Source organism: Patagioenas fasciata, chromosome 1 (genome assembly GCF_037038585.1).
Source record: "Patagioenas fasciata isolate bPatFas1 chromosome 1, bPatFas1.hap1, whole genome shotgun sequence".
Lineage (NCBI taxonomy): Eukaryota > Metazoa > Chordata > Aves > Columbiformes > Columbidae > Patagioenas > Patagioenas fasciata.
In genome coordinates, this window is record NC_092520.1 from 67,782,301 (window position 1) to 67,854,389 (window position 72,089).

The 72,089-nt window shown below is 38.7% G+C and overlaps 1 long non-coding RNA gene and 1 other non-coding gene across 2 annotated transcripts; one reads left to right on the forward strand and one right to left on the reverse strand.

Annotated features, from left to right (window-relative positions):
• Positions 1-12,324: 12,324 nt before the first annotated feature.
• Positions 12,325-22,632, forward strand: LOC139826997 (uncharacterized). Its single transcript, XR_011737169.1, has 2 exons — positions 12,325-12,548; positions 19,872-22,632. It is a non-coding gene; the product is annotated as an uncharacterized lncRNA (long non-coding RNA).
• Positions 22,633-28,782: 6,150 nt separating this feature from the next.
• LOC136097399 (U1 spliceosomal RNA) lies at positions 28,783-28,940 on the reverse strand. The gene has a single exon (XR_010650788.1). It is a non-coding gene; the product is annotated as a U1 spliceosomal RNA (small nuclear RNA).
• Between the last annotated feature and the right edge of the window lie 43,149 nt (positions 28,941-72,089).

Consider the following 72,089-nt stretch of genomic DNA (forward strand, 5'->3'; position numbering starts at 1 on the left):
AGGAAAGTATAAAAAAGCTGCAAAATTCCAGATTTTATATTTATTCCTTGGTCCAAGAACCCTGAAAACAATTATCTTTTGTTTAAGTTGTGATACCATCTGATAAATCTGTGACAATAGACTTAACGATTAGCAATATTGAAGACCCAATGCTTGAAATACTGATAAAAAACATTAATTCAAATATCCACTTAAAATAACATACTGAAAAGAATACATGACCAAAGCCATTTTTTCAGAACATGCCCGAGTGTGTTTTGGAACGTCCACTTGCAAGGTTAGCACCAAAGGCATACAGATTTTCTGGTTTGCTGAAGGATGTGTTTCTGGGAGAAAACTGGTAGAAATATTTAGTAATTTTGAGACATGCTGTTATGCGTGTAAGCATTATCTGTTTGCTTTATTTTATCACTTGGAAGTGAATATTGAACAGCGGGAAAAAATCTTCATGACAACTACAATACCTGGGATTCAAAGACACACTTTTCCCAGAAAATACTTACTGTATTACATATATTTATTAATAGTGGTCTTATGATATTAGTACTTTAAGGTGAGCCAGTAGGGGTATTATGATATTGTAAAATTTTTATCCTAATAAATGTGCCTATGGTAGTAAAATACATGTAAGTTATTGCTTTTATGAGTTTGATTTATGTTATGTTGTAACCCGTTGCTGAGAAGGATATCTTGCTGTACCGTAGAACTATGTATGTTGCAGAAAACTGTATTTCTTTTCACCATTCTAAACATAATAAATGCCTAAACTGTACAAGTTTAAAGACCATTGATGTTGAATTAAATGTCATAGACCTGCTCACCAACTTCTCCCGTATTCCTTATGCTCCTTCCTCCATGGAGTTAGGTATGTGTTAGTGTTGTCCTCTCTTTTACTCAGCTTATTGTCTTGTTTCAGATCAGTTGGGTGAGTAAAGCCAAGGTGTGCAAGAACCAGAACCACAGACTGTACCCAACACCTTACAGCTAGACAAAATGATAGCAGAAAATCCTAGGAATATGTAAGCACAGTGAAGAAAACAAAACATACCAACAATAATTATGCAATGTAAGTTCTTTAATTATTGTGTCAGAGCATTTTCCATTCGCTATTTTAAGGGTCTTTGAGTTCTATTTATTTACTACCCTTGATTAGTAGTTGATCAATAAATGTGCCCTTATGACAGCTGAGCACTTCTACTTTCTTAAGTCTTAGTTGTCAGCAGCAGTTACTTATACTACGTACAATGAAATATTTTTGCTTAGGGAACTTCAAAGTTGTATGGTTTTCCATACATTTTTCTCTGTGTCTTGGCAAATTTTAACCCAGTTACCTCTCCTCTACCTGTTTTATCTTTTTTTTTTTTTCCTAGAAAATCAGTATTTGTAGTTCAGATACGTGAAGAATCCCCCAAATATCAGGCATGAGTATTTTTTCTGATTTAAGTCATAAACTTACCTTTTCTAGGATCAGTTAGATCTATTATGCAACAAGTACTATAGCTCTAAATCTACAGTTACAGTATGAGTATTTCTCAGAAGAATAAATTGACTATACCTTCAGAGAAAGTCACTTCCACCTTCCCACATTTTTTTACTGCGCTCAATGTTTATTCATGTGCTGTCATAATTTTATAAATGAAATATAAAAATTGTGCAAATAGTAGTAAAGAGACAAAAGCCATTGTGCGCTGTTAAACAGTTAATCCTTGCTACATGAGTAAAAAATCAGTTTGTACCTCTGTTCATGCAGTACACTTCAGTGTACAGCAATAACCTATGTCTCTCCATCACTATGAAAAAATGAGAAATTAAGGCTATCAGACGTCAAAATATTTCTCCATATGGCAGCACATTTATATCCTGAACAGGTGTTTTTCTAATTATCGTGCACTGATAAAATTCTCAATAGTCAGTGATCATAGTCCATATTTCTCTTCAGTTGTGATGATGACACTGTGTTTATACAATGGGTGACAACAAAAAAACAAGACATGTCAGAACCTCATTACTCAGATACTCTTCGTTACCTCACATTTTCCCTCCCATTCAGCTAGCTACATTGTTTTGTCTTCTATGTGCATTTTCTCTGTTCTCTCTCCCACACTCTGGATTTCCCTCCTGAGACAGATGACCTCTGCGGGCACATTTTATCTTCATTAAACATATCATGTGTGGTTAATTTGATCCAAACATTAAGTATTTTATTTAATCAAAACTGAAGAATTTATATCAGCCAAGCATTAAAATGCACCCACTGATCCTACTAAACATCCCGCTGAGCACTCAGCATCCTACTGCGTGAAGTCCTGGTGCTACCTGCTTTTGGCTTTCCTGAGCAGTTCACATGGTGAACCATGGGAGCCTCAGCTGGAGAGGGGAGCAGAGGTTCTTTATCGACTGTAAGTAGTTGCTCTCTTCGTTTATGGACATCCTCTGGAAATCAGTAAGACACTACTCAGTTTGAATAAGGATATATTGAAATCCCATACTGTGCTACTAGTAAGCCTGCTTTCAAGGTGCTGTAAAGAAGAACATGACAAATAGTCACACTGTTTAACGGAGTAACTCACCTTTAACTGTGGCTGAATTACTAGAACATATTTAATGTATCATTTTAAAACCTTTCACTCATACATCCATTTCTTATACAGATTTTCCAAGTCAAAAACTCTATTTGTCCAATGCAAGAGCTCGGAAAAGCCTCAGTGATAACTATCATGTGTTTATCGCTCCTGTGATCGCTGAAGTCTGGTTTGCTTACCCAAGTCCAGTGGATAGCAAGAGAACTGAAGGACACCTACCACCTGACACCACGACTCTGAGTAGCTTTATTGTCAATCCTGTGTATAGTCCTCAGGTAGCAGGACTTGTGCCTGACGAAGCTCCACTTATTTGCTCATCTATATGCCCACAGGCATCATATACATGTACTTCAGAGACCTTTCAGCAAGCCTACCCAGTAAAATTTCAGTCCATTCCAAGTTTATAAGGGTTCAATCAGGCAGATGTTAATCAGTGAACTATGCATAAAAAAGCGAGCAGCCGTTTCCACCGTCTCCAAGATAGTTGCCATAGAATCTATTATTCCAGTACCACAATTGAAAAAGGGCTTAGGTTTCAATTGAATCTTTTTTGCTGTCTCAAAGAAATTAGGGCTCCTTTAGGCTGATACTTAAATCTAATGAACCTGAATACTGTGAAACCCTCCTTTTCCACCCCCAAAAAGGCTTCTCTGACCATAAACAAGACTGTATCTCTGGAGGATTTCCTACGCTCTATTGATCTAAAGGTAGGCTTTGTAATCTCTCAAGAATGGTATTTGTCTTTATATCTAGTTCAGAATGAGCAAAATTACCCCGAACAATTTTATTAAGCTGATAGAGATGGGAACTGCTCATTTTAGGAAGACAGACAGACCTTTGACTTGTTGGTCAGTTAATCAGATGCTTTTTATATATTTCCTGGGAAATTGCCTTTTTTTTCCAGAAATCAGTATAAATTTCAGTTTGAGAGCTGTTTAACTTTTTATCATGTCTCAAATGAGAGAATACTAGGAGTTATTTCCATATAGGTTTTTGTATTTTATTAAAAAACAAACAAACAAACAAATAACAAAACAAAAAACATCATCATCAACAACAACAACAACAACAAAAAACAAACAAAAAAAACCCACTTTCTGTTTGATACCTAATCTAACTCCCATTTATTGCAATTGAAAACTTGCTATTAATTTTAATGGAACACAAGGAAAGCCACGTTCCTGGTGAGTTTCCAAAAGAACATTGATTTCTTGCATACTCACAATCTTTAGAAGTAAATTCTGGAGTTACGTCCCACCTGTATGTACATACATAGAAATCCAAGTTGATGGGAGCTTATCTATGTGTGGTAAGCAGAACCCATAAAATGACAAGAGGGATGCTTCAACAAGCATGCGACCTAAATTAGTCAGGTAAAGGAACAGGACAGAAAGAGAAGGAGTAGGATGTGGAGAAGAGAGCACAGAGAAAGACAACAGAAGCCAGGGAAGCATTCAGTTATTTTGTAAATGTAATTAAAGATTATCTTTCACTGTTTCAGTGAAGGTGATAAAGGTGCTGGCAGATATTACTAAGATATTTAAAATAAGTGGCATTTAACTGTATGTGAAGTCTAAGTTTGTCTGGTTTTTGTACCTTATTTTCAGCAATGCTGAAAGTACACTCAAGATGTTGCTTAGTTGGAAAAGGCAATATATGGAACAGAACTCCAAACACACCAGGAAGAGACTGGCAGACTTATCCATGTATATGAAATCCAGAAATATGATGGACTTTAACATCACTATTTAAAAGATATATGGAGATCTTCTGTGGAGAATGAACTGATTCCACTAGGACCTAAATTACTGGAGAATAAAGTGCAGAGGCAAAAATAGTGATACACAAAAGAAGGAAAGAAACAGAATTCATTGGGAATGGGAGTAATTGAATGAGGAAAGTACAGGGAGGGGAATAGTCTTAATTGCAACTGTATTTTACCAGTATATTGTAATGATCATCACATAAATTAAAGAACAAAAAATGTTTATTTACAACATAGAAATTGTCCTTTCCTTTAATTTCTCCACTGTACTCCTCCTGTGGCTTACAGGACTTCCTGTAGGGATGGACAAGAGTAGATGGTTCTAAATTCATGAGACCTAACTCATGAACGATGCTTCATTCAAAATATGTTTTGCTTTCTGGCATATCTAAAGTGAGAGAATCCAAGATGTTTCTTTTGTATGGGTCCTCATCACAGTCCTTTTAAGCAGCCAGACTTTAGAGGGAAAGCCCAGGATCCCATCAGCAGGCCACTGACAACACTGTGTCTCAATCTTAGTGGATATTCAGAGGCTCAGAGGCAAAATGAAATTACTTACCATAGGTGGTTTGTTCATGTGGCGTTAAGAGTTTAAATCACTACAGGGCAAAACACAATTTATATAACCTTTCTGTGAATATCTATGAAGCCAAGAGGACTGTTAAATACTGAGTAAAGTGAGCAGGACCATATTTTAATGACCATCTAAGGTGTCAAGTTAATGCTGAGTTTTTAAAGAACCATGAGTCCCTTGAAAGTCTACTGAAAAAATCTTGTTTGCTAATCCTTTGAATGTTAATGTTATGTTTAATGAGTTTCTACAAGTTTCCTCTATCATGGGGCAGGAGAATGGAGATTTCCTTTGTTTTTTAGGTTTGATTTTTGCCTTGTTTTTCGTTGCCTCCGTGAGTTAATGAGTTTTGCTGGTGGCATTCCTTTTTCCTTGTGAGAAAGGGACATGTAGACTGTCCTCGTTTGTTCTAATTCAAGCAAACAAGTCATTGCTGTCTTTCACTTTGTGGGATATAGCATTGCCATCTATTTGACCCAAGTAAATTAAAAAACAATAATCTATGAAGGTAATTTAGAACTGTTTCAGGACATTTGGCACAGAAGAGGATTGAGTTGCACTTTAAATTGGGATCTTTACAGGTGTATTATTTGGAATACATCAAAAAAATGTAAATGAACTTAGTAAGAATAAAGTAGCAGGCTCGGCTCTGTGTTTCTGAAGTCAGAGCACCAGGGTGGCCATGGCTGATGAGTGCTAACAGTGTCAAATTCCAAGATTCCCATTCTAATCTTACCAGACAGAAACCAGGAAACCTTTATATGACAAGAGTTTTAGGACTTCTGCTTAAAGAGTACAAATAGAAACACTGCAAATTAGATTGCAAAGCTTGACTAAAGGTGACTTTTGGTTGAAGGACGCTGCAGGCCATGGTTGGTTAGCTTTGTTCTTGGGCCATGTTTGATGTTACTTGTCAAGTCTCAGACCTAGAGAACTAGAGAAGGGAAGGAGACAGAGAGAGAAAGAGATAGCTGCAATTAAAAAAAAATAGGTATTTTTAAAACTGCAGATTTGTATTTTTATAGCTGGTATGTTCCTCAGTTCAGACCTTTCCCTGGGAGAAAGCAGCTGATACTTCTTATATCATTTAGCCTTTGTCAGGAGGGCTATTTTAACTGTAAAGAGAAATATGTGAAACTGTCAGCCACAGACCTTTAATTCCCAGGCTTATATTTGTAAACAATGATGCCGTTTTTTTACGGCACACTCCCTCTCACAGAGATACAAAGATCAAAAGTGAATGTTTCATTTTCCATAACTCTTCCAGACACACATAGCTCTTCCAGAAAAATAATAATAAAAACCCCAAAGAAGTAAACAACATTCACAGAGGGAATATAGCTAAAGTAATTCACACACTATACAAACATATAGTGGTACAAAACCTGCAACACGAGTTTTTTGTTACATTTTAACAGTGTTTCCTCAAATCTTCAAAGCTTGCTTGATGGCTTGCTGAAGTAATTGAACCACTCTTGAGTTGTTTTATATAGGACATCTTATCTTTCTTTCATTACCCAGTCCGTGGCTTCTTTTCTATTCCCATGAAATCCATGTACACACTTTAGAAGCCCTCCTGAACAAGCTTGCTTCTAACTTTCACAGAGCCCTTCGCACAATTTGAATACGAAAGAGATACTGAATAAAAAGCTTTAATCTCTTGTCTGCTATTCTTCTTTCTTGCCTCTTCATCTCCCCCTCCCCTTCTTCCAAGAGCTTTTCTGTGTTAGTAAAGTGAACACTTTCTGTTTAAAGTAAGTATAATGCTTGAGAAGATGCACTGGGAGAGTGAAATCGAAAGCCTGGCCTGCGAAGCCTCTCTGCCACAATTTAGTAATATTCCTGCTGCATTTACTTGCTCTTGAGCTTTTTGCAGGTAAAAGATTAGTAAAGAGCTCTCCTTAACAAAATCATTCAATCAGTAGCAAGCATAGGCAGTATCAAATGTGCCCTCTACCTCAAATACTGTGGGGCTCTTTCTTCTGATACCTCTTCCCTCAGTTAACTGGAACTGCTTTGAAAGGGCTTTCTGTTCTCTGCTCTCTTGTCAATTTGAATGCCAGGAAATGAGCCTCCTTTGTGAGATTAATTAATAGCAGGAGCTGATCGGCCCAAGCCCAAATGCCACGCAACAGAGCTGTAATTGCTACTTTGTGGAAAGGAAAGAAAAAGTTTTGGTTGCAGTTTAAGAAGAGGGTTTAAGGAAAGTTCTTTGAACTAGAGGTCTCAGTGCACTGGATTAAGGCAAGAAGCAAGGAGGCCTTTGAAGTTTGTTAAGAGGTTTTGGAGTAGAAAAAAGTTGGGTGGCAAATGGGAGCTGGCAACATCAAAAGCGTTTAGCACCATTCCTCACCTGCTTGTATTCAGAGCAGGGACCACAGGCTGGAAGCATCATTTGCCTGCAATTTAAATGGTCAGTTTGGGGCTCTATTTGCTTTGATCAGAAGCTGCACCCTGTATGTCAGTATGTATATAAGGGTTGTTACACCTGAACACCTGAAAGCTGCATATACTCCAGCACATGCACATGCATATACATTACATGTACAGGTATACACAATCACTGAGTTCAACATAGTAATTGACATCTGCCATTTTTCTTCCTACCACGTACCAATTATTGCTACTTTGCTAATTACTTGTGCACTGACATACCAATAGTCACTGATTACTGATACTACTGATCCCACATTTGATTAAAAGGCTTAGTAAATGCAGATTTTTCTAAATGACTCCAAGTATTCTACATATATATATATTTGGTAATAACTCAAACACTAAGGTCATCTTCAGGCAAAAAAAGTGGACACAAGTCCCTTGGAAATGCCTAGGCCAAAAGCAGGCAGGCATGACAGAAACCTTTGCATGAGTTGGCAGTACAACCTGTGGGACAAATTAATATCCCTTCATATTTTTAATGCTTAACGCAGGGGTGTCAAACTCATATCAGGAGGGGCCACGTCAGCCTCACAGTTGCCTCCAAAGGGCCAAATATAATTTTAGGACTGTATAAATGTAGGAGTGGTTACATTTATACAGTCCTAAAATTACATTTGCCCCTTTGAAGTAACTGGGAGGCTGATGTGGCCCCTGGTGAAAATGAGTTTGACGGTCCTGGTTTAGTAACAAGGATGTAGCTTTACAAACAGAGCACAGCTCTGAGTCCAGCAGAGCAAAAATCCTGGAAAACTGCCCTAATGGAGGCTGAGGGATTACCTTAGAGCCAGGGTATCCCCAAGAGCTGCAGAGACAACGATCTCATTCTGCTCCATACCCCACTGCAGGGCACATGGCCACAGCATATGTGCTGGAAATCCCTTGGTGACACAAAAGCACCTCGGAGGCTGCTACAAGCCAGTGGAGCTTAGAACAGCCTTGAGGTATTCTGAATTATACTGATGAGATTCTGTCAGCCCTGAAATTCAGAGAGGGCAAGGGTGGGGGAAACCTGGTTTTGTCCACTTCCTCAGCTTCTGTCATTTACACAACCAAAGTCAATGGGTCAAATTCACTTCTCATGTGATCTGAACGTAGTCAGTGATTTCTGGGTGAATTTGGCCAAGTATCTATGTCCTCTTAGTACCAAGACAGCACTACAAACTAAACCACAGATGTCTTGTCACAAACTTGACAATGTACTTTAAACCATTTGCTCTTAGAGGGGTGTAGCTGTCTTTTTTGTTCTGTTTCTACAGCACCCAATAGAAAGGACTTCTACCACTGTAAATGATGCTTCTAGTCAAACATTCAATCCTCACAACAGGTCTTTATGTTGCTAATTTGGGTGATGGGATAAAATTTCAAAGAGACAACAAATTAAAAATCATTTAGACCTCAGCAGAAAACCCATTTTTTTCCTATTTCAGGAGCTGACAGGGTCTGAGGTTTTGTATATTTTCCCCTCTTCAATCACACATAGAAAAATAAAATAGAAAACAAAATGTGTCTTCAAATAAATGTAAATGGGTATTTGAACTCCTTTTACACCTCTCCTTTTACACCTCTCAATCCAACCCAATCCAACAATGTGAAATGAGGCCTTACTGAAACAAAAATCCAGACAGAAACACATTTTAGTGGTGAGGGCTTTAACTACAAATGAAAACAAACAAGAAAAAAAAAAAAAAAAAGCAAGTCACTTTAGGCAGGATTCATCTTACCTAAGCCTTTGCTTTCTCCAGCCTCAGCTGGGCTCCCCTGTGCCTCCAAAGTACAAATCTGCCACTCTAAGACAGGTGGGATAATTCGGCCTTCGGGCATGGGCCTTCACTTTACAGTGTCTACAGAGGGAACATGAACACCAAATTTAAGGCAGCACCTTTTGAAGCAGTTAAGGCTGGGGAGAGGAACCCCTCTTCTAACAAGGTTAAGAGAGAGGAATCCAAACACTACCAGATACACTGGAAAGAGCTCTTCTGTGATTCTTTTTCATTAATGGATGATGTAAATTTTAGCTTATTCTTGTAATTGTTTAGAAGGACACCCTAGAGTCAGAGAGAGCATAAACAATATCACCAGATAGAATGCAGTAGAGCATGTTTATCATGATGTAGTCTCATGAATCGTTTTTCAATTCTATTGATACATGGTACACATCTACCCTCAGATCTATCTACTGTTTTTTTAATTCAAAGCAATTTACAAAATATGGAATCCCTCTCAAACAGCAATAATCATTGTTCCATCATAAATTTGTGGCTGCAGTTCAAAAATACTTAGGGTGGGTGGTTTGCTGGTTCTGCATCCTCTCTTCCTTGACTTGGTTTTTTGCCTCTTCTACCATTAAACAACCTCCCCACTGTCCTGCATTCATCTCCTCAGAGCAAGAAAGGAGTGACTGCGATCTTCAGTGTCTCTAGAAGTTTATCTCCTTATACATCACACAGTACATATGACACAAGAAGAGGGTTTCTTTCCCATACAATAACCAAGAAGCAGGGAAAAATAAAAATTAAAGGAAAACACTAACCCTGAGGCTGATTTGGATGACCTACACTAAGTGTATATATTGGTCTGGAGAATATTATGCCACTGACTTCTGGATTTATCTGCTCAGCTCTTTTAGGCCATCTTTCATCTCTTATTCTAGCTTCTAGTAAGTAGAGGGTGACTTATGTGGAAGCCAAGCCTTGAAAGCAGCAATTCTGACTTTTTTAGGAGACCACAGGGAGATCAAGTACAAATGCAAGTCTTCAAGAGACACTTAGTTTTTCACCTTATCCTAACCCGAAGCTTAGGACGTGTAAAATTCTCAGACTTCAATATCCCAAGGTCACATTACATGTCATAGAGAATTTTACTTACCTTAGGCAAAACAGTGATGTAGATCTTTATTTAAACATACGAATTAATTCACAAAATGTCTACAAGATACCCAAGCCCATCCATACATCATTATTTTTCAGTGAGGTTTTCTATAATTACATCTGTTAACAAATGTAGCAAATTCAATTAAAATTTAACTGGCAGTGCATGGAAGCAAAGCAGGTTCACTGTTATTATGTCAAACACCTTATTTTATGCCATGCATGTTAAGGTTTACCACTCCTTAAGGCTTGCAACTGCAACATTTTAACTGATATCTGGAGGCTTGTAATTGTATGTGTGCACATCAATTATGGATTGGATTCAGCATTTTCAGATAACTTCACCAATCACAAAGAGAGCCCAGTGGTCTCCTGGCATTTTCAGAGCAGTTTGATTACAGGTGTAATACATACAGCCTTGTTAGCTCTCAGTGATGAGGGATTCCCTTCCCTGCTGGGTTCTAGATGAGGCACTGGCCATTGCTTTTCACTAACAATTTCTATCTGGTCCCAAGAGACATTTTAATGAGCCCCTCTGACATGGCCAAAGGCAAGAAATGTTCTCTGGGCCAGTGAGGTGAAGAGCCAAAGCTTAGCCTACTAGGCAAGCAATAATTAATAAGGCATTTTTGATTCATCTCAATTCATTAACAAAGTTACTTTTTTTTATTACTGCTAAGCAACACAACGTTAAGTCTGTCACATTACTCACAAGTATTGAATGAAAAACTCGTGCCAAGGTACGCAAAAAAAAAAAATAATTTATGACAAAAATAAATGAATTTAGAATACTAATTGGGAGAATGCAACTGACAGATACAGTGAAAGATTGATTTTAGGGGAAATGGAGAAATCTGTTTTCTGTTTATTTTAAGGACAGAGAATGAATACTGATTAGAAATGTATAGCCAGTTAGGTTAGTGCAGCATTTGGTCAGGTTAGGTTTGTCTAAAATTTTTCCCAAACTTGTGGTTATCTGCTACTCAGGCAGAGTGACAGTGGGGCGGTGGTCTGTTGGGATTAATGGCAATGGTTCCTTGAGACCCTTAGACCGTGTTACCCCATGACAAGCAATTTGTCAGACCACAAACAGTGCTTCTTTCCATAGAAAGTAATGCTGCTTATTACCAGCAATATCTGATTTATGAGGGGCCAAACTTCTGTTGGAATGACCTAAATAAACTACCTGGAGCTGATTAAGAGATCCTCCACATTTTTGTTTTCCTCAAGTCAGAATCCTGGAAGAGACAACCAGCTTATATAAGCTGCTGGGTATTTTGTTTTCTTCCTCCTTTCCCTACATTGAGCATAAAGAGAAAAACATTGCCAGGAAGAGGAGTAAAAAGAAATATTAGTTAAAACCAGAGTGCATCAAAACTGAGGCTCTTTAGAGATACAGAAGGGGCATCAATCACTTCTGTGGGCACATTAAGCTGTTACATATTATAGCCATCTCGGTTTAAGTGGTGTAAGGCTCATCTCATTTGCATTTGTTGTGTTACAATCTTGCTTCAGGCCTGTCTCCACAGTGAATAAGGTGGCTGTGCAAGGCAGCTTGTGGCTGGCATAAAGGATATGTCAGAGTCAAGCTGCTTCACTAATCAGCTTTGCTGGGGCAGATACATGATAGTCTATGTGAAGAAATTTAGATAATAGTATACAGCATCCACTGGAACTGTATATGGTGTATATAGGGCTTTAGACTAACTTCTAATCCTTCATGGAAAATTTGTAAATACTGCAGCGATGTTCTAGTGACCTCTAAAGGCAGCTGGTTCGCGCTGTGTAGCACTTTTTGTTAAACCTCCTGCTTTGTAAGACGCATAATGCCGATGTTCCTAAAGGCTCTACACAGGGAATTTTCCCCAAAATATGATTTTTCCATTAAACCTTCCACGTTTCATTGCCAGGGACCCACCTCCTCCCCATTGTCCGGACCAGCTGCAGGTGACCCCCCTCTTCCCCAGCCCTCCTGCACCCCCTTCTCCCCGTTACCCCCCTGCCTTCCTCTGCCCCCCCACCCCGGATTTGTCACGCCGCCCGCCTGCACCGGGGGCCAAGCCAGGGCTGCGCGCCCAAGCCAACAGCAGCCACAACTCGCCTGACCCTCCCCTGGGGCTCGGCAGCAGTAGCCGGCGTCTCATGCTGTGGTCTCGCTTTCCTTTCCTCCTCCAAACAACTTGGCATTATCATCAACTTTCCCGCATCCAGCAGGCCAGGCCAAGGGCTTTATTAACATAGAATAACAGTATCTCGCCACAGGCCAGCCAGCATGGGTGCTGCTCCGAGTCGAGTTTGACTGCAGTGTTAAGCTGGCTAAAAATGTAAGTTTTTACAGACGTTACTCTTCTGTTTCACATTTTCTTTTCCTTTCCTTTTCCCTTTGGTGATTTTTAAATGATGTTTATGAAAGAGGTTTTTTTTTTTAAAAAAAAAAAAAAAGAACAAGAAAGAAAGGCTATAGCTGAGATTCAACTTCTCTCCCTCAACTCTTGCTGGCACAGCATTTCCAACTCTCCATAGCACAGCGTTTTTCCCAGTGTCATTCCCCTTCAAGCTCAGCTAGCAGGTCTAGCATGGCATTTTTTTGAATGCCAATTTGCAAAGATGGCCAGATCAGAGTCAGAAACCTTCCCCTGGCAGGGCAGGTTGCTCCTGTCATGCACCTCTCCTGCTGGTTCATCTCTGCTCAGTAGCTCTGATAGTGAGCTGGAGGCGCCGTGCTTTGTTTGCTTTAGTCATGATTAAACAATTAAGCTGGACATTTGGGTCCATTTGGACAACGATGCGCATGCACACACGCACAAATTAAACGTCAGATGATAACTAAAGCTATAGAATGTTTTGCATGCAGGTGAATTCTGTGGAATAACAGATCAGGAATGCCTTTTCTTGCTCCCCTATTGAAGATAAGGGGAGCGTTTTTTAAAACAACCTCCTCCTCCTCCCCACCACTGAAATCTGCCCCCCCCCTCACATGATGAAAGACCTATGAAGTTGAATAGTTGGGAGATAATAACTCTAACAGTAAAGGTCCCAGCATACGTATACCACCCTGCCTCTGGCAGTAATCCTGGCTTTGGGGATCTGAAATTTCCTAAAGATGTATTAGTGTCTTATACACATGTGCTCTTGTGCACTCATAATCCTTTTCACTAGCTTCTTAGCTGCATGCTTTGTATTTAAATTTTCCTTCTGACCAAGTAAATCCCTTTGGATGAAGTGACAGGAGCTTTTCAGCACCCATAGCTGGGTGACAGCTGGTGTAGAGGCTCTGAAAGACTGCAAAGTGTTCCTTACTAGCTTGCTTCAGGACCAGTGTCAGCCACCAGCTGAGCGATTTGTTAGCTCCCCTTTGGGCATCAGTCAGCTGAAGAGGCTCACATTAAAGGCTAAAGTAATACAATGGATATTAATATTAAAAAAATAAATAAAAAATAAAAACCACACCAATATCTATGCTCCTGGCTTTACTGTGCTTTTAATTAGGTGCTTATTCATTATATGTGAACACCGTACACTTTCATTAATTCGGGAAACCCTTTATTAATACTGTATGAACTATATATGCCGGCCTCAGAAACACACTGTTAAAACTTCGGCTTGAAAGACGTAATTGTCAGAAGCCTTTCTAGGAGCAGCACAGCAATTAAAGTGGTTTACTCACAGATCACAGAACAGGATGTTTGTATTTATTTTCCCTCAAGTAAAGTTTCCCTGCAAATGTCCAATGTGTAATATATTCTGTTATTTAATTCTAGATTTGAAGGTTTGCTTCTCGGGGGTTCTGGCAAGTTTTTGCTATTGGAATTAGTAATGAGGAGCGCTGGAACTGTGGAAGTAAATCGTGCAATGCAATCAGGTTGTTAAAGGAAAAGCAATCCAAAAATAGGAATATTTCAGAACAAAACTGGGGCTGGATGTAACACTACAGGATGTTGCCTGCACAGATTTTCTGAGGGGGTGCAGGCACAAAGGCAGGGGAGAAATTCTTCACCATTTCTCCAACGAGGAAAAATAAGATTAATTTAGAAGAAGTCAATTTTAAAACACAGTGTCTGGTATAATAAAATTTTTAATTCTTTATTGATCTCTAAGGAGATTAAAGTACTGAGCTAGGTAAAACTCCCCCAGCATTCAAGTTGTTTTGCTTGAGTAAGGACTGCTGGCTTAGACCAAAGACCTATGAGAATTACTTTATAAAAATAGTAATAAATATTCAATATTTTGTTGGTGTGCCACCCACATGTATTTGTGAAAATAGTAATCCAGACCTGGGATATGCAAATGTGTAGAAGTATCTTAATTGTATTATTTTATCTAAGATGTGTCATAATAAAATTCTCTTTTACAAATGAGGATAACTGGAATTGTTAAGTTTTTTTTTTCTTTGGATTGTCATATTTTAATAAAGTTGGGATAATAAAGTTCTCTTTTTCTTATTTTTCCTTGTTCTGGACATGAATGGAGGATCTTAAAAGAATAAAACAAAATTCCATAAAGACATATGAACTCCCTCAAAGCTTTGAAATATTATTATTCCTAAAAACAAATAGCTAAATTAAAACTACAGATATCTAAGGCAGTTGCCAATTCAAATTTTGCTCCTGATAACTAAAATCAAACCAACTTTGGGCCTTTGATTCATGTTCAGTAAAAAACTTTGAAAGTAATTTCTGTAAGAATGCTCATTTTCAAAGAAATATAACAGCTTTCAATATCATGCATTTCGCTCAACATTTCTTTCCATTTAAATCAGATCTGCAGGTTCATTGTCTGTTTTTTTTTAAATGACAGTTGCTAATTGAATAAGATATATTTCCTAGAAATAATAAAATTCACAAGGTGGTTCTTATCTGTGAGTGATAGATCACAGAATTGAGGAAGATTATTCAAATGAATTAAAATAAAGCATTGTTTTCTGGCTCTTCTTTTTTACTTTGGAAACTTAACCAAAGTAATTTATAAGGAAGAAGCTAAGTCTTTTTATTTTAAAACCTTTTTCATTTCTCTACAGAGACAGTTACATACATACCACGAGAACATACAAAGCAGTTTCAGTGGAGATAACATTACCTTTCACAGACCAAATCAGACATGTATTTACAGTTCTCACTCCTGCACCCTTTGAATATACTCTTGCTATTCATTATTACATCTGGATTTTGACCCTTCTTTGCATGTATTTTTCCCACCTCCAAAATATGCTGCTGTTGAGCCAGAAAATAAACACTCACTAAAATCTCAAATTAAACTTCCCTGGAATGAATTGCTGAGGGACCTGATCCTGCATTTGCTGAAGTCTGTACAAGTTTTAATCACAAATCACACAAGCAAACGAGACAAGGGGTCTTATATTCATAATACCTGAGCAACCTTCAGAGCTGCAGAACTGAAGGCTTTCTTGTAAGTGGTGTAATTCTAGAAATCTGCAAATAATAAAAATGGAATTTGGGAGATTTTTAGTTTGAACTCAGGCATTTCACTTAGGTCATGATCCCAAGCACTTCTTCAGCATGTTTTTCCCTTATGAATTATTAATACCGGGCTTGTAATGGGCTCACAAGTGACTCCAGAGTCCTTATTAGGAGATCATGGTCACAATATCAAACTGAAAAATTTACAGGATGTATAGTAAAGATAATATTTAATCTCTTCAGGATGTTTTGAAAGCAAAAATATACAACTGCAAAACAAAAGGGAGTCTGTATTTCCTCTAAATATTAATTTAAGTTTTCCTAATTTGGGTCAATCAAAGTTCCTACATATTGCAAGGTTTTTTCCTTTTTCTATTCCCTGTTTTTATAAACTTTTTTTTCTGAGTATTTTATAACAGCTTGTTTTACAGTTCGCTTATTCACTTTGTATACAAAACACCGTTGCTGCTTCATTATTATTATTTTTAAATATACAGCATAAAAAAAAAAACGGGCATACCTGTATGTTTGGTGTCTGTTTACATTTTCTGTAATGTAGTCATTAAGCACACAACGTAGACTTAAAGGATGTCAAAACTGACAACCACACTATGATTGATGATGCTGTGCTAGACTAATTCTTGCCAGGTGTGGTGTGATGTGAATTCAAATGCAGCTCAGGGTTCTTATTTGTATTAGTAAAGTTGTGCTTTGTCAAAGTTCTGTGACTTCTTAACTCACTAAATCCATCTTCTAATCCAAGTTTTTCCTCGCCTTATTGCTGTATACAATATTTTTCTTCCTCTCAATAAAGCAATCCTTACGTCTTTGTCTCCAGTCAGGGTTTCTTAAGACATCCAGTCCATGTAAATTCCAGAAAATACCAAGTGTGATGAGGTTATGTTAATTAAGTGTAAAATCTACATAAAGGCTTCCTAAGTGACTTGAGCTAGGGTATGCGAAATTATGTAGGGTGAAATTCACTCCATCAGCATAAAACATAAACAGGAGAGCTTTATGTGGATAAGGAGTAAAATCCGTGATCTTCAATCAGAAAAAGGGCTACAGCACAGACTTCTTTGGTCCCTACAAACATTGTCTCCACTGTCATTCCTTGTCACTTGCAGAGCATGGTGGGGGCAGCATCAACTTATTACCTCCTGTTACATGCCAGTGGTAAATATTGGCTACTTGCACTTTTGAACAATAAAAAATAGATATGTATACATATCTACTGCTAGCAGAGGGTGCCTGACGTTAACTTTTAGGCTTTTCGTTTTTCCTCTTTCTCTCTCTTTTCCTTCCCCCTGCCCTTCCCCGCTTCTCCCCTCCTCCCTCCCCCACCCACCGCTCCCGTTTTTTACTCTGTCCTCACTGCCTCACTGGCACATTGTCATCAGCTGGATCATTGGCAAGACGTGTCCAATACCTTTGATAACAGAGGATAATGTTGGCCCAGGATAGGCAGCAAGAGTTTCATTCGTTTGGTTCCTGGCCGAATGATCTATCATGCTTGATTCTGTTTGTCTTGATTTTATTTATATTTTATCAACTAAAATAATTATCTTGCAAATAGAGTCTTGAGACACCAGGAAATGTATAGCAAAATTCCTAAGAGTTCAGTTTACTTCAACACCCAAATAAAGTAAAACCTAAATAATATGATTCAACGAATCATAGCAAACCACATAAAATATTGTGCTGCTAATCTATGAAAGTACCTATTACCCTTCTCCACTACCTCCCCCTTTCCCTCACCAAACCCTGTTTCACTCAGGTCTAATTTTAAGTGAGTGCTTTCTCATGCAAATACCCATTGATTTGAATGAGGTTTTCCAAGGGTAAAGACAAGCAAAGACCTCAGGATGTGATCTTCAGAGAAAAACCGAACCCCTTTTTTTACGGGTACAGAGAGTCACTGTACAGCAAAGTTATTGTACTATTACATTACTGCACAGAAGTAATGGAAGAATGGCCAGCATACAGGACGGTAACACATGCAGTATGTGCAGCGGACTGACAAGCACCAGTGGCAGAAACATCGGAGAAGGCATGGAAGGCAGGGTTTTTGGGTGTCATCTTGATCATCCAGGCATCTTCTCTCCATGATCAACCTGAAATAGCCCCCAAGACCTCTCAGTTGAAATCCCCAGGTAAAGGCAGGGCAAACAAAGAGGGCCAAATTTAAGTTCTAGCAGTAAATCATGTAGTTTCCCTATTCCCCAAGACATCAGAGAAAATAATTATTTCCATTTGTCAAAGTCCTGTTAACAAACATTGAGGGTGGGATAATGATGTTGTACAAAAATTTTTTTAAAAAAACCTTTTTTCTTCTATTTAGATAATTTTAAGTGTTGGCTGTTTGGAATTCAGAAATACCGAAGAAGCCTAAGGAGGTCACAGTGACCCCTGCAGGCAATACAGTATCCTCCAGAAAGAACTCGGGAAACTAACATTATAAATATAAAAACATAAAGTAATTTTTATATATAAAATTATTTTAAATCATTTTGGCAGTTTTCTGTGCATTTCCAGTGTGTGGGAACCTGCAGGTGAACTTCAGTAAGTTAGGGTAGGAATTTCGATGGAAGGGGAAACAGGGAAACAGCAGTACAGAAATTCATCAGAGCTGAGCAGAGCATGTTTATTTGTTAATATAACCTGTGCTCACAAAATACATCCCACTTTTTGCAGCAGAACAACAGATGTGAGGATCACATAGACCCCTAATTCGCAGCCTTGACAAAAGGTCTTCCCCACAAACACGAAAAGTCTCACTTTTCGGAACACTTATTTTAAAGTAAACATAGGTAACTGCATTTCTTTCTGATTCTTTACACGCATGAATTACAACTCTGACTTTGTGTCTACTTTGAAACCTAGGTGAAAAACACTAGAAAGACTACTGTCTCACCCACTTTATAGCAAAGGTATTAAAGTATGCAACATGTATCAGCTACCTAAATGACATTTGTGGTTAGTTCTATTTGCTGCATTTACAGTACTCCTGTATAAAAGTAGTTGTCCAAAGAAGTGCTAAAGTTATTACAAAGACTGTCGTCACTTACTTGAGGTGAGATGGCATCCTGTGCCAGAGAGCATGGGGGCTGGATGACCAGGCACGTGACAGGCACAAAAACGAACAGAGAAATGTTTCTTCTTTATCATGAGAAGACTCACAGCTGAGTGGAGCTCAGGCAATTCTTGGAGGTCCTACTAGTTTTCACAGATCACTCAGCGCTGTTTTCTTTGCTTTCCTCATTCTTCATTTCAGTTTGTTCACTGGCATCAAGTTTGTTTCTTCCTGCTCGAGTCCTCAACTGGCATTGCATTTTGGCTAGTTCGCTCTTCATGGACTGGAAAAGAGTTTGTCCACAATATCAGTTGGTGTTAGCGGTGTCAGTGGTGGAAAACTGCTTTAAGCAGATTTTCCAGGAGGCTTGGCTAGTTAGGATTAGGGAGTGATGTTGATAATTGTTTGTTGCATCTGTATTTCAGACTTAACAATAATAAGCACCATTCTGTTTTATGACCATTGTTTTGGCAGCTGTAGAGAGTGTGTCCTGACAGATTTGTGAAAGGATGAACCACTTAGTTATTGCTTCCCCTAGTTCTGTTGTTATACCTATTAAAAATGCAGCCTTTGCTTTAACAGGTCGTCTATCTTACTCGCTGCTTTTTTATTATTATTATTATTATTATTTTTCTGAACCAGTAAGATATCTCACTGATCAAAAATGACTTAACAAAACAGAAATTAAAGCAGAAAAAATAAATTTGGGAGATCTGTGCTAAGATGTTTGCACTTGGAAGTTACACAAGGCACTCTCAGCAGTGTTCCTCGCACCGTCCCCATCAATATGTCATGTTACCCAAACATGTGATTCAGACTTGTGGTCAAATTACTGGTTTTTAACTGTCAGCTAAGCCATGGTATCATCTTTGAAACATAAGGAGAATGTGAAATAAAGAAACTTAAGGTAACACTTTTTCACTTGGGCTGTTCTAGGACACATTTCCTCTCCTTTGTTTGAAGGCTAAGAGAGCTCATGGAGCTATTGTGTTTGAGCTGGCACATAGTAAGTTTTTTTTGCCGTGTAGTACCTTTGAAAAAATGTCTAAGCCAGTAATTCTACTTTTGTAACACGTATTTCACTTTATTTTGTGATATGATTTAATATTTCCTGGTAAATACAAATGACATATTTTTGTTTACTGCAATTTCCATAGGAAGATATAAGGAAGAGACAAGCCATCCCAGACCCTTTCATCCCCACAGAAGTGACAGAGGTGGAAGAAAGCTGAATCCAGCAGAAAGGACATGAGTGGATTTCAGCAGAGAGCACTGAAGAGGAATTATCTCTGAAAGTAATGTACTGTCCAACAAAGCACAACCGATAACTTGCAAGGCCATTGTGGACCTGAAATGCTAGCAGTGGTCAAAGCAAATTAAGACTTTTATTAAGGGACCCTTATGTATCATTTTAGTGAAGCAGGATTACACTGCCAGCCCTGCAGAGGGAGATTTAGTCAGGTAATTCTCATTAAGGGGCAAACCTCTCTGACTTCTGTGGGTGCTTTGCCTGATTAAGTACTGAAGAACCAGGCCCTAAGGTTGGTCCTGCTGAGCTCTAACCTATCTGCCTTTATGCAAGCAAAAGCTTCATATATCAGCTAGAGCTCATGCAGAGGAGTCTTACCAGGCACTCTAATCCTAAGGGGAAACATTTCATTGCAATGCACAGCAATTTGCATTCTTTCTCAAAACTCTTCTATTACATTATCCATTTTTCTCTTGATTAAAAGAGATCAAGAAGTGCACTCTCATACGCTACACATGCAGGCTTTCCATACAGGAGGCCTGGAATACACATTCACATTCAGACTGGAGGAGATCTGGCAACTTCCAGGTCTTGATGGATTTATGCTGTTCTAATAATAGTCACAGTTTACTGATAATGATCAAGGAGGGAAGTTACTGTGTTTTTTGTTGTGGGTGTTGTATTTCCAAGATATTCAAGTGTTTTCAGAAGTATCCAATGCCAAAGAGTTCTTAAGCACTGTAAGGACTCTGAGCTTTTGTAGGTAATTTTAATTTTACCAACAGAAGGTCAGCCTATGGAAATAGTTACTTCCACCAGCAGACATGGAACTGAAGTTACACTGGCACAAAGAAAATTTCAGAAGGTAGGCATGAAAATCTTCAAGTTTTCAGGCCTCTGGATTACAGTTTTTATTACACAGTCCATGCCCAACACCTTCCCTCTGCGAATGCCCTGGGAAAATAACCAGGGATGTAATCACAAAGGGCAGGGGTATCATCATAAAAGGTTTCTTCTGATCTTGCAAAAAGCATGGACAATCTTTGGGTCCCCTTCACCTGTACCTTTACCCTTGCATAAGCACTAAGAAGATTAGGACACACAGAGCAAGAACCCATCCCTGGGCCACCACTGATTTTTTCAGGAACTGGTATTTGCCTGTATCACAATGACCCACAAACGAAATGTGGATAATGGCACTTCTTTGCCTCAAAGGACACAGGAACATAAGCACATTGTAGAGTAAATGATAGTCAAGTACTGTATGAAGGGGACTATGTACGGTATCTAAACTAGGTTGATTGTGTAGTGTAAAAATGATCTGAGTGTGCAAAATGGAAAACATTTATTAAAGAAGCTGAATGTCTCAACTAATAACAAGGTAAAAAAAACAACCTGGTATTGCCAACATTGGCTGTTTTCTAGAATAGATTACTCAAAGAAATTGATTTTGGCTAAAAGCCATCTACTTCCTCAGAGATAAGTCTGGCTTCTTCTCCAAACATTACCATACTAGGTTTGGCCTGAGGGCTCTGAGTGGAAATTTTTATACATGAGCACATGGAGCAAGACATGCAAGTGAAAAAAGTGGGAAGGAGGAAAGCTTACATGAATTTAACATCTCTTATTCTCCATTTTTCAACCAGTGAGGAGAAATAAGAGTTTTCAGACACTCTCAGGAGGTATTCAAATCTATTATACCTATCCATCCCCACAGGAATTAAATGAATAGTTCTGAAGAGGTTCTGGTTTCATACCAGTAGATTGACCTGCTCAGATGAACTACTAAAGAAGGAGTTTTTGTATTTTTGTGATCTGCATTTTTTTTCTTGATCTTACATCTTCCAAAAAAGCTAACAAGCCTTTTTGATCCAATACTGGCTGTGCATCCCAATATATTTAGTAGTTGTAGGAGGTGTTGTATTTTTAAGAGAACACTCAAGTAGGAATAAAGTAAATTTCACCACCTGTCTATTAATTGCAATAGTGGAGGAATGAGAATCCACACCTGTCTGTTGGTTCCAAAGATCATGGATACAGTAAGTTCTTTAATTTATGAACAGAAAATAAGTAACAGTGCATGGTATACAGGAGAAATAGAAAAAAGTAAAAGGATTTAGGACAGCACAAGAATCCAATTTTTCAAGAACCATCAGAAGCCTCAGGCACACTAGCTCTTTGTAGTTAAGGAAAAGTTGCTGTGTGTTGAATCTTTCTTCCTCTTACGTCTGTATAAAGACAAATGTGCGCTACTTGGGCCACCGAATAGTGTATTCAGTGGACTTATTGCTATCTGTTGCAGAGTCCCCACTCCCTCCTGCAGTAGGTGGAATTGTCTTTGAATTGTGATGGTTTCTAAAATTAAACAAGTAGAAGATTAATACAATTATAAATCTCAGGTAATTGCTTACCACTCTCATAATGCTGTATAGCTCTGTATGTTGTATGTCTCTTTGTCAAAATGGAAACAATTCCTTCCATCTGCAGCTTGTATTTTAGGTGCAGGTCAGCAGGCTTGAACCATGTTAAATTTGCCACCTTAAAGTCATTTGCAAAGTTTAGTATAAACTGCATCAGCCTATAGAATAAACAAGCTGGAAATGATAAGCAGTTTGTGATATCTCACTGAACAAGAAATATTAAGAAATAAATATTTTCTTGGAATGTTAGTAGAATACATGATCTGTGTTTTCAATCCTAATTTCAGCTTCTGATGAGATGAATCAAATATTCACATCCCAGCTGCTTCTGAATGTTCTAAGTGGAATTTCTTGGAGCAGTGTGAGCAGGTGGTGTTCCCACACAGCTCCAAATAAAGTTTATACGTGCTAGGGATGCTGGCTGCCTTACGTACAAACATGGATTCAGATAACTTCTTTTCTTTACATGCACGTATTTGGTCATTTTGGCATGAGACTGAGACATCTTCCCAAGGGCAAAGCCACAAGTATAGAAATGTTGCCTGGAGCCCTACCTTCTTCCAGGAACAAGGCCATGGTTTTCTGTACCTGAGCCATAGCCCATGTAAGCTGCATGCATACTGAGGAGTGAACTATTTCCAGCCTTTCGACAATGCTTTTTGTACTTTGGTGCTGTGTGCACATACGCAGGCACATCGCAAGAAGAGCCAGAGGCCACGGATGCATTTGCAAAGAGCAAGTTTTATTTTAGTTACCTCTCCACTGGGGGATCTCCGAAGCCACACCTGAGCTCCCAGGTAGAGGAGACACAAGAGGGGATGCAGGCGCTGGTCAGTTCAGCCCTGCTGGAAGATCGCTGGGCCTGCTGAGCTCGCCTGTATTTCAAGGCTTCAGGCAGGCGCAGCCTCCCGCTCTTTCTCACAACAAAGCAGGAATCTCAGACACAGTGATAAGGTGCCCAGAGTTTCTCCCAGGCCTGTGTTATCTAACACAGAGCTTCTACTCATCAAGCACACAAGGTCAGTAAGACAATTAGTGTGATGTGTGTGCTTTTTCTACAGACAGGTGCAAGTCACTTGAGCGTATTTACATTTAACTGACCTCCTCACCAAATCTTCCGCTATATCCCCATACAGGTGCCAAGAGTGGAGTATACAGATATGAAGTTATGGAGGATATTTGAGGCTACCAGGCCAGTTACAACACACCAGAAAATCATTCCTTGTAAGGCTGAGAAGGGGAGGACAGGCTAGGTTAGTCACAACTCAAATCTGGTTTCTGTATAAAGGTAAAATGCTGATGGGCACGAGCCTCCAGTCTAGTAATAGAATCATAGAATCATCAAATCATTTTGGTTGGAATAGACCCTCAAGATCATCAAGTCCAGCTATAACCTAACTCTGGCACTAAACCATGCCCATAAGAGCTGCATCTGTAAGTTTTTCAAACACCTCCAGAGATGGTGACTCCACCACTTGCCTGGGCAGCTTGTTCCAATGACTCACAAACTTTTCCATGAAAAAAATTTTCCTAATATCCAATCTGAACTTCCCCTGGCACAACGTGAGGCCATTTCCTCTCATCCTATTGCTTGTTACTTGGGAGAAGAGACCAACACCCTCCATGCTACAACCTCTTCTCAGGTGGTTGTACAGAGTGATAAGGTCTCCCCTCAGCCTCCTCTTCTCCAGGCTAAACAGTCCCAGTTCTGTCAACTGCTTCTTATCAGACTTGTGCTCCAGACCCCTCACCAGCTTTGTTTCCCTTCTCTGAACTCTCTCCAGCACCTCAATGTCTTTCTTGTGGTGAGGGGCCCAAAACTAAACACAGGATTCAAGGTGCAGCCTCACCAGCACCAAATACAGGGGGATGATCACCTCCCTAGACCTGCTGCCCACACTGTTCCTGATACAAGCCAGGATGCTGCTGGACTTTTTGGCCACCTGGGCACACTGCTGGCTTACGCTCAGCCATCTTTTGATCAGCACTCCCAAGTCATTTTTCCACCGATCAGCTTTCCAGCCATTCTTCCTCAGGCCTGTAGCTCTGCCTAGAATTGTTGTGGCTCAAGTGCAGGACCCAGCACTTGGCCTTGTTGAATCTCAGTCAGCCTCAGGCCATCAATCCAGCCAGTCCAGATCCCTCTGTATGGCCATCCTACCCTCAAGCAGGTCAACACTCCCACCCAGCTTGGTGTCATCTGCAAACTTATTGAGGGTGCACTCAATGCCCTCATCCAGATAATTTATAAAGATACTAAACAGAACTGGCCCCAATACTGATCCCTAGGGAACATCACTCATGACCAGCCAACAACTGGATTTGACTCCATTCACCACAACTCTTTGGGTCTGGCTATCCTACCAGTTCTTTAGCCAGCCAAGAGTATGCCTGTCCAAGCCATGAGCTGCCAGCTTCTCCAGGAGAATGTTGTGGGAAACAATGTCAAAGACTTTACTGAAGTCTAAGTACACAACATCCACAGCCTTTCCTCATCCACTAAGCAGGTCACCTTATCATAGAAGGAGATCAGGTTGGTCAAGCAGGACCTGCCTTTCATAGATCCATCTTGATTGGACCTGATCATCTTGTTATCTTGTATGTGCCACATGATGGCACTCAACATGATCTGCTCCATAACCTTCCCCAGCGCTGAGGTCAGACTGGTAAACCTGTAGTTCCCTGAATCCTCATGTCCCATGTGTTCCTAGCTGGAAATTGCTTTGTCTGCTCCGTATTGGAGCCCAAATTAAGATTAACTGTCATGCAGCCCAGAGGACAGGGATTCCATGCTTAAGAGACACATTGAATGAAAGTGTTCACAAAGCCTTCACCTTTAGCAAATTAAACCAATCTTTGCCCTTCCTATGCTCCTCCTTTAGAACCTAATATCCTGTAAAGGAAGATTCATAGCTAGTCAAATACCTGTTCTGAACCACACGTTAGAGAATTTTGTCTTTTCTGGCTACAGATGGAATTTAGGAAGCTCAGCTTCACAAGACTGGAATCAGCTTTTGTGACTATTTTTGTCTCTGTGGTCCATTCTAACCTGGATATTCATCTTTTTTAAACAACTCAGCAGCAGAGCATATATTTGTCATCCCATGTTGTAGGCATTTTGGTTTTGCCTAGTCTGTTATTTCAAGACTGTTTAAGACTCTTCCAACTGGTCACCATCCTGTTTTCATGGAGTCATGCAAGGGAGTAGAAAAGGAGAGCAGAAAGCTGACTATTGCCCTTTATATCTCACCAAAATCACAGTGTTCCTCTGTGCTGAGGACACAGATTGGAGCAAGAGAAAAAAACTTCACTTTGGGCTAGATAGGAAGACTCAGACTGGAGGAATATTGCTCTGGTTAGTTGCATCACTGTCCATTCCCTCTGCTTTATAACAGTGGTGTGACAAATTTTAAGTGAGTCAAATATGTGGTTTCCAACGCACAGAGTGAAATTTCTGTCTAATGCAACTTTTAACTGTGCAAGTTGCTTCACAAGCCATGTGGATGCAGTGTCATTGCCAGTGTCAATACTCGAGCTAGCTCAAAGGCTTCTAGGGTCTATGGCAGTAAAATATATATATATAGATAGATAGATAGATATAAAACAGACTGTCTTAATATTGCTTTCAGAGAAATACAGGTATCAATGATGTTGGACTGCAAGATCCCAAAGCAGGATTTTCTTCACTAGAAGTTTCTTGTTCTGCCCTTTCAGTGTAAGTTTGTCTATGCTAAGGTTTGGCAGTCAGACTAGCAGATTCATCCCCTGAATGGAGCCAAATATTTGCTTTGATTCATTACAGCTAAGATGTCCTAACACAGTTGGGATACCTTGATTATTGTGCACACCTTGCTCATGAACACTGAATATATTTCAGTGAACACAAATAGATAGAACACAATGAATTGCTCTGATAACAGTGAACCAAAAAAAGAATTTATACTCATAAATTAGCTTCTACCCTCTATTTATGCTAAAGGAATATTAAGACAGTCTTTTCTACATTTGTTTTTTCTACCATAGCCACTAGAACCCTTTAAGTTAGCTCTCACTACTATTAGACAACATCTGTTGAGAAATCTCTAACCTTGTGAAAATGCAAGTTATGACTATGTTTCTTACCTTTGTAGATTTAAACCAATAAAGGATATTTGAAAATATGGTCAATGTGGGTATTCTTAGAGAGAGAGATGATTAATAATGAATTAGAAATGTTTGAAAATAATGAATCTCTCAGAAAGCTAAAATATAGGTAAACACTAAAATATGCAATTAGAATGAGAGTATGAGAACTTTAACATCCAAAATCCAAAATCCAGACCCAAGTGCTTAGAGGAGATATCTACAGAACTTAATAGATGACAAGAGACTGCTCTACTGTTTTGCTCCTGGGCTACGTTATATATTACTTTAAGATAGTTCTCCTAGAATAACAGAGAAAAAATTGTTTCAAACCCAAGATAATTACAAAGAGTATATAAATGTATATTATTATATATATATATTATATATACATTTTCATATGTGCGTATAGATATCTCACACGTCTCTCCCAGAGGGCACTCCCAACCACAAATATGTTGAAAAAACAATTCAAATAATAATTTTCTAAAAAGTGAAAACTAATGAGACCTGAGCATAAACCTATGTCATTTTTCTCCAGTGGGAGGTATCAGCCTTCAGAACTGGATGTGAACATATGCTAGCTTGTCCCATTTTTATCAGATGAATTTGAACCATTTGAGGTTAGTTTTATATCTCCTGACCCACAGGCTACAGGCAGGATCTTAGTTATGTCACATCACTTAATTACTGGCATTTGAGGATGCCGCAAGTGTGATGTAATGAGTGTACTGCACCGAAGATTCTAACTCTTACATTTTCATATGAGATTTGTTCTCAGACCTAATCAAACTCTATTGGACTAGCTCCTCAGGAGTCAACAATTGCAATAAAAAGAGTATCCATTGCCACCTTTTAGCTCTTTTTTATTTCCCATGACAGGAAGAACTTGAATTTTTTTTTGTTTTTTCAGTGTAAAACAATAGAATGTCATGCTAAAATATATTTATGTTCGCAACCTTTTTGACTAGAGGAATTAAAAAACTGTTGTGATTGTCTTTATTGACTACTAACTGAATCACAAGACCAGCTGGAGCAGATACATTGAGGTGACCGGAGCAGATCACATAAAAAACACATGTGAATATGATTGTGATATAGGGCAAACTACCTGTTCAAGACTTTCAAAACACACAGGATTACCACAGCAATAATAAAATTTTTATCTCATGATTTTAGAAGAAAGAGAAGATAATGAAAAAAAGGTTGGTTTTGACCCAGGATACAAGAATATATCCTCCAATATATCATCCAATATGTTTTGCTGGTAACAGAGAAATTAAATATGATCGTAAATGTTTACTCTCTTTTTTTTTTCTTTTTTTTTTTTTTTAATTCTGAAACTAGAAATATTTTCTTTCACTGGTGTCTAGAAGATCCAAAACACCTCTCTGTAGTCAGTATTCAGGAGACACACAACATATGGTTACTGAAAACTGGCAACAGAACAGTTTCTCATTCTCCAGTCAGGCACTCATTGAAGATGCTCAGAGGACTATCAACACAGCAAATACTCCTTCTTGCTGATGTACTTTTTTACTGTAGTGACCTAGATAATTTTCTGATAAAAAAGACATTTTAGTTACAAACCTCTTTCATTCAAAATTAAGTTTTCAATATGCTTTGTTTAAATTACTATATATAATAGAAAAAATTAGGAAGAATCATATATTTGTAGGTATGAATCCTGGTTTTTTGGTTTGGTTCATTTTTTTTCAATCATTTCTGAATAGTTTTACTTCTATCACACATGGTACATTTCTGCATCTTTGCTCTCACTTCAGTCTAGTAGTTAAGGTCATTCTAGAAGTTCATATGATGCTACAATCTACAGGGAAAACATTTTTAAAATATGGTATTTCTAGCTCCATAAATTGAATCTTCAATCTCATATGCTTTTGAACAAAGACATTTAGGGAAAAAAGTGCAAAAGAATAATCACATGAGACCATTAGTTACATCTCTTACCCTCTGAATTTAGCTGTCCCCACCTGCCTCTTTTCTCAGTAAACAAAGACAAGTAGACTAAGACTTTTCACTCCTTTCCAAATTCCCTTCCACAGTATCACAATATGTTTGGGATTGGAAGGGACCTCTGAAGATCATCTAGTCCAATCCCCCTGCCAGAGCAGGAACGCCTAGATGAGGTCACACAGACCCAGCTCCCTCAGCCTTTCTTCATAAGGGAGATGCTCCACTCCCTTAATCATCTTTGTTGCCCTACGCTGGACTCTCTCCAGCAGTTCCCTCTCCTTCTTGAACTGAGGGCACAAATACCAGGGGAGAGCGCGAACGCAATCCCCCATTACCACAAATTATGCAGTCGAGTTTCCCGCATTTGGGGAAATCGCAGGGGTCAGCACACTCGGAGTGCAAGGGATGAGCGTTGCCCTGGGAAAACCACCTGCCTGATCAGGGTGTTCTGGGTTAGATATTTACACAGTTTCAAGTTATGCAGAGTTCCAAGTTATGGCACTGATCTGTTGGACTACAGTACATACAGCCTTTTTTTTTTAATTTTGTGACTGTATTCCATCAAAATGGCACTAGCACATCCAAAAACTTAGTTCAATATCATAAATGTTTACTGCAGCCTTATTGCCATTGTCCTAGGCTTAAGGATGGGAAGTGATACATGCAAGAATTTTACCACATGAACATTAGACTAGCCTTCTACTGAAATAAGGAGTGGGAGGTTATGGAGTCTCTCTCCTTGGACATATTCAAAAACTGTCTGGACATGGTGCTGAGCAACTGGCTCCAGGTGGTCCTGCTTGAGCAGGGAGGTTGGACCAGATGACCTCCAGAGGTGCCTGACAACTTCAACCATTCTGTGATCACTAAAGGCCTGGAATGACTTACATCCACAAGCAATAGCTTCTGCTGCGGAAACATGTCAGGTAGTGTAGTATAGTATACTACACAATCACAGAATGGTTTTCAAATTCCTATACTAGGAGGTTCAGTAGATTCCTGTCAGAAGTCTGAGCTTTATGACTAGAAAGAAGGGATGGAGAACTAATTTGAATTGAGCTAATTACCAGATTTTGCTGTAAGACAGTAATTAAGGCTGAGATCTTAAGGATTAGCTTTCCTCTCTCCTATTTTATAAACGGCAGTGGAAGAGTTTCCCGTCTGCTCGAAGTCAAAGCTGACCTAGAGGACTTCACCTACTAGAGTATGCACTCAGATAGGAAGGAAATGTTCATGTGGGATCATACAAGGTAGGGAAAAGCCAAATTCTTGAACCACTTCTCCACCAAAACATAACACCTGACTGCAATGATGTAAACAGATTTAGGATTTCCTGAAATATCGAGCATGAATATAAATCTGATGAGTTAGCAAGCATATAAGCTACAAGCCTGGGATCATCATGTGTTTGAGGTAAGACTTCCTAGTGGTATAGATACACTTTCTAAAAATCTTTCCCCCTTTAAACCAGAGGTATATTGTTCCTATCGAATCTTTGGTAGATACCTTCCTTTCAGTTCCTGAAGTGAACACCCTGCGACATCTCAGAAACACAAGGCTGAGTTTCTTTATCAGACTTCAGAAAGGCACCTTTCTGTGAGATTTTCTGCAGTTATTTTCCTTTCCTCTTCTCTCTTCTGAAAGAACAATAGCTTTTCTGTCAAGGATTTTGTGTAGTTCTGTGTATGATCATAATCATTCCCCAGTGAAGTCATAGGGAAGCAAAATATATGTTAAAGAAAAGTAGAGGCAAAAAAGATAACTCTACAGTAGGCTGCCAGATCTCTCGTTAGATTGCTTTGGAAACCAAGGCAAAGAGTGAACGCTCAGCATGAGACAAACTATCACATAATAATATAAAGTACCAGAAAATAGAAAAAATTCAGTTTGGGGTTTTCGGAGATATCTATTCTGAACCCAGTGGTATTCAATATTTTTATTAATTTCTGGAATCACTGCTTATAAAATTAACAGAAGACACAACAAATATATGTTGCATGATAAGTGTGTGATAATGCAAGCAGTCATTTACATGAGGATGTGGAGTGGAGGGTCCGTTTGAACGACACAACACTGTAACTTAACACAGTCTGGCACAAGCCCAGTCTTCCAGAAACAAGGTGCCTACTCCACACTTGGAGCAATGACTTTCACACTAGTCATCTAGCAGGAACTGGAGACTGAGAGATGGGTTTGGGCTCAGACCTCTCAACTCTGTTTCAAAAAAGGATGTTGTCAAAGTGACAAGGTTAGAGAAAAGAAATTATCTGATGCCTGGAAAACCTACCTTACAGTAACTGGGTAAATCTATTTCTTTTACATAAAAAGGTTTAGAAATGACATGACAACAGTATCAAATTACCTGCATTATTTCTTCTAATGGAGTCTTTAATCAGGTAGATAAAGGTGTAATATGGAGGAGCTGAAGCTGCACAAACACAAACTGAAAATAATATGATTTTTAAGAGCAAATGAAATTAACTGTTGAAATGGATGTGGTGGCTTCTTTATAAACTCTTTAAATCAAAATAAATACTGTGATTTGTATGTTAGATCAAGATGCATCTTGATTCAGAAAGAAATAGTAAAATAATATAAATTTTATATATATTTAGGTAAAGACATTGGATATTTTAAAATAATTGTTAACATTGAAAAAGAAACTACGGACTATATGCAAAAATTACTGAGAACTGTCACTTTTTTATTTGGCTGATACAAAAAGTGTATGTTAATATCAGTACTAGTACTATCAGTTCAGACTGGAGTTTATTTCAATTCAGAGTTGAAAACAGACACTGCCTTCTATTGAAAAGACAGAGTTATTTCAAACACAAAGGGCTATGTGTTAATCAAGATTCTTGTGTTTTGGTACGATTTAGTGCTACTGATCGTTTACATAGATGTGTATTATGGCGCTTCAGCGGTTCCAGATTTTCTTTCTCAGCCCTTATACTAGATCAATAACCAAATACCTGGGAAAAAAAATAAAATAGTTTTGCTCAGTCCATTTGTATCCAAATGCAACAATCTCTGTGTGTGACCCCTGCAGATCCCTGAGATGTCCCAGGACTGTCAAGCCTACAGTTCTTACAGCCTGTGTTCCCTCGGTGCCCTTAAGTGCTCCTTCCTCAGCTTGTAGTGGAAGCGCATGGGAGGCCACCCGGTCAGAACCTGGTAGCTGAGCTTCCATGCTGCAGTTCTTGTTTATTTAACCTGTCAGTTTGTCTCCTCACAGCCTTCTTCAATACAGGCGTTACCCAATTTTCAGTAGTCCGAACTGCAATCTGAGCTTGACCAAATACTCTGGAAATGAAACTGATCTGACCAAACCTGGATGTTTGCTGAGTCTAAAGTAAACTGACTGTTATATTGGTGATAGAGTTGAAGAAAATATATACCACGAATGATGGGACAAAACAATTTTTAAGAGTTGTACTACTGACTTTTAAAGATTTGCGTAATAATACAAAACAATGTTTTAATTTTCTGAATGTTAGGGTAAAATCTGAAACAGAACAAATCCCATAAATAACACTGCTTCAGTACTGAGCCAATGAATAGATATGACTGCTTATTTAGAAGTATTACAGGCGTTGTATTGGAACAACTGATATAAAAACACGCTATCCCACGCTCCTACTTTTCCCGCTATTTGCCAATTCGTAATTACAGTATGTAAATACACAGCAGAATGGGTCTTTGGTTAATCAAATTGATTTAATTGCTGAATCTCCATAGATGAATGTGAACAGAGTCTTCTCTTTTCTCATTTTTTGTTGGCAAAACATAGCCACACAAACGATAAAAATTTCACCAGAAAAAGGGATGGGGTTTGAATAACTCTCTTACTGGAACATTGCTAGAACACCTGTAGTCAGATTCAAAGGACTTTAACAATGTAATTTCTCATCATTTTAGAACTGTAAATTATGGTATACCCTAGAGATACTGAATTAATTAGGCCTTTGTAAATTATCAATGTGTATATGTCTATGTTTTATGGAACTCTGGCATTGTTTTTCATTTTCTGCATTATGTTATTAAAAAATCAAATACAGTAACACAGAAAATGTTGCAAAAGGTTCGCCAAATATGCTCATTAGTGTATAGTCTGAGTATAAAGCTCTTGTAATAGTTGTGAGGGTTATTGTTAATATCACATTTAGCACTAGTCACTGGAACCTTAACATTATCGTGATTGCTTTTGGCAGGTAACTGAATCATATAATCTAAAGAAAGCGAGCTCAAAGATGTCCTTGACAGAATTGTGGGTCATTAAAATCTGATGACTTCATGAGCTAGTGAAAATACATGTAACTTTCACAGTTTTGGACCTGTATCAGATACATTCATGCCATAGGACCCAGGAGCTTGTCAGTTCCTCAGACCAGGTCAAAACCTTTCCGAGGTCCAACCTCTGTATCGAGGCAGGACATACTCCTGTGTAACCCCTGGTGAAACCTGCTTTCTGTGTGAAGAAGGATTTGCATACCAGAATCCCAGAGCATGCCCTACTGTGCATCAGAAGTGAAGCCTCAGATCTAACACTTGCCATAAGATACACTAAAGCCATTTCCCAGAGGTTCTTTGCCAGCGGGGTCCCAGATGTACATGGAAATTCATTGTCGCCCACAAAGGTACTGGAGTTTCAATCCCAGGAGTCAAACTTAAGAAAGCTAATCTCAGTCCTTCCGTATCCTGGATGAATGTTGTGACCATTCTTGAACATTACACAGAGGAGAATAGTAGTAGTAGTAACAGCAGCACAAATTCTTCTTCAACTATTCGAACAAAGCCAGCTGTCACTGGGTTATACTCCAGAGGCGTCCTGAGAGGACCTGTGAGAGCTAGCTCATCAGAGGAGGTTAAAGCAATATCTCATCTGGATCAGGTTTTGCCACAGATAGGTTTTAGGTTTTTTCTACCCTGCTAATTTACTGAACTGATTCAAAGAACTTCAAGAAAAAACAAACAAACAAGGAAGGAAGGAAGGAGAAATGTTTGGGAAACATGAGTTAGAAGTCTGATTTTATTGAACTTAAAGGTCTGGTCCAGTTCCACATTCAGAGGCCTGTATGTGTGGTAGGAAACTGAATTCCTACTGTAGCCATTCAGGATCTAGTCAACATGTTCAGATGAGTTTAGAGAGAGCTCTTTGTTTGACCAAATGAGATGTTTCCTTTACACCTAGTGAACTGAATTCTGCTGAATACCAGTTCAATTCATTTGCCAAGACTTATGTATCTGAGGTGCCCTGATAGCCGCCCTGGACAATTGCTATTAGTACAGTAAACCACAAGTCCTATGCCATATCTGCCAAGCCTGTGCAGAAATCTCAGGTACTCTGGGATAACTAAACGTCATTAGATAAGGTGGTTGAACATCTGAGCTGAACCCTGGGCTTCTACTGCAAAATGGGCTGAGACATCATCATACTCATAGGCACTTGCATTTAGATAAATTAAGATAATTTTAGATAAATTAACCTAGATTTCTGAGGCTGAAGGTGAATCCTACCTGTGAAACTCAGGGGTTAGTTACCAGCTGACACAGCGTTGTCAGAATCAGTTTTCGAGTTAGGCAATGATAAGTCCTATTCTGAGGCACCTATTGCCCTTATTCAGCTCTGTCCATAAAAGACTGGAGCAAGCTCAAACAACTCTAAACTAGCCGACGCTAGAAACAGATTTACGAAGGCCATTGATATTTCACAAATAAAGCCACTGCTAACTTTTTATCTCAGCAGTTCCTGAGAATACGGATTTAAATGCTTACTATACGTTTCTTTAAGACTCAGGATGAAACTGCTACCAGATTTCAATTCTAAACAAAATAAAATTCTTTACATTGCTTTTGTATTTGCTTTGTGTGATAACTACCTTTTTAGCATATTACTAAACTCAATTAGAAATTCTTACTTGGCAACTATGTGCTGCAGTATTTTGCTGAGACTAATGAACTAAGTTTCATAAAATCAGCTTGTGACCATGTGATGACTATTAAAACTTATAAACCCCCTAACAATTATCATAAGGAAATCAGCATACTATGGCAGTGTTATAGGGCGCATCGTGAACCAAAGTACTTCTATCTCATCAGAGCTTCGCCTGTTCATGCTGGAGCACAGACCTGGTTTTAAGCAAACAGATGGAAATACAAATCTCTGATATTCCTATTCCACTTTGTGCAACAAACACGTTTAGAAAAGAGGAATTGCATTGACCTTGAAAGACTATTGCACTGTACCATGCACTAAGATTTCTTCCTTTCAAAACTACCTTTTATATAATTTTCTAACAGTGCTTTTTTATAAAAGCAAATTTCTCATGTTTCAGTTTTCTTGAACTAATCTAATAACTGTCACACACTGTTAAGACAGTTTTATTGCAGGTAATTTAGCATTTTTTTTAGAAGGCTTTCATACTGTTCTTCCCTTTCACCTTACTAGTAACACTATATATTATTATTTGCTGCCAACCTAGATGTTAATCTCTTTCTTTACTGTTTTCTGCCCTTAATGTTGGTGTCTCTTCTGGCCACAAACAGATCTGGCCTCTCATAATTATCTTCCTCCTTCAGATTTTGGCTAGCAAATTGAGAGTGTGGTAGCCAGGCTGGTAATTATTTCACAGTGGGATCTTCCAGTGCTGTTCAGAGATGCTGAGACATACTTGCTTTACAGAACACCAGACATACCTGGAACATTTGACTTCCATATGCTTTACTTCTTCAACAGTCAGAAGTTTTCCTAACAATCAAATCTTTCTGCAATTCTGTTTTTCCTACTAATCTCCAGTGGTTTTTTATGCCATATTCCTTTCATATCTATCTTCACAGCTTGCCTGTTTTGTGTGTTGTAGCAGACAGCAGGACTAGGATCCTTCTTTGTTCAGGTATGTACATGTAGACATCTACATGTGAGCTATTCACACTAGGCTTTTTCTTAGAGAAAACAGATGTCCGTTTTAGCTTGTGCTTCACATAGTCCTCTAAGAAGGTCAGTTGAATTGCACATTAAAACTACACATTGGTCTCCACTGGCTACAAAAGAGCTTACTTTAACTAACAGAAACACATATTCACATTTCTGATGTCTGTATGTATATTGGAATCTGACTATAAAATGTACATAAACTATATAGGATGAATCATGATCTTTAATAACAAATTTTGCATGCAAGTGAACTCAAAAAAACCCTTACAAATAAAATCAGTAATTTTAGTGTGTATTCCCTTATACTGCTTGGCTTTTTCCATCCTGCCACAAAACACCTATAGCTTAACTGTCATTTAGTGTTTTTCTGCTTTTGAGCTTTCGTTGTCCACTGAATACTACAACACTGAGCGTATTGTACTTAACCTAACAGCAGTTGAATGAAGTAATCCGATAGTGTATTCTAGGTGCCTACAGAAACAGAAACATCCTGGCCATAAAAAATAATGCCCTTGAAAAGCTATTTGGAGAAACATTTAGTTCTCTTTAATCTTTCAGAATGAAGATGTGTTGTATGGAGGTATTTTATACATGCAAATGCTTCATTTTCTTTCTTTAAGTCTTTATAGTACTATTTGTTTTCAAATGAGCTTTTTGGTTGTTTCACACAGGGAATGCAAAAGTCAGTGTGCATTTCACCATTCTGTGGCTTGACATATTTTTCTTTAATAAATCATCATTGAAGACGTGAACAAGTTTAATTTCACAATATAAATATTTGTCTTTTCAATTTGTGTGTTTGTATGCATGTGCCAAAACCAGATTTTTCTAAAAAGCAATAACCTAAGAAACCACAAATTTGGCACAGCATGAAGCTGTGCCAAATAATACTCCTATGGAAAAATTTCATATGATACAAACCATTTATATTTCTGAATCCTGAGCTTGAAGAAATACCTATGTTTTTATTTAACTTTGTTTGGAAGCCATATTCAGTGATTTCTCACTTCTTGGTAACATAATAATGTATAGTTTATAAATGTTCCTCCTGCTGTGTCTATCCAGAACAGACCTTTGGGTAAATAAACAATCTCAAACATAACTAAGTATTGGTATATTCCAAACTTCACTAAAACTTTGAAAACATGAATACTGGAGAGAGTATCAGTTACATAGAATCATTTACGCTGGAAAAGACTTTTTAAGACCATTGAGTCCAACCACAAATCTAACACTGCCAAGTCTGTCAATAAACCATGTCCCTAAGTGTCACATCTACATATCTTTTAAATACCTCCAGGGAGGTATTTAAAATACATGGAGAATAATATTTACTGAGTTTTAAACTGTTTTCTCTATTTAGTCTACTTTCTCATTCTTGACCATGGCGTAGTGACTTGAAAGTGGACAAGCTAGTGGAGCCTGCTGCCATCCAACTTTTGAACACAACTCAATCATCTTTTAAGCCAGGTTACAGCCACTATAACCACCAATGAAAAGGAGGAAGGATGTTTGTCGGACATGTTCCAGAAGAAGAGTTGGAAGAGACAGGATGGAGCAACATGGATATCTGCTATGCCTCATCTGCATCTCAGGTGAATTAGAGGTGCCCCTACATAGTTCTTATCTGCTACAGTGATGGAAGCCATGGGTTCTTTGCAAGTGCTTTTGCCTGCTCATTAGCTTACTTGGACCCAGAGCACCAAATGGAGGGATTCTGTTAGTGCCCACTAATCCAGCAGGGAATCAGAGACTTCTGATTTAAGAAGGTAGAGTCCTACTTGGGTGATGAATTTTTTTGTTAGAGAAGAGGTTATGATGACACAAAAAAAAGACTTAGCTTATTTTTATTGTGTTTCTCTCTGTTGTGACTGAACCAATTTGGTCTGATATTAACTGACTTTTTGTCTCAGTTACCTGACAGAACAAAAATTATTTGGCATAAATGACCTTCCAATATATTAGAAAAATGAATTAGACCATACAAATCTACTTTCTGGAAGGGTCAATGCTTCAAAAACCAAGCAAGCAAACAAACAAACAAAACCACCTTTAATCCTGCTTGTTTGTTTTATGTTCTGGAAATCATTCAAGTTTAGACTGTACTAGGATATCCACCTCAGTCACAGGAGTAATTAGACAGACTAATGTAGCCTTTGCTGGGATCTGTACAGCTGCAACTCCCATTCATCTACTGTCTGAAGTAACCTCCTTTATAGCTTAGTGTCTATACATTACCCTGACATTGTACCTCTACTACTTCTGTGAGAGCAATAAAGACATATACTAGAAGGAATACAGCTGACATGCCATAACTGTGTTCCAGTTACCACGTCCTTTCAGCCAGTATGATGGAACAGCTAAATAAATGCAGAGGTTCAACCATTTCCAAGTATCATGCATCCCAAGTTTCTCAGGAGCAGAACTTGTGGTTCAGTCCATCCTGTTAGTCGACTCATTTCAGCTAGATCTAGGCAGGCCAGACCCTTTGATCTTCAGACCTGACTGTCATAAACTAGACTTCTATCACCGAGTTTTTTTTGGAAAAAGACCTCACACCCTTTCTCCTCAAATTCCAGGCAGTGTTGGTGTCCAAATAAAACCTAAGAAAAATGAATTATTTTGCCAGTTAGCCAATAAAAACTCCTTGAAGTTTTAAGGGAATATATCAGGGAGATTTCACATTTGTATTCTCTCAGTTATATTTCTCTATCCTTACTCCTTTCAATTTGTTATGTTTGGCCACATTTCGGGGTCTGTTCTACTTCAGCTCTTTTGGATGCCAGGAGAGCTATAATTATTATTTAAGAACCAGAGTTTTGTCAAAGCAGTACAGCCCAAATAATCTCGTTTCTTATAATAAATCTAATAAAAACCATGGTTTGGAAAATGTATTTATGTTGTGAACAGTAGAAACAAACCACTGAGGCAGACTGAAATGTCAATGGACTGGTTAAAGCTTTTTAATGACCTAATTTGCCTTAGAGCAGTCGCCACCATTTTAGATGTTGTGATTTTCAGACCTAGTAGCCACAGAGAAGTTTCAAGTAAAACATGACTGCTGGAGACACTGATAATTAGATGATTGGTTCCAATCATCAGACTGGGTGATTATTCTCAGGATTTATACCACAGTTACTAACATGTTGTTTTTATTAAGCAGAAGACTGCCAGGAGCAAGTTAATAGCTAGGTTTGGGGTGATTCCCTGTTCTTAAAAGCATTTTTATTTCTGGACAATCAGCTAGCAAGTTGCTTTCATTAGCTCTAGATGTATATCCAAATCTTCCCATGACTTGTTCATGCATAGTCTTCCCCAGAGGTCAAGGGTACTCCTTGCCAGAGTAGCATTTACTAATCAGAGTAAGGTACCACAGGCTGGAACTCAGGCATATAACTCTGAATTCCTGTTCTGGAAAACAGTGTCAGACATATTGTGCATGTATTTTACTAAATGGAATTTCATTAAAACTTGTACATCAGGGTCTGGCACCTCTTGTTAGAAATATAATGAACCAATTAACTTCACTGGCACTTTGTCTAGATAAAAAGTGCAGGACTGGGAGAATGTTCAGCAGATACAAACAGCCCTTCCTCCTCTTTACCAGCCAGAAATCCTCCTATCAGAAATGTATTGCTATTAGAGGTAAGGAAAGAGTCTTGGCAAGTGTAAACACCCCTTCAACAGGAACTCCTTTAGCCTCTTCGAAGAGAAATTCCAGCCCTGACAAAACGAAGACCACAAGAGCATCCACAAAGATTTTTGAAATTAATCCTTCCTGATTTAAAGTAGAAGACAGCAAAATTTTTATTGAATTGTCCTACTGCTCTCAAATTATAATGTGCTCTACTAGATTGCAGGTCAGTCACACCAATCTGGAGGATATTATTTTTTTCCTTTCCACCCCTACTTATTCTTTTCATTCCGACAGCGCTATTGATGAAGACCTCAGGAAAAAAATACCAGCACCCAAGACACTTTGATGGCCTTTCCACTGTGTAATTATACTTACTCTTGATAACACTAAAGACATGCCTTATTGGTAGTGGCACAGGCTGCTTTCCTTTTCACAGAGAGATGGATTGTTTCTGCAGGCCTTGATGGCCTTCAAATTATCTGAGCACAGAAAAGAGAGCAGAGTGAATTTTATTTTAACTCATTTTATTTCTAAATTTATTTCCCAGTAGCTAGAAGGTGATGACTGCCCCAGCAGTCAAGTCAATTGTTATCTGTGGGACTTGATTATGTTTAGACCCAGTCTCTCATTTTGAGCAAGACACAGTTAATGAGGAGAGAAATGAAAAGTGCATTGAGTCACAGTGTGTTTGTGGTAATTTGTGACACATTCACTCTACTCAGTTCTTTGTTTATTCCTTCCCCCTTCCATGCAGGTCCTGTAGAAAAAGGAACAGATAAGCGAATTCAGTGGTAGACAGTTAAGGGTGTTGAAAGTAATGAATCTATATCTCTCTATCTCTTTCCCCATTGTTGGCAGTAATTGGAGCAGTGTTCATCTATACAGTAAAATGCCAGTGAAGCCCATCTTAACGAAACATCTTTTTTTTCCATTATTTTGCAACACATTTTTCATTGACACTGCTAGTTTTTATTTTTACTATGTGCTCTTCTTTTTTTTTTTTTTTTTGCAAGCTCTTTGCCACTCTTCTAAATAATAGTCCATTAAACAGTTCACAGTGTGTGTTCTGTAGAAATGTAAAAAAGTGATTGGATGATACTAATTAAGGAGAGATTTTGTTTCCACTTACTGCAGATCAATGGTGGGTTACATTAAAGCTGCATTTTTGTGATGAGTTTAAACACAAAAGAACAGCTGTGCTAAATACATATTTCAAGGCTTACAGGTAGGTCAAATAAATCTTTCTTTCTTTGCCTGTCTATTTTAAAACTATAGCAAACTGTGAAGAATTGTAGTAAAGTAAAAAGGCAAATTTCTTACTGCAGATTTTTTTTTTTCACTTGTGGTAGCAGGAACTGTTAAATCAGGAATGCCAGTTGCAATGCATTGAGATCCTTTCGGCTTTTAATTTACTCTATAGCCTACTAGGCATTAATTTTAATGAGATTTTTTTCTTCTGTTTTTTACAGTTGCCTCTCTAAAGGTATCCGCTCTCTGATTTGTGGCAGTGTTAGATACAGGGAAGAAATGTCTTTGTGAGAAACCTCTTCCTGTATCTGATCCCACATTTCTTCCTTTAATCCTAAATTTTTCTGAGCACAAAATTTAACCAAAATCTCCATATGGAGATATCTTCATATGCAAAGAGTGGCAGCTCTTACCAGTCAGATCAATTAAAATAAAAATTCACTGTTCGGTGACATTCATTGATCAGCACAAATAACATTCAGAGAAAATTCACCCGGTTGCCTCCAAGTAACATAACGAATCCTGAACATATATGACAAGGAACCAAAACAGAAAATGCTTTTCAGACACTTGTTCTAAATATTAAAAGCACAAAAATATTTTAAAAACAGTTCACTCTGACGATTTTAGAAATGTGTTTTATTTAATATAGGATCATATGTAAGGGAGCTATAGGGACCCTGCTCTTATCCAGATCATTTCAATATCAAAAGCAGACAAGAATTTCAGTTCGCAGTTTTCTTGCATTACAACAGTCTAGATTCCAACTCTAAACCACTATTAGCAGAGTAGGACATGAGATAAGCTTTGAATATCATGGGCTAAGGAGGTTTCCTGATACCTTCGATTTTGCAGAAATCAACGTCACACACAGATTTAGTATTACCCAACAACAATTCGTATGGAAATTGATAAAAAAGTTTAACTTGGCTCCATGTCTACTATTTTAAGTTTAAACTATGAATTCAATACTACATGCCTTCTATCAAGTCAACTTGAAGCAAAAATTAATTCATAAGACCTTTGTTCCATGTGGAAAACTGAGTGGGGCCAAACTCTCAAAAGGAATTGGGTGTGCTGAAAATGTATCCACCAAACCCTGGATTTATGCACTTTTCAGACAAGAACATCCATGGATAGCATGCAGGGGCTGCTGCACATCCGAGGACGACTTGTGTACAAGTACTTGGACAACAGCACCTGAGTTCCCTGCTGTACTCCACAGTGGGTCATCCATCTGGCTTTTCCACCAGCCATGTAAAAATAATGCTTTCCTTAGCATCATTATTGAAATGTCTTTTTTTTCTTTACAGATCTTGAAAAACAAACAATGCCATATTGCTGAACATTTTTGGTGCAGAACGATGTTCTGTTTAGCAGTAGCCTGTGCATCAGCTGATTGATAGATTCATACCTTCCCATGCAAGAAAACACTATTAAGTCACAAAGTCCAAAGACATGTAGGTTGGGTTACAAAATTTAAAAGTTGTATTAAGCCCAAACAACATTCAGCAAAGACCTGTTTTCAAGAGTGACATTCACTCTCAAACTCGAAACAAAAAAGATTGGAAAGCATTCTGCTAGTTACAGGACACACTTCCAGTGAATAAAATGGCCTTTAAAATCTGCACTACTGTGCACCCCATGCTGTTTTTACTGCTGTTATGAACTGGATAGATTAGGGTGAATAACACCATTTTTAGTTCAATTTTGCTCAGTATCTCTGTGGTTGTAGAACCCACACATGCAGAAACCCTTTATTCAAGCACGGGTTATCACTGGTATTCTCACAGCAATTTATACAAGGAAACTTTTCCTGGTATAATTCATTAAAAATTAATCAACCTATTTCTGTGCAAATCTCTGTGACATACGTTCTTTGATGCAGTGAGCACTGAATAGTCCTTTCTTTATTATGAAATGACACAAGTGGAACTTTCTAATTGGCTGTCAGTGATGTCATACCCAAGTAAATGCACAAGTCAGCTTATTCTCCTTATTATGAACATACTTCATGACAGACTGTGAGTTTCTAGTTTCTGGAGAACTCCTGCCCCTCTTTGGTAGCTAACATCACTTTGCTGGAAGGATTACAGTTATGCTTCTGTAATAGGATAGAAACTTGCCAGTGCGTTTTCCTGTCTTTGTCTGGATGTGGGGGATATTTTTTTCTTCTTTTACTATGCTCCCTTACTGCTGAGTTTCTATCTTTTCCCACAGGAGCAATGTAGAACTTACTGGCTGAAATTCACAACTTTCCCAGGCATCCTTTCAGAGGTCTCTTTTTGGGTGGCTTCATGGGCTGTGTCAAAATCAACAATAAATGTGGTCACATTCATATCTAACTCATACTTAACAGACTTCATATAATATACAGAATTTTCAGCAGCACAACCACTGAAGGTATATAGCCAAGAGACATATGGAAACAGTGAAATTTTGTTCTTGTGGTTTTCAACTTATTTATGTATTTGGTTAACAGCTCCTTGTTAATGCAGAAAGATTGCCACATCTCCAGCCTTGCCAGGAGTGTCCACTTTCACTGCAAGAGAATGTGCTCTCCAAAGAACGTGCTTTGGCAGGAATGGTGCTGCTTACATTTGTTTCTCTGTTACCCATGTTACGCGCTTACAGAGCTCAGCTAAAGGTCAAATGTTTTGCTTCTAGGAGCCAGCTTCCAAAATCATGTGGCAAGGTGCCACATCCTCTAGCCATACTCCATACAGCTCTCCAAACCAAGATCGTAAACCTATGACTTCTTTACTACCTCAGCTCCCAACTACTTCCATCCTACTTTGTAAGTAGCCCCACTCCCACATACAGCTTTCAGCTTATCCCCAGCTTCAAGATCCCCAGTCCCCACACCTCTGCAGTCTGACAGCACAGCCAGGACCACCCTCAAGCACACCACAGCCTCTCCTCCACTCTCTGATCTCACAGGAGCTCTCATCAGATCTTTCTGACTGGTCCCAGCCAGGCATCCCAGGGAAGAGAGGCATTGCAGACCTGTGCTGTTGCTGGGGAGAGTTTAGGTGTAGGGATCCTCTAGAGCGATCTACTGAAGGCTGTAATCTAAGCTTCACTCTATACCTAGAACCTCCACCATCACTTGCCCCTTATGCTACCTAGTAGGGTGTTTATGATATAAGAAGTAACAGAAGATAAATACACCTGGAGACGCCACCTCTTTAGGTGATATGCTTGCTGTATGCTCTCCCAAATGCCCATGATTAGTCACATACACAATGACAGTTTAGCTGTAGTAATTCTTATCCCTAGGGTCTGGAAGAAAGTTGCAGAATGCAAAGTGCAATAATCCCAGCTGATGGAACTAGCATGGTGTTACTGTGAGGCTGGAGTCTAACGGACAGAGTTTGTAAGTGTTGAATCAAATAATTACAAATAGCAAGTACAAAACTTAGCCTGAGAGGTGTGACTTATGCTGGTATCAGGTTGTCCCATCTTCCACTGTTTGAATACTCCTTGTTTTATTTTGTCTTATTTTAAGCAAAATAAAAGACATGTTTCTTCTCCTTTTATTGCCCTTTTCTTCCCTATTCTTTTTTTTTTCTTCTGACAGACAATGGCTCAGTCTAAAGAATAAAGGCACCATATGATTATATCTTTTTCTAATCCAATTATAGATCTTTGATATGGTCCCTTATCTTTTCTGTTCATGCAGTGATATACAGATCACATGGTTCTTTAAACTTGAAAATATCTTTACTTTTTAGTTCATGCCTTTACCTTTTCCTTTGCATTTCACTAAAACAAAAATGGGAAATATTTAATTATTTGATTCCTATCTTATGAAAGATTAATAGAGACATTAATGAAGACAGTAATGTAATCACCAGTTAACTTCCTCAGAATAATTTGATGGGGATTTCATTTTAGAGTATAGAGTGAAATCTTGGCTCCCATAAAATTACAGCATTCCCATAAGATTTAGTAGGACCAGACTCTCATTCTCTACTTGCCAATGGCCAGAAAAATTCCAGTATTTCGCTCTCCAGTCATTTTACACCAGTGAGACTGCTTTGTTCTTTTAATGTATGTTAAACTTAAGATTAATATTCTCCCAGCTGATTTGCCGGTTAATAAAGAGTTGGAAAGAAGAAAAGTCTTTTCCACATCCCAGAACTACAGCAAGGATGAGCTGCCCAGCTAGGCAGCAACTGTTGGAACACTGTGTTGAAGCAGCCATGCCTGCCATTAGAGATGTTAAATGCATTTCCATCACTGCATGAAACCTGTCCATGAGCAGATAAAATTTCAGTCAGCACAGAATGAGCTGTGTGTGCTACTGAACATCACATGCTGACACCACCAATAAAATGCATTTTGGTGACAAAAATTATTATTAAACACACCTAATATTTTGTTTAAAAGCTTATGCTTGTTCACCTACTTGGCCTTCCCACAGAAGTAGGAGATTGCCCTGTAAGTTAAAAGTTTAACTCTCAAGTCTTATGAAGTATTTATGGAAGCAGCAGGATTATTTATACGATACACAGGAGGCAAAAAATATTTTGTGATTCTTGGTTCGGTCTTTTATATTCTCATTAGCTCTTTTCTTGTCTCAGGAAACCCTGCCTTGCCCACCCACCTTTCCTGTTAGCAGTGTCTGAATGTCTAATATAATTTTTTTTGTTGTTGTTTGCTTTTTTTTTTCTCTAGATATTGTTTGATTATTCTAGTCCAACTCCATTGGAAAAAGGCAGCAACCTTTTCATGGAGTAAAGAGCTAAGGCCATTACATTCATATCCAGCCCTCTGCAGCTGGGGTGGGTTATCTAAGGTTGCATGGGTTCCTCCCGTCCATCTCAGTAAGAAAGACACATGTAAGCAGCAAAGCTGCAGTACTTGTTGTCCCAAAGCTGGTTGCTGAAGTTCTTGTTGGTTTAATAAAGAAGATAAAAGTCCAGACTAGTTCCTTTTGTTCTTATCATGAGGACAAGGATTAAAGATCATGATAGGGACCCCAAAAGACATTTTCTCCTTGTCCATGTGCAAGCATCCTTCATGCTAGCCTCGTGAAAGACCACAGAAATGCCACATCTGGACTTTCAGATGTTCTGGGAAGCATTAAAATTTGTGACTTGGTGTGAAGACTGATTAAAGGGACTGAACAACCAGCAAGGTTGTGAGTGGGAGCAGCCAGGAGAGGACAGGAGGTCGGTAGTCATCAGTGACACGATGATTCTAAACAGTTTGCTGTACCATGGCTACCTTCCTCCACTTTCTTGACATACTTCCTTTCTGAGTCCATCAGTGCTCAGTTAATTAGTATATGCAGTTCCAGCTTTCACATGTTTTAGCTTGGACAGAAGCAGATAAAATTTTGTGGTAGACTTGTGTGTGCATGTATATACAAGTGCATGTATATACAAGTGTAATATGATGGAAGTTTAGAACAATACGGAATAAAATCAAGAACAGTAAAGTTTATTCTTTACAAAGACAATATAAAGGTGAGAACATTACACTGTTATACATTGGAAAAACAAAATCAAGGTTTTTGCCTTGTAAAAAAGGTTTTGAATTTCTTCTGTGCTCCCCTTTACATGTTCAGGCCAACTTCCTATACACTATCTCTGAAAGCTTGGGGATAGCAAATGAAAGCCCCACTAATGGCGGCTGCACAGGCAGATGAAATTGATTGTTAGTAAAATAGAAACAAAAATCTGGAAACCTTTTATGTATTTTGATATGGGTGAAACTTGTTATGTGTTGGGAATGTCACTGAATATCCATCAGCTGTTCTTGTCTTGTGTGATATCTTTCTTATAGACCTCTGGTCTGTGTCCCTGTTGCACGCTAGTATTAAGACATCAACAAAAAAATGGATTTTGCAGATTAACTCCCCTATCTCAAAGGTCCTTCTGAGCATAAAATAATTTTGACATCAGAATTGCTTCCATTTTACTTAGGCCCTTCCCTATAGGCCTCATGACATGAGATGGTCATGAGCTCCTCTCTTGCACTCTTCTCCCATCTCTATGAGGAAAAGCCTTCTCCCAGGAAAAAAAGATCTAGATTAAAAGCCCACTGCCTTGGGCATAACTGGTAGAGTTTGTGTAGCAGGGAACTGCAGGGTTCCCTACGTGGGAAGAAGGCAGGAACTGTCTTCTAACAGTCACAAGTGAGATTCAGTCAACTCTGAAATCTGTGTGAGTAACCCATCAGGTATCAAAACTGCAATCTTTCAGGGGAGCATCCCAGTTCTGACATGTTTATGAAAAAGCCGCAGCCTCAGGGGGCCAGAAAGACATGGGCACATGCCCTTGGGGACATGTGGCTGGAGACACACAGAGGGAGAGGCTGATGAAGATACACTGTTGAGGACATGGGTGGAGATACACCCTTGAAAGGAGGTAATCCATGATGGAGGTGGTACCTTCTAGGGACTGTGGTCATGGGTGACCCACAGCAGGGAAGAGACACCCCAGAGGGACTGCATCTGTGGGAAACCCACAATAGAGGCAGGAACACCCTCAAGGGACTGTGGCAGTAGGAGACCCATATCAGTTTGAGGACACTCTTCAGAATAAGGGTACCCTTAAGGGATTGCAGCTATGGGTGACCCATGCTAGGGCATTGGAAAACCAGTGAGAAGTGAAGAGCAGGAAACAGAAACTATTAAACACACAACCCAAAATCATCCATGCCACACATTTCCTCACTGAAGGAACTGTCATTGAGTGAAACCCACAGCAAAAATACAGGAAACTAAGAACAGGAAGGGAGGGAGGAGAGTCTTGTCTTAACGTGAGCCCAGAGAAAGCAGGAACCCATTAACTTTTTTGTAGGTGTTTAGCTAAGAGTTTGCTCAATCGTTGATGCATTCTTTTCTACATAACCAAACCATTGATTAGGAATTTGCAGGAAGTGGCAATAAATTAAATAAAGAATTCCCTCAGTCTGGATTGTTTACCCACTACGGTCACTGTGATGCCTTAAGACATTTCTCAATTTCAAGACTTATTTTGCCTGATTCCTTAGCTAATTTTCATTCCATGTTTCAGCTGATGCTTCAGAACAAAGCTTAGTTTTTCTTATGGAATAAACTCTGTTTGAGCCTCCCTTCTTCAAGTTCATTTTAACAACGTTGTGTCCTTCTCTGGAAGTGATTTCACACACACACATGCAAATGGAACAAAATACTGAGTTCTGCTGTTTAAAATAATGAATCCGCTATTACCAGTAAGTGAGAGAAGACAGTAAAAACTTCAATTTTCTCTCAGTCAAAAAACTCAGTGTTTCTGTAACATGGTGGAACCGCAGTATACTGTTTTGCCTTGTGGATAACTCTTTTGCTGTTAATGAAAGATTTCAGTGTATCTTGAAGTATTTGCCAGCTTCCATGAACATAAAATGCCTGAAAACTTAATATCTTTGTAGAAAAAATAACTTCAAATATATAAATCATAGTCAGCTTCCCTTAAATGGAAAAATTAAGACCTAGCTTTGAAATTCCTCCATGGTCCGCATGCAGGAAATCACTTCTACTTATGGTAGTAGGAGTCAAACATCAGTTTATAGTTAAGCACCTGCTTAAGTGCTTTTTTGGGTTATGTTCAAAAATGAAATGTGTTCAAGCCCCTCATGTGTAGATAAGGGTCAGATATAAAACCAGAAGATAAATTTAGATTCCAGTCACCTTCTCTTTAATTAGCGAGTACTAAGATCAGAACTCCTATATGGGACCATCTGGGCAGTGACATTTTTAATACAGTCATTTATTTTCCTGCTTCATCACTGGATCTCTTCAGTTACAGGTCTGTGTTTTTAAATAGTATCAAATCAAAGATGACAAGGTTCTTCATTTACTGACTCTAGGAACAGAAATTATCACCGAGGAAGTGCTGAATGAAGTTCATTTACTATTTTGAGTATTACTTGCTGACAACATTTTGGTTCTCCCAAAGTACTAGGAAAGTATTTTTCCTGCCAAAAATATTCTAATAAATTATTTACTTAAGCCAACTTTTTTTTCATTGTATTACTTTATTAGGGTACATGCCTTCAGTGTAATACACCTTAACAGAGATATATTATTCTCTGCATTTGTGGGTGTTTTTTAATGGTATGGAGGTCCTTTTAAATATCAGTGCTTCACTTATCAGAGAGAGGACAGAATATATGAACTTAAACAGAACATCTGCTTCAAAGTACTTATGTTGTAATTTATGACCATTTCAGGATCACAGAACTGTTGCCAAAGTGAACAGAATCCAGTACCTCCATAAAGATTTTAGCTTAAAAATATTCTGCAGATGAGAATAAAATTACAGGTGTGGTTATTTATGTTAAGAAACTGAATAAAAATGCAGGTAAAGTGTCCTAAAGACAAAAAATGTTATTAAAAAAACCAAACAAACAACAACAAGGAGTTGAGTGTTTTGTGTAGAGGAGATGGTTATAAACAGCTCATTCTACAGCAGACGGTGTTTCCTAATAAAAGGAAAAAATAGGAAGTTGAGCTTTTAAACTTATTTCTGCAAAATGAACAAACATAGCTTCTCCTCTCTTGCCAATTACTGGATGGTGAAATACCCTCACAAAGTTTTAGAGTTGAACGAGGAAGTGTCACAACAGTATAGATTGACATCTGCTTCTGTCAGGTTTTTACAGCTCACACAAAGGAGGACGAACGCACACTACCACATAAGGAAACCTACCATTTGACAGAAAAGAGCATTTTCTGACCTGACCAGCAGTGCTGGGACTTAAGTGAAGGCTCCCCAGAGTGGATGGTCTAAAACATTGATTCATTAGTCCGTTTAATCTTTGTGGCTGCTAAGGGAGAGATCCTCGTTGATTTACAATCTGACAGACTGTCATCTCGAGAGGTCCCTGATCACTGTCCTTCCACCAAACTGATAAAAAAAAAATACCTACTGGCCATGTTGCATAGAATTATCATAAGGTTCAAGTGGAGGCTAGAAATAAAATATCATGAAGGGCTAAATTCAGTACAGGGAGAAGTGGCTGTCAGGGAGCTACTCATAACCTCCAACTTTGGGAATATATCTGCTGCTTTCCAGGCTCCATGAACATAGTGCAGCCTCAAGAGACAGAGGGAATGGAAAAGCAACGTAGAAGAGCCCAGGCCCTCTACATGCTTCCCACTCAACCTCGTACCACCTATGCAGTGCTACATTCTGTATCCCAATGTAAATTGCCAATATAGGGCAGATAAATGAAGTATGATCATCTGTTGCCACTGAAGATGAAGGCAACCTAGAAAGACTAACCAAGATGGAGACAGCTACTTTGTAGATGCAGAAAGTTAAAGAAGATGAATCTCATTCTATATGTTTGCCAGTGTTTGGCTATAAATAACTCCTGACAGTACTGTAGTGGTGTGGCATGTACAAATGGGAAGACATGAATAAAAACAAAAGTAAGGAATGTGGCTATGTTTGCTGGGGTCAAGGATGAGCCAGGTCTGACGGCAGTGAGGGCCAACTGCTTGCTCCCTGTGGGCTGGGAAACCAGGAGCCGAGGGAGGTCCCAGGGTGAGGACAGAACCTCAGCCCCTAGCTGGGGTCAGGGTCAGGCCCACTGAGGGGAACTGGGGTCAGGTACAGTCCAGAGTGGGCAGGCAGGGTCGTGGGGAGGAGGGCTGGGACAAGGTTTGGCCAGGATATGGGACTGCAGGGGTCCTTGGCTCGCCAGGGCCTGTGACTGGGCAGGGCAGGGCTGTGGGGAGATGGAGACTGGCCCAACTGTGGTGACACCAAGGCAGGACCTGAACTGCCCCAGGGAGGTGGCATAGAGTCCTGGGCCCTGGACAGGGTGGGGGAAGCAGGACCAGGAAGGGTTGGTCATGCCCTCAGTGCCCTGACAAACTGCACCATTACCATTACACCCTCTTGACAAGTCTGTTTTGACGGTAAAGTAGGACAGGCAGAGAGATGTCCAGATGAGAAGAACAGGGTGAGGACCTCAAAGAGGCTAAAAGTCCATTCGGCAGAAAAGAGCATCCAGGCATATGGTGTCAGCAGGTAGAGAAGCCTTAAGATAGTTTCTGACACAGCCCAGGACTTATCCTTTCTGGCATTGCTCCAGAACAAAGAGATGTGAAGACAACAGTATAAAGCCTTCCTTTCCCAAGGATAGCTCGTTATAAACAGCCTTTCCACATGCTGGAAAATTATCCAGGAAAAGAACTACATAATGCTTAGATAAAGTTGACTCATTCACATGTAGCATAACATTTCTTGTTACTCTATGTAAGTGTTCTCTCTACAGTCAGAGATAGAGGGACCCTGGCACTATAACCATAAAAAAAATATTAAATCATATAAAGACAATCTGAACATTAATATTCTTAATTTCCTATTAAACCTTGGTGCTTTATTTTCATTTATCTCTCTGACTGCATTTCTGACTCTCAGGTACCGTGGCCTATATTAACAGTCACTTTGGGTATAACATCATTAAATGTTCACTGTCAAGTCCTCACAAATCCCACATTCCCCTTGTCTCTCAGGCTTAAAAAACTCATTTAACACTAAGGGCTAATTAATTAACTGGATTTTTCCATATTTAATGGAGACTACCCTAAACCATAGAAGCAAACCCCACTGAAATTTAGTTCACTGGGGTAACCTATAATTATACCAAACCAGATTTAACCACAGTTGTAATTCATATTTATTATTACAGTAGCAGTCTGCATTGTTATTATTATTATTATTATTACTACTACCAAGAATACGAGTATGCTCATATGGTATATTGCATAATATACAGCATATAAGTATATCATATCATGAATGTACTTTGTAGGGAAGAAATCCAGAAGTTGTTTGTGCCATTGGCATTAGAACTGGTTTTCACTCTGAATGAAACAATATAAAAAAATAAGGGTGAAAAATAATGACAAACGCACTATTTAACAAACTGGTAAATTTGGGAGAAAAGATCATACTCAATTTTTATATCACATTCACAAAAGTTTTTGCAGAGCTCCAGATGACTGATTTTTTTTTTTTTTATGTCAGCAAACTGGTTTTCTTTATTTGCATTTTCCTTATTGACTTCTGTAAAATTTATTTTTGTTCATTGTCCTTTATCTATAGAGGTTCACAAAATAAACCTATAGGTTCAAAAAGGAAATCGAAGCAGTGTGTGGCTGTTACTTGATGTAGGATGTATTAGAAGAGAAAGATGACTGTGGTGAATTAGCAATGAGGCACAAACTGGACATATACCAGTGTATGGTTATGAACATTTGCTTCAGGTGTGTTGATAGGTCGCAAAGAGCCAGCATCTGCTCCTCCTAAACTCAACGGGAGCTTGTATACTTACATAAATAGGAATCAGTTTGAAGCTACACACAGCTATAGCAAAAAATATCCTGATCAGAGAAAGCTCACTCTTTTAGAGACTGACACTTTTGTGCTTTTAGGAAATTAATGAAACATTACTTGCTCCTGTTCTTAAGTTTTTCTAAGGAGAAAAAAACAACCAAACAGGTCCCCCCAGCCTTTACTCTGTGAAACTCTCTTTCTCTTACGAGTGAAGCATTTCAGCAGGGTTCATAATGTCCATCTTCTCAAGGTATTCCTGTATTATGAGATGCTACGCCATGTAAATATGTAAATAAGTTCTCTCCATGAGCTGCTGTGTCTTCATATCACTCTACAGAGGACTATGTAGAGATACTGATGTAGATCATTGGATAAATATAGCTGTATAGTTCATGATGTATACCTCTGCATCATAGTGCTTCAGGTTTGGGACCCAACTTCAGTATACCTCCACAGCCCAGCCTTACACCTTTAAAAGGACACTCCAGGTGGTGCAGTAAGCTGGTGCATCTGAAATACAAATATAAATTCAAACCCTAACACTACTGATTGAGAAGACAACTTTAACAAGGTGGGCTCAAAGACACCCATGGCAACAGTCTGTCCCCATCATTTCATAATTCGACACAACACTCTACAAGAAGCAGCTTTCTAATTGATCTCAGCATTGTTAGATTGCAGTAATTGTGCTCATTGGAATAGCAATGCCCATCATTTTCCACTTGTGCTCTGCAGTGGAAAAATTGGTAAATTCTGCATGCATTTCAGCATGTTACTTTGTGAGTGCATTCAATCTTGCTCAGGACAAGGAAAAAAATGTCTTTTAGGGCACAATTAAATATTTGAGTCCATTAGGAAAAGCTGAGGTTGAGGTATTCAGACCCCATTGGCTGGTAGGCAGATACATGCAGTTAGCACTGTGTATCTGATAAAAACTAACGAGCAGTGGGGTTTCGAATGGCAATAAGCTAGCAAATAAGCAAATACAGACTTAAATTCCAATATGGGGTAACCAAAAACTATGGAAATGTTAATGAAATGCATTCAACAGAGGTAAAGTCAGCAGGGAGGAAAACACCAGTACCTGGCTGTGACTTAATTGTGTCTTTACAAGTGTTTATCTGCTCTGTGTCTAATGAATGCAGATTGGGAGTCCAGGACTCAATTAAAAGTACTATAAACAAAATAGAGGAGTACAAAGGCAAGGAGACAGCATGATAAATTCACACCCTATGGTGTTGTGATTGGGAAAACATCATACCATATATAAGATGACTCCAGGTCTAAAGGAGTAATAATGAATGTTCAATATGAACATCTAAGTGAACCAGGAGCAGAGCTGAGAGAGTCTGTGACCCAAGGAGAAACTGTAGCTGAGGAGAAGGTAAGAAGAGGAGAACCCATATCTCAATAGTCAAAGTTCCTTCCACTCAACAGAAATTTGGCTTTACAATAAATATATATTTAGTGTTGGAAAGTATATAATTCAAAAGTATAGTGTGCTTCAAAGACTATAAGGACTCCTTCAGAGCTATGTGGTATTTTTTTATTTTTGTTTCCGCTCTGGGTTTATTTTTGCAGCAAGCTGTAGTACTCCATGTTAAGGCCTTAGCAGACTGTGAGGCAGGGGAGGGGAGGGGAGGGGAGGGGAGGGGAGGGGAGGGGAGGGGAGGGGAGGGGAGGGGAGGGGAGGGGAGGAGAGGAGAGGAGAGGAGAGGAGAGGAGAGGAGAGGAGAGGAGAGGAGAGGAGAGGAGAGGAGAGGAGAGGAGAGGAGAGGAGAGGAGAGGAGAGGAGAGGAGAGGAGAGGAGAGGAGAGGAGAGGAGAGGAGAGGAGAGGAGAGGAGAGGAGAGGAGAGGAGAGGAGAGGAGAGGAGAGGAGAGGAGAGGAGATATGGAACAAAGGGCATTGGCTTCAAACATGCAATGCCTAAACACTCTCCATACTTCAAGTAACACAAACATACACACACACCAATAGAATAAAATCATCAGAAACATGAGGTGAGTAATAATGACCAGTGACAGTAACGGGAACCAATGAACTACATCCCCCTCTTTGAATTCCCCAGGTCGAATTTAAATACTTTCAAATTAAGGGTTGCAAATTCTGGTGACAAAGTATTTTTGCTGATTCTTTTAGAGCCTCACCATAAGAGCAGTGTTTCAGCAGTGTCTTAATCAAGTAGGATGGAGCTACCAACCACTTGCAACTCAATACCCTTGGCAACTGAGTTATTGTCACTTTTGATTCTTACTGTTAACGATATCACTGGCTTTATCTCACAAGGAAGTCAGTTGGTGTCTATTAATAAAGCCATTATAATTAGGATAATCAGTTGTTACTTTTGTTTAGCTGAAGGAAAACAAAGTTTACGGTCAATAGAGTTGTCAGCTTCCTTAAAAATGATCAAAATGGAGATGCATATGCAGAAGCAGAACCTGAGACATTTGAAAAGACTGAAGTCCTCGCAGGGTTCAGAGCCCTCTAGCTAAATAGGGAGGTCAAAAATGCATCTTTATTAATAAGGGCTGTATTCATCTTCAGGCATTTATATTTTTGTTATTGTGTTGGTCTGGTTTTATGGCTGATGGTTGTAGCTCCAATGTATACTTACATCCTCTAGAACATTTCTTAAAAAAAAGTCGCAACTACACTAAGGTGTAATTTTATCCCAAAGCCAGACTTAAGGCCAAATTTGCTTCTCATCTACATTATTTGCCCGCAGGACTATCTTGTGACCACATTGCCAGTGTCTCCAAAAGAAGAAAACCTCCACTTCTCAAAACATTTGTGCATGAACTGAGGAGAACACTTGCCTCACACCTAAACCTGTCACAACAGTCTCTATTGTGGGATCTCCTCTTGTGGTGACCTCACACATATCATTAACACAGACTGGACACAGAGATGACCCTTGTTAAGAAAGGCCATTCTGTCATCAGCCATGGGGCAGATGAGAGCAGATGGCAAACTGAGTTCAGAGAGTTTTCAGACTGTCAACAAGGACAATAAGGACATTGGGTACCCATGAAGATATAGCCAGTAATATTAAGAATAAATGTTTCATTATTGTGTTGGGATTTAAAACCATTCTCTTAATTAATGTTTGGGTTGCACATGTGGAAACTTCTGTAAAAGGGAGCTCTCCATTATTATTTATTTCAGCCTGGATTTGTTACAATGCATGCAGAATCTGTTCAGAGATGCTACCTAGTGATACTGATACATTATCTACTGACCCTTATATTCTTGTATTTTACAACCTGCAATTGCATAGAATCACTTATTGCCAAGTGGTCATTTTCTCACATTTATTATGACAACAGGATAAATGCCAGCATTTGTCAACAGCTTGTAAATGATAAGTCTTAATGAGGCAATCTAGTGTTTCACCCCTCTGAGGAATGTCATAATAGGACGAGCAGAATATCGGGTTAAAGGAAGTGGGAAGTAATCCCAGGAGACAAACCTTTTCTTGTACAATATATTCCTCAAGGTTTTGCTTGGAGTGGGTTCTAGGATGCAGGCCAATTTGGCGTACCCCCCTGTACACCATTTTAATTGTATTTTTATCAAATCCAGCAGAAATGCAGTCCGCATTTTGAATCTGTCAGTAAGCAGTGTCCTATGAGAAAACAAGTCTTAGCTTTGAGAACTTTCACCTAATACATGAACTTAAAGTTATTCTTCCTAAGCTGAAGAATTCACCTAATGTACCTGCTCTTGATCTGTCCCATATTTTTTCACTTTTATTTCGTAAAATATATTTCAGCCTTTTGTGTTCACTAATCTATTTCAGGAGGTTTCTCTGAAAAAAAAATACAAAGCACTTTTCAGTCCAGCATTTTTGGACTGAGTTCTGTTGCTTGATCCTTTTAATGATAAGCCAAAGGGGGAGAGAGTTTTTGCATTTTCTCTGAGCATTTTAATGTGTTACTTGCTTTTAGTATATATCTATACCAACCTGCATGTCAGAATGCTAAGCCTTTAAAAAACTTGAGTAAATAAAGTGTGTGAGAGAGCCCTACAAATGTAATACTTAATTAGAACAAGACAGGGTTTTTTGAAACAAGTACTGTCACTTCATCACTCTATAAATGATCCTATAGATAATCGAGAGATATTGTGTTTTGATAACAAGAAATAGATATGCTTCAGAATTCAGCCAGTTGTCTAGCAGGATTACAGTTCATCAGAAATTTGTCTCTTTGTGTCTTGCAGCTTTTTTACTTACTTGGGTCAAACTGAAAAGTCAATGAATGTCACAGACTTTATGAATTCAGGCAACTGAAACATAAACAAGCATTATATTACAGCAATTTTTTTTTTTTTTTCAAAAACGTTCCACTGGAAAAAGATGACTCAATCAAGTCAACATGTTCTAGTAGAATGTATTGATTTCATTGAAATCTTTCATGCAAAGTTATGGATATATTTAATTTCACTAAGGTCACATAACTTCATTTCAATACTTTACACATTATGTAGCAAAATACTAAGGTTAATAATGAAGTGTTCCAGTAAAATGATAAAATTATTTTCTTTTTTTTTTCTTTTTTTCTTTTTTTTTTTTTTTGAAACAGAAGTGGATAACGGATGTGGAGGGGGGAGAAGCTGAAAAATTCATTTATTGAAAAACTCATAATTTTCAATTCTTTGTTATTATTCTGGCTGAAAAAGAATTTCAAAATTTCAAAAATTTATTCTGAGTAAGAAACTTCAAGTGTTACTCTACATGAATGATATGGGAGATGTTAATTCCTTGAGGTACTTCATCTTCACAGGTCCCTTCTCACCTCATGTGCTCTTTCCCACCCCATCTCCTTTGTTCCTCATAGAGCTCTCCATACCTCTCAGGATCAGGCTCTCAGTGTCTTGGGGAAGGCAATGTAGTGATGTATGTTACGATTTGCACTTTTGTTGTTCATCTGCATGCTGGAGACATGATTTAATTGGATTGGATTGGCCATGGCTGTACCTTCTCCTGCCAACAGAACTGATGTTGTAGTGTTTTCCGACTAATAGTTTGTATAACAACTGTAAAATATAATGTTAATCAGAACAACTGCAACTGGCTCTGGTTTGTATCTGTTCTGTTTTAATCATTATTTAAGTGTTAACTGACTGTCCAAGAGAGACAGGGAGACCTGTATTACACTTGTGCTTTGCTAACAAGCACCTAGAGCAGCATACTGTTTTGAACCTTAGTAACCACTGAATTTTAAATCAGGCTAAATTTTCAATGTTTATATTTGTAGGATACTTCACTGAGATTGTTTATATAAAAGTAAGTGAGAGGGAAAGACAGAGAATGCATTGTGCAAGGACAGCAAAAGACATGGTGAGGTCAGTCCAACCATGAACTTAAGTGGAACACAGTTTTCTAACTTAGACAAATCTTGTGAGGAGACCCAGACTTTGGAACTCTCTTTGTCACAGAATACATTTGCTGACCTGCAAAAATTATTCACTGAAATGAGACTAAAGGCAGATAATCCTGGCATGTGGGGCTTTTGTATAGGAATGGTGAGGAATAGAAACAGTGTTACTGCTGATGCTACAGAAAGCATTCATGAAGTAACTAGGGTCCTAAAGCGGCCTTCACAGGAAATAAAATAAAATAATAAAATAAAATAAAATAATAAAATAAAATAAAATAAAATAAAATAAAATAAAATAAAATAAAATAAAATAAAATGTTGGTTCCTTCTTTAAGTTCATGGGGTTCAGTGGTCATTAAATAGGAAAAAGTCTGTTTCTGGAGACAGAAATCTAAATTTCAGATGACAGTAAAGAGTTTTGATATGAATGAAAGCATGGCCCTGCTACACATACAGGCAGGCCATATCTTTGGTTCTCACTGTACCTCTTTCTCCCCTAAAATGAAGCGTCAAGAGCTCAGGAGAAACTTAGAAAGAAAGATGTAGAAGTACTTGGCCTTCTGGCTGTCCTCTGCAATCCATTTAAAAGCAAAAAAGACAAAATATTTTTTGAAGGGGACCAGTATTAACTACCAATAACAGGCCACCCAGTCTTTCTAGCACCCACGCTTTCTCTTGCTTAGATATTCCTAAACCTTCTTTAATTCCATACTTCAAATGTGTATTCACCCATAAAATAAGAATCTATTGTAACAAAGATTTTGGGGGAGGGACTAATAGTAGCTGGGCTTTCAGTTGATCCTAATATAACTATTACTTTCACTTTAAGAAAGGAAAATAATATATATATATATACATATATATATTCAGTTATTCTTACTTGATATCATATGGTATTTTCTTTATTTAAACTAAGGCAAGATGGAGAATGAAAAGACAGTGTCCGGACTACAGCAGACTAAAACCATTTACCTTTATATCTGTATAAATTATTTATTTCCTAATATTCCTGAGACCTTTCATATAATTTCTTCCTAACCCCCCATCTCCCCATATTATTTCTTCTGCTGCATTAGTATGGGTTGCAAATGAAACACTTCTTGAACACACTTTTAAGGCAATTCTTCATTATATATAATGACTATTCTCCTGAATTGCCAATATGTAAATGATTGACTGACTAGGGAGCAATTATTGCAAATAATGCTGGATAGTGTCAAATTCCAGTATAGCCACAGGATGGCTACATTTCTGACCAGTGCATAGCACTTTGCAGACACAGAAAGTTTAGAGAGAGGACATACTGGAAGAATCACCTGCCATATGCACCTTTCAGGCGAGGATATTCTTGCCTTTCCAAATGGATGTTCGTCTTGCAGCAGTTGAGGCTCTCACACTGTTTCCTGCCTGAGCCCTCTCCTTCATTGGGACACTTGGACATTTGTGAAGAAAGACAATCTTCTTTTAATGAATAATTAATAATAAATGATAAATTTAAAAAAAAATAACAAAGAAACAAAAAAACACAGGCAAGTAAATAAATTAAAAATAAAGAAGCACTGAAAATGCATTTTTCTTACTGTATTACAGTCACCAAGTTTTCGTCACGAGCTGAAGTAGCTGAACAAATGATTGTGCTAAATGTCTCTCTCCCTTGGAAATGATTGTATATACACTTATATAGGACAACACAGCTGTAGGTAACTGAAGGGTTTCTTGCTGAATGAATGACTGCATTTTCAGCTTTGACCACAAACCAATGCCAAAAGAAATCTACCATAGCAACCCTCATGACAGTTCCTGCCCCATGTTCATGTTTCTTTTTCTCACCTCTCAACAGTGTTAGATCCAGTACAGCCCTCAAGTAACCCCTCAGTGCACTGGCATCATTAAATCATTGCTCGATAGCCCTTACACATAACACCACCATCAATCCCACAGTAGCCTCCTCTTCTAAATGGTAAATGCACTCTGGTTCTCTTGTGAGATGCTGTTCATTTTCTTACTTCTTCATTGCAAGATTGGTCTCTCTAAGTGACAGAGACAGCCACTTCCAAAGGGTAAGGGAACAATGTTGAGCATGTTAGCTAGAAAAGTTCTGTCTTTATGTTTTTACAAATTTAGAAAAAAATGCAAAGAAGGACTTTGGCCCAGACCCTCGCAGATCCACTTTCCACTGGGGCTAAATTGGTTGGCATGATTCACTCCTAACAAATAATTTGATCAGTCTCTCACCTCCTACAGAGTCTGAAGTGACAACAAAAGGTGACAGTATTGAATGATTCCACTTTCATCTATTCCACTCGATTAAGGGGTTTAGTCTAATAAATTCTACCATATAAAAATAAGGATAGATGATGACAGGAAAGATGTAGCTTAGTCACTGTATAAAGAGATTTGTTTGGGTTTTTGCCCCTTTCACATAAATAGAGGTCTTTCTAGGAAGGTGAGTTTGTATATACTTATCTTCAATTAAGCTCATGAAGCTTGCAGGGAGGCTGTAAAGCTCTATAAGCTCACTGAGCTCTTAAGACTGGACGGCACTACCCCATGAGCACAGCATTCCAAATCAGCAGAGACAGAGAACCCCTAAACATAACTCACTTTAAATAGTCAGACCTTGTTAATCCAAGCTTAGTTTAACCAAATGCCTGAGTATCTGAAATACTTAAGTGGCAACCTGTCTCCAAGTCTGAATGCATCTTTGATTTGTTAATCTGATTGTAAGGATGGGGGTATCGTGTATGAAATGAAGTTTGCAAACAGCTTGGGATTAATCAGCCTTACATATTACAAAACAAAGTAAATTCCTGCCACTGTATTTATCATCAGGAAGGGCTGGCACCCTCTCTCCGTGGCTGATTTATAGAATTGCACATTTGGCATCGCAGTGTAATATTCAGACAGCAGAGTTTCTAATACGGATGTGCAATGAATGGAAATAAACTGAATGTACCTGAAATTATGCACCTAAATTCAGAGTACATTATGTCCTGGTAGCTTAAAAAAATAAATAAATTATTATTAGAATACACTAACTTTCAGGGCAACCCAATTCACACATAGCATATTTGTCACCTTCAAAAGATTCATTTGTGCTTACTTGGCCTCTTAGCCGTGTGTTTATTCTGTTCCAGGTCCGAGAAAATGTTACCCATTAAATCTACTAGATTCTGATATGATGCTGCCTGTCATTTTGTTTCTATTCAAAGGATTTCTTATGTTTGATATCTCTGTGCCATTAATGGTGGGGCATCTGTCCATTTCCAAAAATGAGCTATCACACATCTGGTTGCTGGTAATAATTGCTTTATCAATGGCTCCTTCTCTGAGTCAATAACCTCATTTGGACTGTAGCAGGATAGGTTTGGTGTGCAGCCTAACTTATCTAATTCTGTAGCTCTGTGTTTCTGTCATATATATGAGACTGTCAGATAGCCCCAGTGCTATATCATTTGAGTTCTCACTGGAATAAAATATATTTCTGAAGATTCATTCTCACACTCTTTTTCCAGAACAGGAAAATATTTTTTCTGTATGCTTAATATTTTAACAAAATTCAAGGGTTGGAATTAAAAATTGAAGGTTTGATGGATTTTTTTTTTGTTGCCTTGAATATACTCTACACATACATTTGCAGCACACACAAATATTCTGCTTCCTTTTGATGGTATGGTTGGTTGTCATCTGGTTTAAATGCAGTGATACTGCAAAACGGCCTTGTCACATTGTTAGAGTATCAACTAAACTGATAAACTATTTATTGACGTCTTTTTTTCCCCAAAACACAACACTTTCCATGTGTTTTTCCCCTAGAACATTTTTGAGGTTCAAGAATTTCTCATGAAAAGTTAATGCATTGATTCCAATGTCTTGGTTACCATTGAGCCATTTGCTTTAGTTAAATGACACTACATAATTTAGGCAGATGAAGCACTAACTAGAATGTTTATCAGATGAATGGTACCAGGGTGTCCTGATGAACGTACTTGGATATTCAGAAGAATGTCAATAATACAGGGATTTGTACCTACCATCATTACCGCCAAATGCAGCACAACCTCATATGAAACTGCTTACTCTAATGCAAAGTATCCATGCAACCACAGGAAATCAAGCCTCATCTGGGTGAGAATTAGGGCTTCTTGCTTCACTTTACAATCTGGACATAAAATACAAGGATATCAGCTGCAACGGTAGCACTGTTTCTTCCAGGTCAAATCTACTACTGCTTTACTTTTTTTGTTTATATTTCCTAGCTTAAAGTGCTAACTTCAGTTCACTTGGAAGCCTGAGGGTATTTATATGCTAGGAAAAGTAGCATGCTGCAAAGATTCTCAGGGTATCACTGAGTCAAGCTGGTAAATTCAGTCACTGTAGAATATCACTATGTGGGTCAAATCTAAAAGTTCTCCTCGAACTCAGGTGTGCCCAGACTAGAAACTCTGCCTGTCTTTTGGGGTTGGGTATATCATATGCAAACACAGATGTATGGCTCTGGATTGAGCTGGCTCAGGTGGGATCGAATTTAGTTTTTAATGGTTAGTGTGTTTAAAACCAGTAGTGGTATCTGAGAATCACTGTGAACCAGCATTTATCTACTCCTTCCTGCTCTGGTCATTGTCATTCAGGAAATTACTCTAACTTATTTAAGTCATTGTCCCTCATTATGTTCATTTTTGAGTCTGAGAAAGAATATTAGGAAAATTAACATTTGCCTGTTCTGATAGTATTGCTGTGACAAAAGTAGTAAAGATATGAAACGAATGGCTATTGTGATAAGACTGATCTTGTCTTCCTTGAAAACTTAATCCCCTCTCATCCATTTTATTCCTTTTCTTTCCAGGATCCACACTCGCAGTCATTTGTGCCTTTCAGAGCCACACAGTGAGGCAGACAGCAAAAGTGGAAGGGAGCTCTCAGGGCAGATGTTTATGCAGGCTGTTTTCTTCAAGGCAGTGACAGTGAAAACATACAGTTGTGGTAAATTAAGGCAACAGAGACTAGTCTCTTCAGATGGTTTTTCCCTCTGCTTTGCTTGGAAGTAAGCTATTGGCATGATTCTGCTCAGTCCCATGTTTGCTATACCACACATCACATCATGCCCGCCTTTTCTCTGGCACTACCCATCTGGGATATTGGTGCATGGGAACAAATGCCACTAACAAGCTTGTAGACTGATGAAACTTGCACTGCAAATACTCAGCTCTGCATCTCTCTTTCCTCTTCCTCCATTGCATAAAACTCAAAGAATTGATTTTCAGGGCCTACCCTGCAGCCTCATTGATATTAGCAGCCTGATGTCACACCCTACATATCTGTTACTACTATTCTGTATCAATGTCAAGCAAAACAGATAACTGATCGTATCTGCCACAACTAGGCATGAATTCATAGCATCACAAAAGACAGTACGTTGCTTTATCATCCAACTGGTAGAGTGATTCGGGACAACTTGTCTGTTCACTCTTGGGACATTAAACGAAATATGTTTGAATCATCAAATTCTTTGCTTGGTACTTACCACACACAGCTATGGTGAGCGACTATTTGCCTAAGATATCAAGCTGCTGTGGCTATTGCTGAGGCATAGAAATACAGCTGTTTTTGAAAACATGGTTATTTCTCTGTTACGCTGCTTCACAGCTGCCTCAGATACCAGTTGGAAAATCCGAAGGAGTTCTGAGGTCACAGAAGACAAAACCCCATCATTTTTCCAGCAGTACCAGCACTAAAGCATGAGCTACTGGACAAGAACAAAGGAGCTGTAGATGGAGCCTAAGCTGACAAATTATCCCACTGCATACTACCTTCTCGAGCCAAGAATGCAAGTTCACTTTAGAAGGAGCCAATTGCACTTCAAATATAGTGGTAAGTACAGAATCATCTCACAAAACAAAAACACATTTATTAAGACATTAGAGGACTCTGTCCCAGCCATGGAGCTGCAACTTATCCATCTGAGAAATTCCATCTGCTGTTGCTGTTTATTATCCAAAAGAGTGTTGCTATCTGGGCAGCTAGAAGTGAGTTGCCTATCAAGCAGAGATGGGAAAAATGTACTACTGATGAGGTGGCCATTGACGTCTGTGAGGAAATTAATTCTTTCATATTCTACAGGGCTGTCAAAATTGAAAGTATTGCTGAAGTAATGATGAGGTTTGAACAAATGGGTTTCCTGAACTGTGCAAGTACAACTGATCAGACACATATCCTCATCCTGTGCCTGTGAAGGTATTACCAGGATAGGATACTATTCCATCATCATTTGTTGTGCAATCAAGTTAGAATACTCATGGACACATATATTGGATGCATAGCATGAAATGACAAGATAATTTTAAATTATGCCTTCTTTTAACATGGATAAACCAAATAAGCAAATCATCTGGACTACAACATCCATACCACCAAACAGCTAAAGTTATTATTGATTTTTCTGTTTGGTACGCAGAACTAGAGGAGGACTACTTTGATTTGGACTGATTCTCTTCTTTTCCCCTTTAGTGCAGTTCAGCATGGTTTAAAAAGAAACCATTGAAATGCATTAATGTCACTGAAAATCATGCAAACACTACTTGGAAAACATTTTCCCTCATCCAGCTTATGAAATTGTTAATGAATTCCTAATCTCTCCAACACTGCAGATCAGGTGGCTGCTGATAATGTGGGATCCTTCATTGTGTTCCCAAGGAATGGGACAGTATGTTGAACAGCTCAGAGTGACTGAGAACAAATTCTTGGCAGCTGAAACTAGACTTTACTGGTGTAGAAGTCTGTCAGAGCTTCACCATGTCCTGCTGTCTTGTCTCTCAGTGCTATGAAATTCCTCTGATAGTAACTCAGTCACCTTCCTTTGATCCTCTTCAGTCTCATTTTCTCTGAATAACTTTACATCAACCTCACTGTTCTTCTGTTTCCATTTCTCTTCATTCTTGTCTCTCTTCCTTGCTTCCTTCTCCTCAAGTTCCTGCTTCCCTCCTCATCACTATCAAAGTACTCTATCGAATTCAGAAGTCTGTTACTCTGTTCAATGCTCTTCTATACAACAGATTTCTCTTTAATTTGTCGAGCACAGTTGTAGTTGTTCCTGAATAATAGAAGAAAACAAGAAATCATAGAGCACTTGCCTTCTATTTATTCATACATATGGTGCTGTACATGAAGAAGTAAGTTTTTATCTCTAAAAACTATTCTTTCTGTGGATTTTCCATTTTTACCAGTAGATCCCTACTATATGGGACTTTCATCAAGGACTCATTCCAAGAAAAGTGATGACACAATTTTACTTTTCAGATTAACAAAAAGCTATACTCTGCAGAAAAGAACAAATAATAAAAAGAAACAACTAAGCCAACACAGAGGAGGAATAGTGCGTATCTTGAAAATCTTCCAGGTCACTATTACATTATAAGATTTCTGCTGTTTCAGATGTCAAGATGGAGAGGAAAGCCAGTAGGTAAGTCTGCTATCATTCCACCTATATAATTTAGGATGAGGAAAACTTGTGTATGATAGATCAGCTGGTAGAGGGACAACTTTAAAATATTAGCAAACTAAAAATCTCAGAATTTGCCATGAATTTTTGGACTAAAAAATTCCCTTCATTAGGAAAAGGCAAAAATTTCCAAATTATGAATCATTATCAGGAAACAGTAACAGTCAGGACGTTTGGAGAGGTAGTAAGTTCCTTGATAAAGTAGTCATGACACAGATTATTTTGACTGTTATATTTACAGCCCTCTTATAATCATGCCTTTTATTTTTTAAAAAATATCATATTGAAGGGCTGGACAGTGTTGCTTGAAGTGGGAGTTTGCTTATATATATGTTCATTTGTTTTTTTGTTTAAGCATTTATTTAAAACCCTCCACTTGGCCACAGCTTTGAAGAAACTCGGAGAAAAGAAATTGAATGTTGTGTTTGAGGATTACAGTGGCACATGCAACTGCAACTAAATCAAGTACAGAAAGCAGATATTTAAGAACACACTTCCTTATTTTGCAATAACCATTTTAATAAGACCAAAGATGATAGAACTCCATCTTCTCATCCTAGGCACATGTCTCTTGGATAGGAAACCCCTCCTGCACTCTCTGAGAGTATGAATAGCTCCTGAAAGATGTAGATGAATGTTTCTTGGGGGTGTTATCGTATTTTTTGAGAGATTCTGTCTTATATTCATAGGTGCTGCCTTTTACTCAGATTACAGATCCATACTCTCAGTTCTTCTTGGTGCACTTTAGGTCAAGCTTCATGAAAAAAAAAAAAAAAAAAAAAAAGTTCTTTCTTGCCCTTTCAAGGTCATATATCAGATACTGACCCAAAGCAGCATCTGCATTGTAACATCCATGGACACATACACCATTACTTCAATTTAACCTGGAGAATTATTCAGTTGGTGTAAGTTTGCCAGCTCTTTAAGTGATCATGTTGCTTCCACATTGTATTTGGTTTACATGACAAGGTTTTGGTAGTGGGTGGTCTGCATGGGTGGCTTCTCTGAGAAGAGATCAGGGCTGTCCCCTGTGGGACATCACCACTTCCAAATTGCTCTAAAATGGACACTCTGCTCACCAAAGATGAGTCACATCAGTGATGGTGGTGGATCCTCTGTGGAAACATATTTTAGAAAGGGTAGAAAATTCTGTGCAGCAGCTGTGAGGGAGAGGAGTGAGAAATAATGTGAGAGAAAGAACCCTGCATACACCAAGGTCACTGAAGAAGGAGGGGAAAGAGGTGGTCCAGGTGCTGGAGCAAAGATTTCCTCGCAGCTCATGCAGAAGACCATGGCAGAGCAGGTTGTTCCCCTTTAGAATGGGAAGGACCACATCAGAACAGATATCCATCCTGCAGCCCATGGAGGACCCCACACTGGAGCAAGAGTAGTTATCTTTATATCATGCAAGCACCTAAGCTAGGTAAAGATCCAAGCATTGATCTTAGCACATTCTCTCAGACAGTGGAACAGCTAGACTCAGACACACAGCATAACTGCAAAGCTGAACTGCATTTTTCACAACTATGGGGGAAAATGACAAGGAATATAAGAAAAAAACTTCTAGAAACAGTAAACAATCATGGCAGAGGAATGCGACTCATAAATGAGATAAAAACTGTAAGATCTCTGAATCAAGCAGTCCTTTAAAGAAATTTTAAAAGAGGTGAGATTTAAAACATAAATTTTTTATCTAAATTGAAGTTTTTATTTTTTTAAGCAGTCATGGTGATGGAAATAACTTGAGGAATGCGATGTCTCTTAGCTAGGGATTGGGCAGAAGGAACCATTTTGAAGAAACACAAGCAATTATAAACTCACATTAGTTTTGATCTTCCCTATTTAGATACCCTTCTATGACATTTCTAAGTAGACTCATTTACAAAGGATTCTGAGGGACAACCTCATGGCTCTCTACAGCTTCCTGAGAAGTGGAAAGGGAGGTATTGAGCTCTTCTCCCTGGGATCCAGTGACAGGATGTATGGGAATGGTTCAAAGCCACACCAAGGGTTGTTTAGATCAGGCATTAGGAAGCATTTCTTTATCAAGAGGGTGATCAAATACTGGAACAGGCTTCCTAGAGAGGTGGTTAATGTCCCAAGCTTGTCAGTGTTTAAGATGCATTTGGACAATGCCCTTAATAACGTTCTGTAACTTTTGGTCAGCCCTGAAGTGGTTGGGCAATTGGAATACATAAACACTGTAGGTCTCTTTCAACTGAAATTTCTATTCTATTCTATTCTATTCTATTCTATTCTATTCTATTCTATTCTATTCTATTCTATTCTATTCTATTCCATTCCATTCCATTCCATAAAAACAGTACCTTGCATGAATCCATTTCCTTTACAATAAAGGGGTCCTAAGTTGTCTAGTTCTTCAGAAATTGCAACTAAAAGAATTCTTCTCTCCAGTATTTGCCCAGTATTCTCTGGTTTCCACAAATCCTATCCACCCTCAAGGCATGAGAGTACTGTAATTTCTCCTACTGTACCCTAGCAGGCTCCACATCTGCATGCCTTTGTGTGGTTTCTTTAGCCATATAAGGTTTCTGTTGTTGTTCTTTGATTCATTATGGTGTTTTTATTTCTTTAATTCTAGTATTTCCCTAACATCTCTAACATCATTTATTGTTTTCCATAGTTTCTTCAAGATCTTTCTTTCATGGTAAAATTAAAAACTCTGCAGTCTAGTGATGGATAGAGAAAAGTTACAGAGAAGGTAAGTCAATTCAGACTGTGTACATTCCCAGGTTTATGTTGGAAGTCAGCATTCATCTTCAGATCAGACAAAACATACAAGCTATTTCCTAAAGACAATTTTCTTGTGGCAGCATGTGTTTTCAGATTAGTGCTCTGAATGTGGCAGGGGTTTGGATGGGGAACACTAGTTCTGCCCCATTCCTACTCCACATTAAGAGTCTTTGCAAACAGATATTATTTCACAAGACAAATAGATTAACAAATTAATTTATTTCCCCTCCCCCCAAATGCTACTTTTGAACACAAAGAAGAAATAGGCATTTGGAACCAGGAAAAGAAGGATTAGACACTTTTAGGCAAATTTGCTACTTGAATTTTCCATGTTGCACCCATTCCACAGCTGTCCTTCGAAAACATTCACGTTGATTTGTGGATATGTGAAAGTCTCAAAATTAAACGAAACTGAATGCTTTAGTACAAACCACGAGTGGGTCATTTCCTGCTATTTCTGGTCCACCCACCTGTGCCCTGAGTGCGAGGGAGTGAGGGAAGAGGGGAAGAGTGTCGTGGTGGAAGTGCCAGGCTGCTGAAGTTCAGAATAAATCTGTCTCCTGGCAACTCTGCACATTTGCTTTCCTTTCCCTCTACCAAGTGTTGTGGTACAGCAGAATACAAAGTCAGCAACAACTTTATGTTCTCATGCTGAAAAAAATATAACTGAATGCAAGGCAAAGTAAACACACAAGGGAATCAGAAAATGGAGTCTCTCCTACATAGACATGTTCTATCTTACCATGTAAAAACATACTGAAAATACTACTCCTGTATAATCATCTGTTTTTTAAAACTAGAAACTCGAGAAAGAGGTGTAACTCTAGTGCTGCATGACACTGCTGCTGGACTGCCTAGTGTGCTGGTAACAATACCAACTGCTGAATGCTGAGACTGGTCCTCTGCATAAATTCTGCTCTCTCTGTCTCTTCCTAACTCTCTGTTTTGCACTGACCATTTCTAAACTGAACACAGGTATCTTAATCTATGACACAAATTCTTTAGGATTAGTATTCAAAATCTAATTTCTTATCTGCCTCTTCTTCTCCAAGCAAGTCTGGTTCTGGAGACAGATGGAGTATTGTATTGGAGTATTCCCTTTATTGTCTCTTCCTTCATCTCAGAAAGAAGTGAAGCAACCAGGAAGGTGGTTTTAACTAATACATGACTGTTATCATAGCTCAGGTTAAGGAGGTAATAAGCAGCTGTCTGGTGGTAGCCTCTGAAGATGAACTAACTCCCTCTCTTGCAATTGTGGTACTGAGTTCAAATCTGCATATATGATGGACAGGCAAACCCTGCTTTTCATATGCACCGGCCTCATCTTACAGATGGACAAAGCCTCAAATGACACAAAAAAGCTCCCTACCACACTCCATTTGTCTAAATCACTTTCTGTCCCTGATGATAAAAGAAGAAAATCCATTTTAAGAATGCTCATAATATCGACATTTTCTCAGTAAGGATTTTTCAGGCAGGAAGTATTCCAAAGGAGAAGATTTTAAATATTCTTAAATTTCTTTTATGAGCCAGCCTATTAGCCTCTAATTTCATAGACCTTTTGGCACAATCAAAGGTAGCTTTCCCTCTTGTCTTACAGGTACTCTGTTCTAAGCTGGAGCCAGAAATAAGCCTGTAATGTGACCCAGGTGACTGATCACACTAGAAAGAGTGAAAACCAATGACAGAATATTCACAAAGAACCAGTGGCCTGCTATGTTTTGCATGAATCATTTGTTGACCAGTGAATAAATTTATAAAACGACAGCTTAGAAACAGAGAAAAAAAGAATGAGTGGCAAATAGTACAATTTTATCACATTGCCCCATCTCTATTAACAGAATGGCAAGAAGGGGCATACCTGCCACTCGAAAACTTGAGGCGAATGTAGAATTTCCTTTGCTAAAAGGTTTCCTCAGTAACTTGGCAGTGTGTACTTGTTATTCTCCAAACTTTATTTTTACTCTGAAATCCTGTGCTACCCTCCTGTGACATTTTCTTGCATGCACTCCACTGAAGTTTGGCTCTATTGTTTCACAACAAGGGAGCTGACCCTTCAGCAGTTACTTATTTATTGAGGTCACTCGAGGTCAGTGATGTGGGTTTTATGGGGTGCTTTTTTTTTTCAGAATATGGTCAGTCTGGTCTGTTGGAATTCCTTTAATTTTACAAAAGAGGAGGTAGACGGTGGAGGAGTTTCTTTTTAAAACTACATATATATCAAACGCATAGATCTGTACCTCCATGGTATGTATTACTGGCTATTTTCAATGCATATCACTCTCTTGTCACAATTTTGGTTTTATATTAATGGACTCATATGGTTTTTCATGAACAAGATCTTAGTTCTTTATTTCTCACTGAGGGTTTGTGTGTGTGTGTGTGTCATGCAGCAAGCAAGGGCTACTCTGCCTTACCTCTCACATTTCCTTCTTGCCTGGGTGACAGGGGATTTGTTGACATTTGCTGCCTGCCCTGTTGCTATTATAAATCGGAAGCTACATTTCAAGCTTCAGCACACTCAGAGTTAAGCTGCACTGGAAAGAGGACAATGGAAAATATAAATGGAAGAAATTTGAAGACGTGAAAGGGGAATTATTTGGAGGAGTTTTTTCTTTTATTTTAAAGCATTTAAGAACAGAGTAAGAAAAAAAGTCCTTATAAAGTGAGGCCTTTTTTGCTTTGTTTTCAAAGCTGGATGCCCAGAGTTAAGGTTCTAACTCTGTGTTTAGTCATCAGAGTATGACTCTACTAAAGCCACTCTTAAACCTTCCGCTGAAACAATCTTCAGTACAAAAAGTATAGATTTTGTGATGTGAAATATTTTCCAGAATTTTGAAAGTGTCTTGCTAAATAGTGCTTAATGTCAGGATTTTAATGAATTGAGAAAATTGGTTAAAAAACAACTGTACAAAGAGTTTCAGTTTTCATTTTAAAAACTTCTAATTTCTGTTTGTGTAATATACAATAAATGAATATCAACTATTGAAAAAAAACCAAACAAATAAAAGACAGAGCAAAGTAATTTTTCCAAAGCAGTCCAAATAAAATATTTCAGCTCACCAGAAATCAAATAACATTTCTTTTTAAATATTACCTTACAGGAAATTTATAGATAAAGTTTCTTCTCCTGTGTTCTATTCCAAAATGGAAAGGGTGTTTTACATCAGCAAATTTTCCTGAAACGAAAAATTGGGTTCTACAACTCCAATAGCCAGACTTTGTAGTCACTTAGGAGCTCCAAGAGACTTTAAAAAGAGTGTGAGTGTAAATCAGTTTATTTGTCTGGACTACATACAACGATGTATAATGCAGGGAGCCAGTTTTGTAAATATGGCCACAATTCAATACCAAAATCCTTGAAAAACCAGAAGAAATAGAAAGTATAAAATAATAGAGAGGAAGCATAGAATTTGAAAATATTTTTCATGACCTATTTTAACTCATTTCACAATGTTTCTTCTTTTTCTCCAGGATAATTTACTGCATAATTCAAACATGCAGATAATTTTGACCTCTTTTCCTTTATTATTAGATATTAAATTTTATTTAAGCTTGATCATTTTTAAAGGGATGGGTGGGATAAAGTGAAGCTTCTAATTTTGCATCCTGCTTTAATCTCCAATTCGAGAGTGCTACAGGCTGGGGTTTTACATAGTAATATACGGGCAGCAGATAGAGAGATTTGATACACACCCATACCTAGGCAGATAAACCTCGAGAGCAGCCTGTATGTTCCGCAGTGCTAGCTGACCATGATAGTCCCTTTTGGACTTCCAGTGAGTGAGGGAAACTCCTATATTTTACAGTTGGGTTGGGCTCAGGTTTTGGCGTTGTTTTGAGGGGAAGAGTTTTCTTCGAACGGCTGTTCCTCTGCCTGCCCTTAAGTCTATTTTCAGACTTCGTCAAACGTTGGATTTTTGTAATTATCGTTAGGATTCCCCACCACCACCACACAACCTCGCTCTACACGGAAACTAAAATTGCGATTTAGATATTGGGTCCCAGCGGCCCTGCCTGCGCTTAGCAAATGGTTCCATGTCACTCGCTGCATCACAATATCGGAGCGGCGGCGCTCGGTGGCAGCTAATCCTCTGAGCCCGTTAATAAGCTTAGGAGCACGTTCATTGAAGACTGACGCGTTAGTCACAAACAGGGAGAAAATATCTACTGGGGGAAGCTGAATTGGTTTTAATCATCTGCTAATCACCAGTAATGAGACCTACTCTGGGGAAGAAAAGAAAAACAGATAGTCAGAGGGAGGTTTTGTTCTTCACAGCGGAGTAACAGGGAATGAGAGGGCAGCTGTTATTAGGAGAGAAAAGATGGAAAGAAAGGAGGGATTTGGCCAGACCAGATGAAACTTCTTCTGTGGCGCACTGTTTTGTTAGCTGAGTGTTCCTTTCATTCAGCCTCCGAAACTTCAGATCTGTCAGCCCCTCTGAAAGCCCCTGCCCACCTCTCCAAGCCGCCAGGGAGAAAAGGCGCCGCCACTCCGCCCCGCCCCGGACCCCCCTCCCATGGCCCGGATTCCCCCCCACCACCATCACCCCCCAGCCCGAAACCCCGGGCCCCGCCGGCCCCTTCCCCGGCCGCGGCTCCTCAGCCGCCGGGTAGCGGTGGGGCAGGGCCTCCGGAGCCGCGGAGCAGCCGGCTGGCGGACCCCGGAGGGCTGGGAAGGGTGCAGGGTGCGCCTGCTTTAGGAAGGGAGTGCTTGTCCGTCCCCTTGGAAGCCCACCTTGAAGGTTCCTTCCTGCTCACTCGCCCGTCCACCTGGGAAAGTTGAGCTTCAGGGTGACTACTGGGAATAAACCAAGAGATGGAGACAT